Source organism: Bombina bombina, chromosome 4 (assembly GCF_027579735.1).
Source record: "Bombina bombina isolate aBomBom1 chromosome 4, aBomBom1.pri, whole genome shotgun sequence".
NCBI lineage: Eukaryota > Metazoa > Chordata > Amphibia > Anura > Bombinatoridae > Bombina > Bombina bombina.
Window position 1 is genome coordinate 419,359,140 of NC_069502.1, and position 72,089 is coordinate 419,431,228.

Below are 72,089 nucleotides of genomic sequence, written 5' to 3' on the forward strand. Positions count from 1 at the left end.
AAAATTGTAATAGCAGCGCTATAGGGAGGTGAGCAGTGGAAATACCTTGCAAGTTAGCACTGAGCCGATCATGACCCCAAACTCGTAATCTAGCCGATAGTTAATAGGAGGACTAGGCTCCTAAAAGCTAAAAATTAAAATTTTTCCTTAACAAAGAACAAAGAATGTTCAAATGAAAAATAAGGAGAATTTTTAACAAAACTGTCTCTGATACAGGATCCTTTGAGCCAAAGAAAACCTTCATCAGTAGAATAAACTTAAGTATGCTTTCGCTCAGAACAAATTTAATTAAATCTTAACAATTTTAAAAAAGACCTTGTAAGTTTACTTAAAGGCATAATAGCAGTCATAACATTTATGATAAAAGCAATAACATCTGATGTTTGCAGATTAAATCAAGTACACGAACTGAATAAATAAAAACAGTAAATGTCATTGTACATGTAGAAACATTTTAAGTATAAAATAAATAAATGCCACAAAATTGAGCTGAAGAAAATAACAACAGCTTAATAATAAAAAGAACACACTTACGGCTAGATTTAGAGTTCTGCATTAGCCGTCCAAACCAGCGTTAGGGGGTCCTAATGCTGGTTTTGGCCGGCCGCTGGTATTTAGAGTCTTGTAGGTAAGGGTCTAACGCTCACTTTCCAGACGCGACTTTTCCATACCGCAGATCCCCTTACATCAATTGCGTATCCTATCTTTTCAATGGGATCTTTCTAACGCTGGTATTTAGAGTCTTGGCTGAAGTGAGCTTTAGAACTCTAACGACAAAACTCCAGCCGCAGAAAAAAGTCAGGAGTTAAGAGCTTTATGGGCTAACGTCGGTTGATAAAGCTCTTAACTACTGTGCTCTAAAGTACACTAACACCCATAAACTACCTATGTACCCCTAAACCGAGGTCCCCCCACATCGCCGCCACTCTATTAATTTTTTTAACCCCTAATCTGCCAACAGCGCAACGCCGCAACCTACATTATCCCTATGTACCCCAAATCTGCTGCCCCTAACATTGCCGACCCCTATATTATATTTATTACCCCCTAATCTGCCCCCCCAACGTCGCCGCTACCTTACCTACAATTATTAACCCCTAATCTGCCGACCGGACCTCACCGCTACTATAATAAATGTATTAACCCCTAATCCGCCTCACTTCCGACTCAAAAACCCTATAATAAATAGTATTAACCCCTAATCTGCCCTCCCTAACATCACCGACACCTAACTTCAAGTATTAACCCCTAATCTAACGAAATAAAATAAATCTTATTAAATAAATTAATCCTATTTAAAGCTAAATACTTACCTGTAAAATAAACCCTAATTTAGTGTTAGGTTTAATTGTAATTTAGGTTAGGATTTATTTTACAGGTAATTTTGTAATTATTTTAACTAGGTAACTATTAAATAGTTCTTAACTATTTAATAGCTATTGTACCTGGTTAAAATAAATACAAAGTTGCCTGTAAAATAAATATTAATCCTAAAATAGCTACAATATAATTATTATTTATATTGTAGCTATATTAGGGTTTATTTTACAGGCAAGTATTTAGCTTTAAATAGGATTAATTTATTTAATAAGATTTATTTTATTTCGTTAGATTTAAATTATATTTAACTTAGGGGGGTGTTAGTGTTAGGGTTAGACATTTATTAGAGTAGCGGCGAGGTCCGGTCGGCAGATTAGGGGTTAATACTTGAAGTTAGGTGTCGGCGATGTTAGGGAGGGCAGATTAGGGGTTAATACTATTTATTATAGGGTTTTTGAGTCGGGAGTGAGGCGGATTAGGGGTTAATACATTTATTATAGTAGCGGTGAGGTCCGGTCGGCAGATTAGGGGTTAATAATTGTAGGTAAGGTAGCAGCGACGTTGGGGGGGGCAGATTAAGGGGTAATAAATATAATATAGGGGTCGGCGGTGTTAGGGGCAGCAGATTAGGGGTACATAGGGATAACGTAGGTTGTGGCGGTGTACGGAGCGGCAGATTAGGGGTTAAAAATAATATGCAGGGGTCAGCGATAGCGGGGGCAGCATATTAGGGGTTAATAAGTGTAAGGTTAGGGGTGTTTAGACTCGGGGTACATGTTAGGGTGTTAGGTGCAGACTTAGGAAGTGTTTCCCCATAGGAAACAATGAGGCTGCGTTAGGAGCTGAACGCTGCTTTTTTGCAGGTGTAAGGTTTTTTTCCAGCTCAAACTGCCCCATTGCTTCTTATGGGGGAATCGTGCACGAGCACGTTTTTGAAGCTGGCCGCGTCCGTAAGCAATGCTGGTATTGAGAGTTGCAGTGGCGGTAAATATGCCTGTACGCTCCCTTTTTGGAGCCTAACGCAGCCCTTCTGAGAACTCTAAATACCAGCGTTGTTTAAAATATGCGGGGGGAAAAAACCACGCGTAGCTAACGCACCTCTTCTAACGCAAAACTCTAAATCTAGGCGTTAGTTTGTAGAATTGTGTTTCAGGGTATCATAGTTTCTACAGTAACATCAGAGTCAGGATCAGATTGAAATATCTCGCAAAATGTAACAAAAATAGAATTAATATATTAGGCAAAACATTCAATTTCCACAATGTAACAGTTTCAGTAGATAGGAAAATAAAGATAGTATTTTTTTATTTTTTTTTTAACAAAAAATAAAATTAAAAAGCAGGCATAATAGTTTTTAAAAATTCATGAAAACAGCGAACAATAGAGGGAGAGGGGTAAAATAACTAAATTTTGTCACCAAGAATGACGCATTACGCAAGGAAGTTAAAAAAAATTTGGCACAAAACTAACACCAGGAAATGATGCAACTCGCGTCATAACAAACACAACTTCATACCAAAACAACTAGCATAAACAAAGACGCAGGAAATGACGAAATTTGTAAATTTCACGACAAGAATTATACAATAAATAACAGCATTTTGCATCCTCGTGAGCCTATATTTGCCAGCGAAAAAAATTGAGAAACAAGTCAAATTAGAAAACGACTGAACCCCAGGTAAGAAAAAAAACATAATTTATGTAAGAACTTACCTGATAAATTCATTTCTTTCATATTGGCAAGAGTCCATGAGCTCAGGACGTATGGGAAATACATTCCTACCAGGAGGGGCAAAGTTTCCCAAACATCAAAATGCCTATAAATACACCCCCCACCACACCCACAATTCAGTTTAACGAATAGCCAAGAAGTGGGGTGATAAGAAAGGAGTGAAAGCATCAACAAGGAATTGGAATAATTATGCTTTATACAAAAAAATCATAACCACCATAAAAAGGGTGGGCCTCATGGACTCTTGCCAATATGAAAGAAATTAATTTATCAGGTAAGGTCTTACATGAATTATGTTTTCTTTCATGTAATTGGCAAGAGTCCATGAGCTAGTGACGTATGGGATACCAAATACCCAAGATGTGGAACTCCACGCAAGAGTCACTAGAGAGGGAGGGATTAAAATAAAGACAGCCAATTCCGCTGAAAAAAGAATCCACAACCCAAATCAAAAAGTTTTATTCTTATAATGAAAAAAACAGAAATTATAAGCAGAAGAATCAAACTGAAACAGCTGCCTGAAGAACTTTTCTACCAAAAAATGCATCTGAAGAAGAAAAAACATCAAAATGGTAGAATTTAGTAAAAGTATGCAAAGAAGACCAAGTTGCTGCTTTGCAAATCTGATCAACAGAAGCTTCATTCTTAAAAGCCCAGGAAGTAGAAACTGACCTAGTAGAATGAGCCGTAATCCTCTTAGGCGGGGATTTACCCGACTCCACATAAGCATGATGAATCAAAAGTTTTAACCAAGAAGCCAAAGAAATAGCAGCTTTCTGACATTTCTTAGGACCAGAAAAGATAACAAATAGACTAGAAGTCTTTCTGAAATATTTAGTAGCTTCAACATAATATTTCAAAGCTCTTACCACATCCAAAGAATGCAAAGATCTTTCCAAAGAATTCTTAGGATTAGGACACAACGAAGGGACAACAATTTCTCTACTAATGTTGTTGGAATTCACAACCTTAGGTAAAAATTTAAATGAAGTCCGCAAAACCGCCTTATCCTGATGAAAAATCAGAAAAGGAGATTCACAAGAAAGAGCAGATAATTCAGAAACTCTTCTAGCAGAAGAGATAGCCAAAAGAAACAATACTTTCCAAGAAAGTAACTTGATATCCACAGAATGCATAGGCTCAAACGGAGGAGCCTGTAAAGCTCTCAAAACCAAATTAAGACTCCAAGGAGGAGGGATTGACTTACCAAAAGATACTCATCTACATATAGTAGATAGCCAAACCAGTACTGAAACGAGAATCAGTAGAGGTAATGGTATATAAGAGTATATCGTCGATCTGAAAAGGGAGGTAGGAGAAGAGATCTCTACGACCGATAACAGAGAACCTATGAAATAGATCCCCGATAGGATGACCATAGCATTCAATAGGCAATACTCCCTTCACATCCCTCTGTCATTCACTGCACTCTGAGAGGAAAACCGGGCTTCAGCATGCTGCAAAGCGCATATCAACGTAGAAATCTAGCACAAACTTAATTCACCACCTCCATAGGAGGCAAAGTTTGTAAAACTGAATTGTGGGTGTGGTGGGGGGTGTATTTATAGGCATTTTGAGGTTTGGGAAACTTTGCCCCTCCTGGCAGGAATGTATATCCCATACGTCACTAGCTCATGGACTCTTGCCAATTACATGAAAGAAAGCTTAAATAAACTTCCCAAATATTATTCCTGTACTGAAACTGTTTAGACTGCTAAAGGGAAATATACATAGACCTGACTCATGGCAAATATAAGTAAAATACATATATTTAAAACTTTATATTAATACATAAAGCGCCAAACCATAGCTGAGAGGGTCTTAAATAATGATACATACTTACCAAAAGACACCCATTCACATATAGCAGATAGCCAAACCAGTACTGAAAACTAACAGCAGAGGTAACGGTATATAAGAGTATATCGTCGATCTGAAAAGGGAGGTAGGAGATGAATCCCTACGACCTATAACAGAGAACCCTTGAAAAGATTTACTGTGAGAGAAACCATAAAATCAATAGGCGATACTCTCTTCACATCACTCTGACAAACACTGTACTTTGAGAGGAATTGGGCTTCAGAATGCTTAGAAGTGCTTATCATAGAAGAAAATCATAAAAACTAAGCACAAACTTACTTCACCACCTCACTTATATCAGTTAGAGAACCCCCTTTCAACGACGAGTAGATCAGCACTTCAGTATTCACCTGGTATGTTGGGTTGTCTTTTACCTTCTCCTATTGATCAGGAGACTAATGTCTCATATATGATGTCTAGTGGACTCTTACCTCCCGATGAAAGAAAAGTAATTTGCTATGTAACATAGGGTGGCCACATTTTTTTAAAATTTAAAAACTTAAGAGCTGGTTCACAGCATGCAAACATAAGGATCAAAGATTAGATGAGAAATGTTGATGTCCAGAGACAAAGGATTATAAGTATATTTGAACATGCTTTGGTCCTGCTGCAGTTCAGAATATGAAGTCTGAATGTTTGTCTTCAAATGAGCAACTCAGAGTCTGAGAATTATGTAGGTTAACAAATTTCATAGTATAGCAAACATTTATTAAATGTTGTCAATTTGTATTAGGTACCTTGTTTTATATCTTAGTACTCCACTGGCAATTAATCATTCTGCTGCCAATGCAAAGCTCTTCTCTGGTCACCTGGTCTAATGATAGTTTTCACTGTCTCCGCTATAACATCAATGTACTAGACTGCCCAGAATCTGCCCTGCTCACCTCACACTTTCTCCTTTACATTGTAATATCATGCTCTTCTACCACAGCATGCAGAGAATTGCAGTTGCCCGTTAAGGAGCTGAAAATTAAGTCTTGTCTGCTGCCTCTGAGGCAGCGTACAGCAATCAGCCCTATCGGATATGATCGGGTTGATTGACAACCCCTGCTAGTGGCTGATTGGCCGTGAATCTGCAGGGGGCAGCATTGCACAAACAGTTTACCAGAACTGCTTGTGCAATGATAAATGCCGACAGGGTATGCTGTTGGCATTTATTGATGTGCAGAGAACATGATCGCTACAGCGGATCATGTCCGTACACACAATGGTAAATCTACCCCAATGACTCAAGATGTGCCTTCCCTAGAAACCTGAAAGCAAAAATAGGTATAATGCCTGGAAAGAGACACTCTTAGAAGTTGCTTACTTTGACTTTACAGAAAGTTTCCAGCATGACAAGGGACCTAAATTATCCAGTTTCATTTGCAATTTGTTTTATTTCCCATCTAAAACAAACTCATTTGAAATGAATTGAAGCTCGAAAATTAATGTTCTCCTATTTTAACCCCTTAAAGCTTCACCTTTTCATATTGAATGTCTCCATATTGGATCACATGTATTCTCACTCCTAGTAAAAGAAAGTGTATAAATATATGTGCTTCAGATTAGCATGCACGATACAGAGTAAGAACTTTAATGATTTGTAGTGGCTGCATTACTTTATATTAATCCTAAGGGTTTTCTTTCATATATTTCTGTAACTTTAAAACTGTGTAGAAAAATGCAAACATGTAAAGCTCACATTCTGTATATTACACACGAATCCCAAGCAAGTGACACAGCTGTCAAAAACCTGACAACATTAAAGGGACATTCCAGTCAAAATATAAATGCACATAGACGAGTTACATCTTTGAATTGAAACATATTTACACTATAAATGTATCGCCAAAAAATGCTTCTAGTAAAGGTTATCTCTATCTTAGGGCAAGATGCCACTCCCCCGGGATCACCCCAAAACCACCACCTCTGGGTCCTGGGACTCTGTTGGACTGTGGCTGCTATGGCCAGCACCAGCCTGTCTGGAGGGGCGGGAATGGTGGGAGATTTGAGAGTCAGATAAGACCCTTTGTGTGTGTATATAAGGCGAGTGTGTATAAAAAAGTCAGTTCTTGTTTCACCTGAATGCTAGTCTGTCTAGTTATTTGGATGGGGATTGCTATAATTACTTTCTCTGCTACATAGCAGCCTGTTATCAGAGATAGGAAGGACCCTCTGGCAGAGCTACCCAGTCGGGATCCCCGGAGTCTGTCACAGGGTGGGATCCTGAATAGTGGTGCTGTTTGGTATGCGGGTAGGCTACTGGCTGTAATCACTTGGCGGCTACACAACTGCAGTCAGCAGGGAGGAAGCAGGACCCTTTTAGGGAGCTACCCAGTCGGAGTAGCCGGGGTATCCGTCACAACCAGTGAGGCTTGTATCATGTCAGTAATTAACAAATTGGTACAAACACCTTAGACTCTCTGAGCAACTGCTGTGTTTAAAATGCTGGTACATGGTGCATACTTAAATACACTTTTGAAACAGGTGTGAAAATACCTAAGCTTCAAGCTGGAGGAACCCATTATGAAGAGGCAGAGCTTCAGCACTTGGCACCTTTAGATTGGTAACATAGGGGAATGGCTTTGAAGAGATTTACAGACAAAGAAGGAAATACAATAACATGGGGAGTATTAAAGGGACAGTAAAGTCAAAATTATACTTTCATGCAATTTTAAGAACTCTACGGCAGTAGTGTTTTGCAACATTATTTGTAACTTTGTTATACAATATTGCAAAAACACTGCTACCATAGAGTACTAAAGACACATGCACACTACTGAGCTTTTATGAGCCTACCTAGTTTTTCTCCTCAATAAAAGATACCAAGAGAAAGAAGCAAATTTGATAACAGAAGTAAATTGGAAAGTAGTTTAAAATTGCATGCTCTATCCGAATCATGAAAATGTAATTTTGACTTTACTGTCCCAATGATGCATTACTGCTCTGGGGCTAACTTTAACCATTTGCAGGGGTTAAACACAAACTTATATGCAAGTAATAGTATGATAGGAACATTTTTCTAGTATGTTATTTTATTTCACACTTTTATGACCCTTTAGAATACCCTCAATTAGAGCTCTAAGAGTTATGCCTATCAGCTGGTGAATAGAGAATATCCAGGTATACTCAACTGTTTTTTAAATAAATTTAAACTTTAACAAGTATTAACTTTTTTACGTCAGACTAGTTTTGAAACTTAGAATTTCTGCTATTTTGGGGTTGGGTAAATACTGGATTATGGTTCTACACCACCATATATTTGCTGAGACAGCATCCAAGTTGGTATCATTCAGATGGGATGAACAAGACAGGTTTGAGGATTTTCTTTGATTTTTTTTTTTTGGGGGGGGGGGGTTAAATCTGTCTTTCCACCATTTTACACTTAATTAAATGTCACCAATCTAGCGCTGCAGAATCTGTCGGGGCTCTACAAATAACCGATGATAATAATAATTCCAGTTACTTAAAATCAACCAAAACATTATATATGCTTTGTCACTCTAATGATGATAAGTGATGCCATCAATCATAAACAAATGACCAGAAAAAGTGATTGTGAATGGGTGGGGAGTAGTGCTGGGCACACTTCCAAACATTTTCAGATTTCTATCTGAGACCAGGAGTTATGAGTTAGGGCCAGGACAGCCTGGGTGAAGCGAAGCTAAGCTAAGCTAAAAGTACAGTCTGAAGGGAGTCCAAGCAAGGCTGAGTGGACTGTGGACACTACTTGAGAGATTTGAGGGTTCAAGGTTACTTTAAGAGAAACCTCAAAAATTATATTTTGGAACAATCCCCCAAATTGTATAATGACTGAAAGCACTGCTGGGTAATTACAGTCTTTTTATTGCCCACCTTACGCGAGCTGGAATATAAATGCTTACTAGGTCCTAGTAGGTTACTAGGAAATATGGTCAACATGCTTATTAGTGAGACTGGATCCTAGGCCTCTGTTCCATGATATACATAAGGATGCATGTTTAAATGAATGGGAATACCTTATTTAATCACATCTTTCTTTTAAATAAACCCCTCTGAGCTTTTCTAGCTATCTTGAGCTGTACTGATAAAATAGCCTTTAAAATATGTTTAAAGTATGCTGTACTTTCTTGAAGAGCATAGTTTAAATTGTAGAACTGCATACAAGTTATGACTGTGCATTAGTTCACTCAAACAGGTTTTTCCAGTACTTTCAGTATCATTCTATCAAGAAAATACAATGACAAGCAGGTTGCAAATAAATTTGCAGTCACTATTGCGGTAGCAGGTATACATAATGATTGCTCAAACAAATTGTGCATACTGGATCCACTGAATATTTCATAAAAATGCCAGAGCTCATTAACTAAAGGTAAGGTATGGATTTCAGAACTATTATAGAGAAGGTGTGTAGTATAGTATAGTATAGTATAGTATAGTATAGTATAGTATAGTATAGTGTAGTATAGTATAGTATAGTGTAGTATAGTGTAGTATAGTGTAGTATTACATAAAGTAATATCTTTGCAGTGTGTCTCTTAATCTGCGGACAATAGTTACAGCTAACTCAGTCTTTACCTTTGAAAGATTAAATATATTAAAAGAAAACATTAATTTAACAAATGTATCAGTACTTCAAGCGAAAGTGGGTACCAATTTTACAAATGTTTCTCAGAGGTACATAGAATTGTTTAGTTAAGAATTAGTTCAATATCATTCACATAAAAACTGGAGACTATGAATGTTGACAATCTCTAAACATAATTAATATGGCTCTATGTTTGTCATAATATCCTGACTACTGAACCAGGGGCTGTAAAAAAACAGCAATAATTGAAATTGAAATTAATTTTTTTTCATATTTATACCCAAAAGGTTTTAATAAAATTGTATCAAATATTTTTCTAAACATTAAAATAATTAAAATATTAACAAAAGATAAACAAAAACAAAGTATTTTCAAATAAACAAAAACAAAGTATTTTCAAAGGTTGTACTGCAAGACAATGAATATTTTGCAAGCAAAATATTTTAACAAATGTTTTGTGTGAATGCAGATATTTTTATTGCTGTTCTATATATATATATATTGTATGCATATTTAAAATTTGTTTTAATGTTCCTTTATGTTTTTCAAAATCTACATATATTTTGTCTAATCAGTTTAAGATTTATTTTATGGGGTTTTCTCATTTCATGGGGTAGCAACATGTTTTCACTTTTTTTATTTGTATTTATTATTATTATGACCCAATAAAAAGTTAGCAAAATCTAGATTACAAAGACTAAAATATAGAAATCTATTTATTTTCTCTTACCCTATAAGTAGGATTCTTTTGTTTTCACATTCATGTTTTTCTTAAATTCCACTTAAAGGGACACTGTACCCAAAAAATTTTATTTTGTGAATTAGATTGAGCATGAAATTTTAAGCAACTTTCTAATTTACTCCTATTATCAAATTTTCTTCATTCTCTTGGTATCTTTATTTGAAATGCAAAAATGTAAGTTTAGATGCCGGCCCATTTTGGGTGAACAACCTGGGTTGTCCTTGCTGATTGGTGGATAAATTCATCCACCAATAAAAAAGTGCTGTCCAGAGTACTGAAACCAAAAAAAAGCTTAGATGCCTACTTTTTCAAATAATGATAGCAAGAGAATGAAGAAAAATTGATAATAGGAGTAAATTAGAAAGTTGCTTAAAATTGCATGCTCTTTCTGATTTACAAAAGAAAAAATTTTGGTTTCAGTGTCCCTTTAAGTCCTTGTTGCTATTTTTTTTATCTCAGGTGGCTATTTTTTTTATCTCAAGTGGCTATTTTCTATTCTAAACTGCAACGGACTCTTTAGATTGATATATTAATCAATTATTATTATTAACTGCATTTACCATTAACATGCACAGCAAACTACACTGCATTCTTTGTGAGTTACTGCTACAAAACACAGACATCTTCATTGTATACATAAATTACATTTAGAATTTTCCTATATTCAATATAAAGCAGTTTCATTTATTTATAAAGTGTCACATATTTAACACAGGATCAAGTAGTCACATGAGATTTCTTAAAGGTGCATATAAGCAGACTGCAACATTGAGTTGACGGCCTTTAATTTCTAGGGTATTATTTTATAATACAAAAGGCTCATAAACATATAATTAAATAAAATGCATAAATAACAAATAGAAAAGAACAATGTCATATTGATGTGACCATAAAAGTTTAAAATAGTCACTATTGGTTTAATAAATCATGGATTTCCTGATGTAATCTGTTCAAAACTCGTTTTCTCATTGTTGTATAATTCCAAACAGCTTATTGTACATCTATTAGCATTTCATAATATTATACACCCATACACAGCAATTAAGAAAATGATGTAAATATATATATATGCATTGTATATATGAGCAATTAAGCAAGCACAAAATGTGTGCACATGAAATACATGTTTTAAAAGTATTTAAAATACAGATATCCAAAAAAGAATTGCTCATATCCACAACAATCGAGACTGCAGGTGAAATGTTCTAAAGCGGTGTTTCCCTACTCCAGTCCTCAGAACCATTTACAGGCGACATATTTATTATATCTTAACTAGAGCACAGGTGAACTGATCAGCTGATGGGTGAGCTGATTATTTCACCTGTGCTCTAGTTAATATATAATGAATATGTGGCCTGTTAAAGAGTCCTGAGGACTGGAGTTGGGAAACACTGTTCTAAAGTAATGAAATCACTGTAAGAAGCAGTCTTGCTAAGAGATGTTTTCATTCATTATTTGGATAAAGCATGCAGTTCTAAGCAACTTTCTAATTTACTCCTATTATAAATGTTTCTTCGTTTTCTTGCTATCTTTATTTAAAAAAAGCAGGAATGTTAGCATAGGACCCGGCCCATTTTAGGCTGAGCACCCTGGGTAGTGCTTGCTTATTGGTGGCTACATTTAGACACCAATCAGCAGGTGCTACCCAGGCTCTGAACCAAAAATGGGTCGGCTTAAATGCCTGCTTTTTCCAATAAAGATAGCAAGAGAATTTAAAAAAAATGTATAATCAGAGAAAATTAGAAAGTTTCTTTAACAAATTTACATTTGCAATGAAACAAATGCACATGCCTACTGAAAAGGCAGTGATTCCTATACCATTTTATGAAAGGCACATTGCTACTTGTCTGAACAGCAAGGGTCAGCCCACTTTTTTTTATAACATTTCACCCAACAGATATTTCCATTGGAACTTTTGATCCTTTGAACCTGTATGCCCTTAGCCAGAGCATACAATTTTTTTAAAGGTTTCCAATTGTACTTATATTATCAAATTTGTATATTTCTCATGGTATTCTTTGTTGAAGAGCGTTCCTATGTAGGTAGCATGCACTTGTCTAGATTGCAACATCAAGGAAACACTGCTGCCATCTAGTGCCCTTACAAATCTATAACATTGTTAAAAGTATTCTTACAAATATGCTGCTATACATTTCTTCAGACACATGCACACTTCTGAGCCTTTCTACGTGCTTTTCAAGAAAAGATACCAAGAAACAAAGAAAATTTGATAATAGACGTAAAATGGAAACTTTTTTTTAAATTGTATGCTCTGATTCATGAAAGAAACATTGACTTTTCAAATGATCTGCACATTTCTGTTCATCCCTCCTAAGCAAAATATATTAAAACAAAAACAATTGCAAAACACAATTTCAAGATCCATTGTTTTACATTGCTAAATGCTAATGCCAAGCTTATATTTTTCCCGCATTCATCCACACCAACATTAACTTTTATAGCAGTATACATTTAAGCCAAAGTGAATTATGTAAGTGATAATTAAATGGAGATCTGACTGCACATTTCCAGGAAACTAACACTTTATAATTGCCAGTAAAGATCAAGTGAGAAAATAGATTTTATTCCAAGCACAATGGGGTCATTATTTGCCTCTTTATAATGATAACAATTAGATTTTCGAAATGTCTACAGAGAAAAAAGAAAAGCATAATGTATATTTCAAATATCTGATTTTACTTCTACAAAATGTTATTGAAACTATACAATACATTCTGATAGGTTTGATTTTCCCATCTAGATGGTACTGGACAGTCGATCAACCAAAGATTAAGTGACCTTTGGGATTCTCCGCTCCACTTGAAACTATGCCTGTGATGACAGTTACATTTCAGTCATGGTTTTTGGTGAAGTGTGGGTCTCTCTGCAGCACCTGAAGCAATAACATCTGGTAAAATGTATTTTCTTTCCTAATTCCCTTTTCAGTATGGTGAGAAGCAGTGTGACACACAGGTAAATATGTGCTAGCTGTGCATTACCCTGCTTTTCACCATATTGAATAGGATGTTCATCTTTTCAATATATATATTTGCAGTGATCTAAGAAATAAGCAAACCCAGATTTTGTATTTGTTGAAAAATTGTTTTGCGATTATTTATCAAAAAATAAATGGGTACTGAAAAGAGATATAGCTATTTTTATTATTTATTAATATTTTTCACTAAATATTTTAAATATAATGGTCAAATTACAGCATAAATCATCAATTTATATAAATGTATCCATGTATATATACACAATGATATAATTAAATGCAAAATAAAGTAGCATGGCTTTGTCAAAACAAAATAAAAGGACATTCAAGTCTAAACTAAACTCATGATTCAGATAGAGCACATTATTTTAAACGACTTTCCAAATAACTTCCATTATGTAAATGTTCACAATCTTGTTATATGCACACTTTCTGAGGCACCAACTCCTACTGAGCATGTGCAAGATTCACAGGATATACATATATGCATTTTGTGATTGGCTGATGGCTGTCACATGATGCATTAAGAAGGAAAATGGAACTAACTTTTACATTTGACAGAAAAAAAATCTACTACTCATTTCAAACAAAGTGCCTTTAACATTGCCTTTCTATTACGCATTTATTGGTTATGTTATTTTACTGTGTTTAGTGGTCTTTAAAGGGATGGTAAATGTAACTAGTTCCTATTAGGAGTGTGTGTGTGAGTATGTGAGAGTGTGTGTGTGTGTGTGTATGAGTGTGACAGTGTGTGTGAGTATGTGAGAGTGTGTGTGTGGGTGTGTGTGAGAGAGAGAGAGAGATAGAGAGCGTGTATTTGTTTATTCCTGCCTTGTTTAAATAAGGAACAACATACTAGTGCTGATGTGATGCTGTTATGAGGGATGTGAGGAGAGTATTGCCTATTTGAATTCAATGATCTCCTTCTACGGGGTCTATTTCATAGGTTCTCTGTTATCGGTCGTAGAGATTCATCTCTTATCTCCCTTTTCAGATCGACTATATACTCTTATTTATATACCATTACCTCTGCTGATTTTCGTTTCAGTACTGGTTTGGCTTTCTGCAACATGTAGATGAGTGTCCTGGGGTAAGTAAGTCTTATTTTCTGTGACACTCTAAGCTATGGTTGGGCACTTTGTTTATAAAGTTCTAAATATATGTATTCAAACATTTATTTGCCTTGACTCAGGATGTTCAACATTCCTTATTTCAGACAGTCAGTTTCATATTTGGGATAATGCATATGAATAAATCAATTTTTTTCTTACCTTAAAATTTGACTTTTTCCGTGTGGGCTGTTAGGCTCGCGGGGGGCTGAAAATGCTTCATTTTATTGCGTCATTCTTGGCGCTGACTTTTTTGGCGCAAATTTTTTTTTCTGTTTTCGGCGTCATACGTGTCGCCGGAAGTTGCGTGATTTTTGACGTTCTTTTGCGCCAAAAGTGTCGGCGTTCCGGATGTGGCGTCATTTTTGGCGCCAAAAGCATTTAGGCGCCAAATAATGTGGGCGTCATTTTTGGCGCTAAAAAAAATATGGGCGTCACTATTGTCTCCACATTATTTAAGTCTCATTATTTATTGCTTCTGGTTGCTAGAAGCTTGTTCACTGGCATTTTTTCCCATTCCTGAAACTGTCATTTAATCCCTTAATGACCAGACCATTTTTCAATTTTCTTACCCTTAATGACAAAGGCTATTTTTACATTTCTGCTGTGTTTGTGTTTAGCTGTAATTTTCCTCTTACACATTTACTGTACCCACACATATTATATACCGTTTTTCTCGCCATTAAATGGACTTTCTAAAGATACCATTATTTTCATCATATCTTATAATTTCCTATAAAAAAAATATAAAATATGAGGAAAAAATTGAAAAAAACACACTTTTTCTAACTTTGGCCCCCAAAATCTGTTACACATCTACAATCACCAAAAAACACCTATGCTAAATAGTTTCTAAATTTTGTCCTGAGTTTAGAAATACCCAATGTTTACATGTTCTTTGCTTTTTTTGCAATTTATAGGGCCATAAATACAAGTAGCACTTTGCTATTTCCAAACCCCTTTTTTTCAAAATTAGCGCTAGTTACATTGGAACCCTGATATCTGTCAGGAAAACCTGAATATCACTTGACATGTATATATATTTTTTTTTTAGAAGACAACCCAAAGTATTGATCTAGGCCCATTTTGGTATATTTCATGCCACCATTTCACCGCCAAATGTCATCAAATAAAAAAAAAAGTTCACTTTTTCACAAATTTTGTCACAAACTTTAGGTTTCCCACTGAAATTATTTACAAACAGCTTCTGCAATTAAGGCACAAATGGTTGTAAATGCTTCTTTGGGATCCCCTTTGTTCAGAAATAGCAGACTTATATGGCTTTGGGGTTGCTTTTTGGTAATTAGAAGGCCGCTAAATGCTGCTGCGCACCACACGTAAATTATGCACAGCAGTGAAGGGGTTAATTAGGTAGGTTGTAGGGAGCTTGCATGGTTAATTTTAGCTTTAGGGTAGTGTAGTAGACAACCCCAAGTATTGATCTAGGCCCATTTTGATATATTTTATGCCACTATTTCACCGCCAAATGCGAGCAAACAATTAAAAAAAAATTCATTTTTCACAATTTTAGGTTTCTCACTGAAAGTATTTACAAACAGCTTGTGCTATTATGGCACAAATTGTTGAAAAAGCTTCTTTGGGATCCCCTTTGTTCAGAAATAGCAGACATATATGGCTTTGGCATTGCTTTTTGGTAATTAGAAGGCCGCTAAATGCTGCTGCGCACCACACGTAAATTATGCCCAGCAGTGAAGGGGTTAATTAGGTAGGTTGTAGGGAGCTTGCAGGGTTAATTTTAGCTTTAGGGTAGAGATCAGCCTCCCACCTGACACATCCCACCCCCTGATCCCTCCCAAACAGCTCTCTTCCCTCCCCCACCCCACAATTGTCCCCGCCATCTTAAGTACTGGCAGAAAGTCTGCCAGTACTAAATAAAAGGAGTTTTTCTTTTTTTTTAATAAAAAAAAATAAAATGTTTTAGCTGTGATGGACCCCTGCCTTAGCCCCAACCTCCATGATCCCCCCCCCCCAGCTCTCTAACACTCTCCCCTACCTATTTGCCGCCATCTTGGGTACTGGCAGCTGTCTGCCAGTACCCAATTTGCCCCCAAAAACAAAAGTATCTTTTTCTCTTTTTGCAATTATTAATATTTTCTGTAGTGTAGCAGCCCCCCACAATACCCCAACCCCCTCCCCCTCCCAGATCCTTATATATTTATATTTTTAAAATCTTTTTTCCCCCCTCTTCCCTCCTCATTGGTGTCAGTGGCCAGCTAATCGCACGCGCACGCGCGCCCCCCGCACGCTCCCGGCACCCGGCGTGCACATTGCACTTACAGGAACCGGATGCCGGGTAGCGATGGGCCGCCCACCCGCCTCCCTGTTATGCTCCCACCCACCAACGAACCGGCACCATCGCTACCGGTGCAGAGAGGGCCACAGAGTGGCTCTCTCTGCATCGGAGTCTTCTAAAAAGGTATTGCAGGATGCCTCCATATGGAGGCATCACTGCAATACCCTGAGAGCTGCTGGAAGCGATTGCGATCGCTTCCAGCACTCTCTTAGACAACTGACGTACCAGGTACGTCTATTGTCATTAACTGGTTGTTAATGCATGACGTACCTGGTACGTCAGTTGTCATTAAGGGGTTAAGGAATTTGATCAATTTTGCTTTATATGTTGTTTTTTCTATTACATATTGCAAGATGTCCCACGTTGAAACTGAGTCAGAAGATACTTCTGGAAAATCGCTGCCTGGTGCTGGAGCTACCAAAGCTAAGTGTATCTGCTGTAAACTTATGGTATCTGTTCCTCCAGCTGTTGTTTGTACTGTTTGTCATGACAAACTTGTTAATGCAGATAATATTTCCTTTAGTACTGTTACATTACCTGTTGCTGTTCCGTCAACATCTAATACTCAGAGTGTTTCTGATAACATAAGAGATTTTGTTTCTAAATCCATTAAGAAGGCTATGTCTGTTATTCCTCCTTCTAGTAAACGTAAAAAGTCTTTTAAAACTTCTCATTTTTCAGATGAATTTTTAAATGAACATCATCATTCTGATTCTGATAATGGTTCTTCTGGTTCAGAGGATTCTGTCTCAGAAGTTGATGCTGATAAATCTTCATATTTATTTAAAATGGAATGTATTCATTCTTTACTTAAATAAGTCCTAATTGCATTAGAAATTGAGGATTCTGGTCCTCTTGATACTAAATCTAAACGTTTAGATAAGGTTTTTAAATCTCCTGTAGTTATTCCAGAAGTTTTTCCTGTCCCTGGTGCTATTTCTGAAGTAATTTCCAGGGAATGGAATAATTTGGGTAATTCATTTACTCCTTCTAAACGTTTTAAGCAATTATATCCTGTGCCATCTGACAGATTAGAGTTTTGGGACAAAATCCCTAAGGTTGATGGGGCTGTCTCTACTCTTGCTAAGCGTACTACTATTCCTACGGCAGATGGTACTTCCTTTAAGGATCCTTTAGATAGGAAAATTGAATCCTTTCTAAGAAAAGCTTACTTGTGTTCAGGTAATCTTCTTAGACCTGCTATATCTTTAGCAGATGTTGCTGCAGCTTCAACTTTTTGGTTAGTAGCTTTAGCGCAACAAGTAACAGATCATAATTCTCATAGCATTATTATTCTTCTTCAACATGCTAATAATTTTATTTGTGATGCCATCTTTGATATCATTAGAGTTAATGTCAGGTATATGTCTCTAGCTATTTTAGCTAGAAGAGCTTTATGGCTTAAAACTTGGAATGCTGATATGTCTTCTAAGTCTACTCTGCTTTCCCTTTCTTTCCAGGGTAATAAATTGTTTGGTTCTCAGTTGGATTCTATTATCTCAACTGTTACTGGAGGGAAAGGAACTTTTTTACCACAGGATAAAAAATCTAAAGGTAAATTTAGGTCTAATAATCGTTTTCGTTCCTTTCGTCACAACAAGGAACAAAAACCTGATCCTTCATCCTCAGGAGCGGTATCAGTTTGGAAACCATCTCCAGTCTGGAATAAATCCAAGCCTTTAAGGCCTCCTGCAAAGAGATTTTTTCTTTCCCGTGTCCCAGTAAACCCAGCGAAGGCTCAAGCATTTCTGAAATGTGTTTCAGATCTAGAGTTGGCTGGAGTAATTATGCCAGTTCCAGTTCTGGAACAGGGACGGGGGTTTTATTCAAATCTCTTCATTGTACCAAAGAAGGAGAATTCCTTCAGACCAGTTCTGGATCTAAAAATATTGAATCGTTATGTAAGGATACCAACATTCAAAATGGTAACTGTAAGGACTATCCTGCCTTTTGTTCAGCAAGGTCATTATATGTCTACAATAGATTTACAGGATGCATATCTGCATATTCCGATTCATCCAGATCACTATCAGTTTCTGAGATTCTCTTTCCTAGACAAGCATTACCAGTTTGTGGCTCGGCCGTTTGGCCTAGCTACAGCTCCAAGAATTTTTACAAAGGTTCTCGGTGCCCTTCTGTCTGTAATCAGAGAACAGGGTATTGTGGTATTTCCTTATTTGGACGATATCTTGGTACTTGCTCAGTCTTCACATTTAGCAGAATCTCATACGAATCGACTTGTGTTGTTTCTTCAACATCATGGTTGGAGGATCAATTTACCAAAAAGTTCATTGATTCCTCAGACACAGGTAACCTTTTTAGGTTTCCAGATAGATTCAGTGTCCATGACTCTATCTTTGACAGACAAGAGACGTCTAAAATTGATATCAGCTTGTCGAAACCTTCAGTCACAATCATTCCCTTCGGTAGCCTTATGCATGGAAATTCTAGGTCTTATGACTGCTGCATTGGACGCGATCCCCTTTGCTCGTTTTCACATGCGGCCTCTTCAGCTCTGTATGCTGAACCAGTGGTGCAGGGATTACACAAAGATATCTCAATTAATATCTTTAAAACCGATTGTACGACACTCTCTGACGTGGTGGACAGATCACCATCGTTTAGTTCAGGGGGCTTCTTTTGTTCTTCCGACCTGGACTGTAATTTCAACAGATGCAAGTCTTACAGGTTGGGGAGCTGTGTGGGGGTCTCTGACAGCACAAGGGGTTTGGGAATCTCAGGAGGTGAGATTACCGATCAATATTTTGGAACTCCGTGCAATTTTCAGAGCTCTTCAGTCTTGGCCTCTTCTAAAGAGAGAATCGTTCATTTGTTTTCAGACAGACAATGTCACAACTGTGGCATACATCAATCATCAAGGAGGGACTCACAGTCCTCTGGCTATGAAAAAAGTATCTCGAATTCTGGTATGGGCAGAATCCAGCTCCTGTCTAGTTTCTGCGGTTCATATCCCAGGTATAGACAATTGGGAAGCGGATTATCTCAGTCGCCAAACGTTACATCCGGGTGAATGGTCTCTTCACCCAGAAGTATTTCTTCAGATTGTTCAAATGTGGGGACTTCCAGAAATAGATTTGATGGCCTCTCATCAAAACAAGTAACTTCCCAGGTATCTGTCCAGATCCAGGGATCCTCAAGCTGTAGCAGTGGATGCATTGTCACTTCCTTGGAAGTATCATCCTGCCTATATCTTTCCGCCTCTATTTCTTCTTCCAAGAGTAATCTCCAAGATTCTGAAGGAATGCTCGTTTGTTCTGCTGGTAGCTCCAGCATGGCCTCACAGGTTTTGGTATGCGGATCTTGTCCGGATGGCCTCTTGCCAACCGTGGACTCTTCCGTTAAGGCCAGACCTTCTGTCGCAAGGTCCTTTTTTCCTTCAGGATCTCAAATCCTTAAATTTAACGGTATGGAGATTGAACGCTTGATTCTTAGTCAAAGAGGTTTCTCTGACTCTGTGATTAATACTATGTTACAGGCTCGTAAATCTGTATCTAGGGAGATATATTATAGAGTCTGGAAGACTTACATTTCTTGGTGTCTTTCTCATCATTTTTCCTGGCATTCTTTTAGAATTCCGAGAATTTTACAGTTTCTTCAGGATGGTTTGGATAAAGGTTTGTCTGCAAGTTCCTTGAAAGGACAAATCTCTGCTCTTTCTGTTCTTTTTCACAGAAAGATTGCTAATCTTCCTGATATTCATTGTTTTGTACAAGCTTTGGTTCGTATAAAACCTGTCATTAAGTCAATTTTTCTATTCCTTGGAGTTTGAATTTGGTTCTGAGGGCTCTTCAAGCTCCTCCGTTTGAACCTATGCATTCATTGGACATTAAATTACTTTCTTGGAAAGTTTTGTTCCTTTTGGCTATCTCTTCTGCCAGAAGAGTTTCTGAATTATCTGCTCTTTCTTGTGAGTCTCCTTTTCTGATTTTTCACCAGGATAAGGCGGTGTTGCGAACTTCTTTTAAATTTTTACCTAAGGTTGTGAATTCCAACAACATTAGTAGAGAAATTGTGGTTCCTTCATTATGTCCTAATCCTAAGAATTCTAAGGAGAAATCATTGCATTCTTTGGATGTAGTTAGAGCTTTGAAATATTATGTTGAAGCTACTAAGAATTTCCGAAAGACTTCTAGTCTATTTGTTATCTTTTCCGGTTCTAGGAAAGGTCAGAAGGCCTCTGCCATTTCTTTGGCATCTTGGTTGAAATCTTTAATTCATCATGCTTATGTCGAGTCGGGTAAAACTCCACCTCAAAGGATTACAGCTCATTCTACTAGGTCAGTTTCTACTTCCTGGGTGTTTAGGAATGAAGCTTCGGTTGATCAGATTTGCAAAGCAGCAACTTGGTCTTCTTTGCATACTTTTACTAAATTCTACCATTTTGATGTGTTTTCTTCTTCTGAAGCTGTCTTTGGTAGAAAAGTACTTCAGGCAGCTGTTTCAGTTTGAATCTTCTGCTTATATTTTCAGTTTTTTTCTTTCTAAGATTTAAACTTTATTTTTGGGTGTGGATTTTTTTTCAGCGGAATTGGCTGTCTTTATTTTATCCCTCCCTCTCTAGTGACTCTTGCGTGGAAGATCCACATCTTGGGTAGTCATTATCCCATACGTCACTAGCTCATGGACTCTTGCTAATTACATGAAAGAAAACATAATTTATGTAAGAACTTACCTGATAAATTCATTTCTTTCATATTAGCAAGAGTCCATGAGACCCACCCTTTTTTGTGGTGGTTATGATTTTTTTGTATAAAGCACAATTATTCCAATTCCTTATATTTATGCTTTGCACTTTTTTCTTATCACCCCACTTCTTGGCTATTCGTTAAACTGATTTGTGGGTGTGGTGAGGGGTGTATTTATAGGCATTTTGAGGTTTGGGAAACTTTGCCCCTCCTGGTAGGAATGTATATCCCATACGTCACTAGCTCATGGACTCTTGCTAATATGAAAGAAATTAATTTATCAGGTAAGTTCTTACATAAATTATGTTTTTTCTCTAACTGCGTTTCTTTCTGAAATTATTTACAAACAGCTTGTGCAATTATGGCACAAATGGTTGTAAATGCTTCTATGGGATCCCCTTTGTTCAGAAACCGCAGACATATATGGGTGTGGCATTACTTTTTGGTAAATAGAAGGCTGCTAAATGCCGCTGCGCACCACACTTGTATTATGCCCAGCAGTGACAGGGTTAATTAGGGAGCTTGAAGGGTTAATTTTAGCTTTATTGTAGAGATCAGCCTCCCACCTGGCACATGCCACCCCCTGATTCCTCCCAAACATCTCTCTTCCCTCCTCCACCCCAAAATTGTCCCAAAATTTAGTCTGCCAGTACTAAAATAAAAGGCTTTTTTTTTTTTTTTAAATATCTGTTTAGCTGTGATGGACCCCCCCCTTAGCCCCCAACCTCTCTGATCCCCCCCAAACAGCTCTATAACCCTCGCCCACTACCTATTTGCTGCCATCTTGGGTACTGGCAGCTGTCTGCCAGTACCCAATTTGCCTCCCAAAAAAGTTTTTTTTTATTTTTTTTATGTAATTTAAATGTTTCTGTAGTGTAGCTGCCCCCCTCTCAATACCCCCTCCCTCTCCCCCTCCCATATCCTTTTGATCATTATTTTCCCCCCTCCCTCTCTCCCACTCTCCCATTCATTGGGGGCAGTGGTTGTTGCGCAATCGCGCACACACATGCGCGCATGCTCCCTGCAGGCTCCCCTGCACGCCACCGGCACCCGGCGTGCACATTGCACATTAAGGAACCGGATGCCGGGTAGCGATGGGCCGCCCACCGCCTCACTGTAGCTGCTACCACCCACCAGCAATCGGCTCCCTTGCTACCGGTGCAGTGAGGGCCACAGAGTGGCTCTCTCTGCATCGGTCTTAGAAAAAAGGTATTGCAGTGATGCCTCAATATCGAGGCATTACGGCAATACCTTGAAAGCGTCTGGAAGCGATCAGGATCGCTTCCAGACGCTTTAAACCCTAATGTCGTATAGGGTACGTCGCTGGTCTTTAAAGACCAGTTGGTGTGACGTACCCTGTATGACATGCGTCATTAAGGGGTTAGAGTGTGCACACATTTTAGTCACTTGGCCAAAATTCGCACAGCCCAAAATTTTTGTGCACACGGCTCAAAAAAAATTAGAAGGACTATTGCTTATGAAAACAATATCTTCTACAGCGGGCGGCTGGAGCAGGGGATTAAAAAAAATAAGGTATTAAGTAACATTTTAAGTTAAACATTCTCATTAAAAAATTGATTAATTAAACTGCGCTTAAAATAGCGCTTAGATTTGAGAACAAGTTCAGGGAACAAGTTACACTTGCCATGACGTTAAGGTATTGGTTTGCTGCATAAATGATAGAATTTTGTTTTGTTGCAATTTGTTTTACCTATAATACAAATACACAAAATTTCATTTTTAAAATCAATGATCAAACCTAGGCATTCCACATATTTATTTCTATGCCTGCTTCCTAGGATGTCTAAATACAAACAACCACAGATAACCTTTGGGTTTGAATGATTTGAACAACTATTGTGTTTATCAGCATGATAGGTAACACCATTTAGATAAAGCTTGTGATTTTAACCCCTTAATGACTGAGGACGTGCAGGGTACGTCCTCAGAAAAAAGGCAGTTAATGCCTGAGAACGTACCCTGCACGTCCTCAGTCTGGAAAGCAGCTGGAAGCGATCCTGCTCGCTTCCAGCTGCTTTCCGGTTATTGCAGTGATGCCTCGATATCGAGGCATCCTGCAATAACATTTTTAAGCCATCCGGTGCAGAGAGAGCCACTCTGTGGCCCTCTCTGCACCGGAGATTGTTGGCTTACCGGCGTTGGTGGGTGGGAGGCTGGTGGGAGGCGGGTGGTGGCCATCGATGGCCTTGGCGACTTGCAGGAGGGGCGGGATCGTGGGCGTGGGCGGTCGGGGGTGCGCACTGGCGCGCGCGCGTGCACGGAAGGGCGGGGGCGGGCGCGTGCACGGGGAGGGAGCGGGTGGGAACCGCTACACTACAGAATAAAGTAAAAAAAAAAAGCATACAAAAGGGAATAAAAGTTTTTTTAATTATAAATCAATTAAGGTGTTGGGGTTTGTCTGTTAGGGGGGGTGAATCTACACTGCAGAATTTATATTTTTGTTTTAAAAAAACACGTTTTTTTCTTGAAACTGGGTACTGGCAGACAGCTGCCAGTACCCAAGATGGCCCCCAATAATGCAGAGGGGGAGGGTAAGAGAGCTGTTTTGGGGGTGGATCAGGGAGGTTGGGGGCTAAGGGGGGATTCTACAAAGTAGCATATGTAAATATGCTAAAAAAAAAAAAAAGAACAAATTAAAAAAACCTTTTATTTTAGTACTGGCAGAGTTTCTGCCAGTACTTAAGATGGCGGGGACAATTGTGGGGTGGGGGAGGGAAGGGAGCTGTTTGGGAGGGATCAGGGGGTCTGATGTGTCAGGTGGGAGGCTGATCTCTACACTAAAGCTAAAATTAACCCTGCAAGCTCCCTACAAACTACCTAATTAACCCCTTCACTGCTAGCCATAATATACGTGTGATGCGCAGCAGCATTTAGCGGCCTTCTAATTACCAAAAAGCAACGCCAAAGTCATATATGTCTGCTATTTCTGAACAAAGGGGATCCCAGAAAAGCATTTACAACCATTTGTGCCATAATTGCATAAGCTGTTTGTAAATAATTTCAGTGAGAAACCTAAAATTTTGAAAAATTTAACGTTTTTTTAAATTTGATCGCATATGGTGGTGAAATGGTGGCATGAAATATACCAAAATGGGCCTAGATCAATACTTGGGGTTGTCTACTACACTACACTAAAGCTAAAATTAACCATACAAGCTCCCTACATGCTCCCTAATTAACCCCTTCACTGCTGGGCATAAAACACGTGTGGTGCGCAGTGGCATTTAGCAGCCTTCTAATTACCAAAAAGCAACACCAAAGCCATATATGTCTGCTATTTATGAACAAAGGGGATCCCAGAGAAGAATTTACAACCATTTATGCCATAATTGCACAAGTTGTTTGTAAATAATTTCAGTGAGAAACCTAAAGTTTGTGAAAAAATTTGTGAAAAAGTGAACAATTTTTTTTATTTGATCGCATTTGGCGGTGAAATGGTGGCATGAAATATACCAAAATGGGCCTAGATCAATACTTTGGGATATCTTCTAAAAAAAAATATATACATGTCAATGGATATTCAGGGATTCCTGAAAGATATCAGTGTCCCAATGTAACTAGCACTCATTTTGAAAAAAAGTGGTTTGGAAATAGCAAAGTGCTACTTGTATTTATGGACCTATAACTTGCAAAAAAAGCAAAGAACATGTAAACATTGGGTATTTCTAAACTCAGAACAAAATTTAGAAACTATTTAGCATGGGATTTTTTTGGTGGTTGTAGATGTGTAACAGATTTTGGGGGTCAAAGTTAGAAAAAGTGTGTTTTCTTCCATTTTTTCCTCATATTTTATAAAAAAATTAGAGTAAATTATAAGATATGATAAAAATAATGGTATCTTTAGAAAGCCCATTTAATGGCGAGAAAAACGGTATATAATATGTGTGGGTACAGTAAATGAGTAAGAGGAAAATTACAGCTAAACACAAACACCGCAAAAATGTAAAAATAGCCTTGGTCCCAAACGGACAGAAAATGGAAAAGTGCTGCGGTCATTAAGGGGTTAAACAACTTTCCATTTTACTTCTATTATTAAATTAAATGTTTTGACTTTATCTTTAGCACTCTATGGCAAGTGTTTGCAACATTGTATAGCATTGGTTCAAACATTGTTTCAAAACACTGCTGCCATAGAGAGCTAAATACAAATGCACACTACTAAACTCCTATGAGCCTACCTACTTTTATGCTTCAAAAAAGGATAGAGAGAAAACATAAGTTAACTGGAAAGTTGCTTAAAATTGCATGTTCTATCTAAATCATGAAGGTTTAAAGGGACAGTCTACTTGATTTTTTGTTTGTTTAAAAAGATAGTTAACGCCTTTACTACCCATTCCCCAGCTTTGCACAGCCAACATTGTTATATTAGTATTCTTTATAACCTCTAAACCTCTGCCTGTTCCTAAACCTCTTATCTCAGTGCATTTTATTAGCTTTTCACAGCCAGACAGTGCTAGTTCATATGTGTAGATACACTCATTGGCTTAGACAAGGGGCATCCCTACGCTTAGATGTAATTACAGAGGTAAAAAGTACATAAATATAACAGTGTTATTAAGAAAAGGGTCATCATTGAATCCTAATTAGTGATGTCGTGAACCTAAAATTTTGCGTTCGCGAGCAGCGGACGCGAACTTCCACAACTGTTCGCGATCGGGCGAACTGCCATAGACTTCAATAGGCAGGCAAATTTTAAAACCCACAGGGACTCTTTCTGGCCACAATAGTGATGGAAAAGTTGTTTCAAGAGTACCTGGACTGTGGCATGCCGGAGGGGGATCCATGGCAAAACTCCCATGGAAAATTACATAGTTGATGCAGAGTCTGGTTTTAATCCTTAAAGGGCATAAATCACCTAACATTGCTAAATTGTTTGGAACAACGTGCTTTAAAACATCAGGTATGATGTTGTATCGATCAGGTAGTGTAAGGGTTACACCCGCTTCACAGTGACAGACCAAACTCCCCGTTTAAAGGGACAGTCTACACCAGAATTTTTATTGTTTTAAAAGATAGATAATCCCTTTATTACCCATTTCCCAGTTTTGCATAACTAACACATTTATAATAATATACTTTTAACCTCTGTGATTATCTTGTATCTAAGCTTCTGCAAACTGCCCCTTTTCTCAGTTCTTTTGACAGACTTGCAGTCTAGCCAATCAGTGCCTGCTCCCAGATAACTTCTTGTGCACGAGCACAGTGTTACCTATATGAAATACGTGAACTAACACCCTCTAGTGGTGAAAAACTGTTAAAATGCAATCTGAAAGAGGTGGGCTTCAAGGTCTAAGGTGGGCTTCAAGGTCTAAGGTGACACTGTGCCCTGGCAGGCAGGCACTGAAACACACATGTGTGAAGGAAACTGACTGCTATTATTTAACACAGTCAAAAAAGTGTTTTTTTTTTTTAAATCTACACTACTGTTACACCAGATATGAGTTGCACTGGGGTGACACTGTGCCCTGGCAGGCAGGCACTTAAACGCACACGTGTGAAGGAAACTGACTGCTATTATTTAACACAGTCAAAAAAGTGTTGTTGTTTTTTTTAAATCTACACTACTGTTACACCAGATATGAGTGGTGGCACTGGGCAAGTGGGCACAGTATACGCTGTGAGCCTGACACACATGGTGGCAGGCAGGCAACTGCAATTAGATTACACAGGAAAAAAAAAGCCCTAAAAAGGGCTTTTTGGGGTGCTGTCCTTACAGCAGAGATCAGATGAGTCCTTCAGGACTGTAGTGGACACTAAATACACTAGCCTAGCTATAGGTTTCCCTACTAAATCAGCAGCAGCTACACTGTCCCTCCTCTCACTAACAATGCAGCTTCCGAATGAATCTAAAATGGATGCTGTCCAGGAGGTAGGAGGGTCTGGGAGGGATTGTCTGCTGCTGATTGGCTGGGGTCAAAGTATTACTAAATGATGACGAATAGGGGGCGGATCGAACATCGCATATGTTCGCCCGCCGCAGCGAATGTGAACATGCTATGTTCGCCGGGAACTATTCGCCAGCGAACAATTTGCGACATCACTAATTCTAATGTGAATTTTGTTAATTATCTTGGTGCAAGAAATAATTATTTTCTTTTGTCGGAAGTCTAAAAAAAGAACCAGTGTTTCTAAATCTATTAGCAATATGAAGGCTAAAATGATATTAGAGCAATTCAACACTTCTCTGTTTCCAGAATTAGAGGTGACTGTTTTTCTTAAAAATTGGGGCAACTTAATTTCCTCTATGCCTTATATAGTACAACATCCAGTTATACTGTATCTCCTTTTGGTGAACCTAATATAAATTTATAAGGATATACAGCTTGGGATGAGAGACTAGTTTTTTTTCTCTCGATTTTTCAAACCCTTACTATGCCCAATATATATATATATATACATACATACACATACAGTGGGGCAAAAAAGTATTTAGTCAGCCACCAATTGTGCAAGTTCTCCCACTTAAGAAGTTGAGAGAGGCCTGTAATTTTTATCATAGGTATACCTCAACTATGAGAGACAAAATGTGGAAACAAATCCAGACAATCACTTTGTCTGATTTGGAAATAATTTATTTGCATATTATGGTGGAAAATAAGTATTTGGTCACCTACAAACAAGCAATATTTCTGGCTCTCGCAGACCTGTATATTCTTCTTTAAGAGGCTCCTCTGTCCTCCACTCATTACCTGTATTAATGGCACCTGTTTGAACTTGTTATCTGTATAAAAGACACCTGTCCACAACCTCAAACCGTCACACTCCAAACTCCACCATGGTGAAGACCAAAGAGCTGTCGAAGGACACCAGAAACAAAATTGTAGACCTGCACCAGGCTGGGAAGACTGAATCTGCAATAGGCAAGCAGCTTGATGTGAAGAAATCAACTGTGGGAGCAATAATTAGAAAATGGAAGACATACAAGACCACTGATAATCTCCCTCAATCTGGGGCTCCACGCAAGATCTCACCCCGTGGGGTCAAAATGATCACAAGAACAGTGAGCAAACATCCCAGAACCACACGGGGGGACCTAGTGAATGACCTGCAGAGAGCTGGGACCAACGTAACAAAGGCTACCATCAGTAACACACCACGCCGCCAGGGACTCAGATCCTGCAGTGCCAGACGTGTCCCCCTGCTTAAGCCAGTACATGTCCGGGCTGTCTGAAGTATGCTAGAGAGCATTTGGATGATCCAGACGCAGATTGGGAGAATGTCATATGGTCAGATGAAACCAAAGTAGAACAGTTTGGAAGAAACACAACTCATCGTGTTTGGAGGAGAGAGAATGCTGAGTTGCAACTAAAGAACACCATACCTACTGTGAAGCATGGGGGTGGCAACATCATGCTTTGGGGCTGTTTCTCTGCAAAGGGAACAGGATGACTGATCCGTGTACATGAACGAATGAATGGGGCCATGTATTGTGAGATTTTGAGTGCAAACCTCCTTCCATCAGCAAGGGCATTGAAGCTGAAACGTGGCTGGGTCTTTCAGCATAACAATGATCCCAAACACACCGCCCTGGCAACGAAGGAGTGGCTTCATAAGAAGCATTTCAAGGTCCTGGAGTGGCCTAGCCAGTCTCCAGATTTCAACCCCATAGAAAACCTTTGGAGGGAGTTGAAAGTCTGTGTTGCCCAGCGACAGCCCCAAAACATCACTGCTCTAGAGGAGATCTGCATGCAGGAATGGGCCAACATACCAGCAACAGTGTGTGACAACCTTGTGAAGACTTACAGAAAATGTTTGACCTCTGTCATTGCCAACATAGGATATATAACAAAGTATTGAGATGAACTTTAAATATTGACCAAATACTTATTTTCCACCATAATATGCAAATAAATTCTTTCCAAATCAGACAATGTGATTGTCTGGATTTGTTTCCACATTTTGTCTCTCATAGTTGAGGTATACCTATGATGAAAGGAATCAGATATTTTTAATATATGAAAGGCGCTTTATGGAGCTGAGGGAAAAAAGGTTTGTTTTTTATATCAAAAATTTGATAAATTAAGTATTAGCTACCATGTATCGATATATAAGATCTCTATGGGTATAAGAGGCAATATGTATAATAAATAACACTATTTATGTTGAAATAATAAATAGAATTTAATCAAAACAAATATTCGATAAAAAGTATGTTGTGGCCACAACTGTTATAAAATCTTATATTAATAACATAACTATGTTTACACTGTACTGTTCTAATGGACCTGATATATTCAGAGTTAAATCTAATAGTCGCTGTTTTATAAAAAAACAATGTAGTTCAATTTAAATATTGCAAAATAATGCCAACAATATTTAAATTGAACTATATTGTTTTTTTTATAAAACAGCGACTGTTAGATTTAACTCTGAATATATCAGGTCCATTAGAACAGTACAGTGTAAACATAGTTATGTTATTAATATAAGATTTTATAACAGTTGTGGCCACAACATACTTTTTATTGAATATTTGTATATTTGTTTTGATTAAATTCTATTTATTATTTCAACATAAATAGCGTGATTTATTATACATATTGCTTCTTATACCCATAGGGGTCTTATATATCGATACATGGTAGCTAATACTTCATTTATCAAATTTTTGATATAAAAAACAAACCTTTTTTCCCTCAGCTCCATAAAGCGCCTTTCATATATTTAAAATATCTGATTCCTGTCAATTGACTAAGTTGAGAGATCTTAGTCTATTCTGAAAGGCTAAGAGGGTGAGACAGTGTCCAGACTACTTTTGTTAATACCTATGATGAAAATTACAGGCCTCTCTCATCTTCTTAAGTGGGAGAACTTGCCCAATTGGTGTTCGTGTCCCAAATTTTACATTGGGAAAACAACACGAGAACTAAAGGAAAGGGTGAGAGAACACAGAGATAGCATTAAGGATAAGGAATCAGATAGCCCAGTGGCCAGACATTTCCAAAAAATGCATAGTTCGGACTTCTCTCTCCTAAGAGTACTGGGTATTGAGCATATCAAGCCAAGGAGAAGAGGAGGTAATATTGACCAACTATTACTCCAACATGAGTCACGTTGGATGTACAGACTTAATACCCTCTCTCCCCTTGGCTTGAATGAAAAAATTGAATTTTCTTGTTTTCTGTAAATATTTCTTGTATCCACACAACATTGTTAAAAAACACAAGATTTATGTGCTTTAAGAGGAAGCATTATATTATGTAGCAATATACGGTACAATTATTACATATTTGCTTCTTAATGTGAAAGTGGAATAATAAATTCTGTGCTGAATTCCATCATGTTTAATGTAATTTCCAATAATTTGGGAATTGTGAATAGCCTATTTGTATAGTTTAGTTGTATATAAATTAATGCCGTTAACAAATTGTAGCCATTGAATTTTACATGCATAAATTGATTCCCCTTTAAATCTTAGAAGGGGTTGTAACATTGTATCTGCACCAGTGTTTAAATACCTGTTCAGTTGTCTAATCTGACACATCTGATGAAGCCCTGAGTTCAGCCCGGAAAGGGGGAGGGGCGAAATGCGTAATGCTTTGAACAAGACACAGTGTGGAGGAAGCCAGCATGGTGGAAGCGCTGTGAATTTGGCGATATCGATTCCAAGTGTTTGGGCAAGTGAAGAGCTGCATTGGCCACATACATCGCAGTGAGACACACGGCAGATGAGATCCTGTCAGGTAATACCCGTTGAGTGTGTAGATAGCGAAGGTAAGCCGTGCAGCAACAAGCCTTGCACCCTGAAGATTTCTGTATTACTTGCACATGTGATTGGAGTATTTAACATTGAATTACCACTCTTTGACTCTCATATTATTATTCAAAATCCGGTACCGGATAAGATACATAATCAATAAGGGATATCAAGGACGGTATTCTGTCTATCATTAACCGGAGCGTGTTTTTACACTCAAGTGCCCGGTAGCAGAAATGAACTTTCTCATGAGCCGGCTTCAATCTTTAATATGCTAGCAAGAATCATATATCAGTAGTGCACTACACTTGTATATTGTATTTTGTTTATTGCCATCTTTCAGCATTTGTTTTTGGCTATATTTTAATAAATATTTATATGTCCAGCATACCTGTTTAGGATACCATTTCTATTTATATTGTGAGGGTTGTGTATGGTGCGGCCTGATATCCGCTTTAGCTCTCTAGATTTTGTAGAGCTCTTTCTATTTAATTTATATATATATATATATATACACACATACATACACACACACACACACACACACACACACAAAGTGCTGGTTATGCAGAGCTGGGGAATGAGTTTTAAAGGGATTTTCTATCTATTTAAAAAAATAAATTCAAATAGACTATCTCCTTAATTTTGACTTTACTGTCTGTTAAATTTAAACAAAGTTCTATAATTAATGCCTGCGAACAAAAGTAGTGGAAGAATTTAGAAATAATTTCCATTTTGCTGTATATCCGGCAGTTATTCCTAAAGGGCTCTCTAACTCATTTAGTACAGTGGAATAATAATAATACAGTGGAATTATATACGTGGAATTACTATCCTAATATTAAACATATATATATATATATATATATATATATATATATAAAACAAAAATATAGTCAGAGGATAAAATCCACTGAGTGACCCCACTATCACTATCTAATAAGGAAATGAACCCCCAAAATAATGAGGTGTAATGTACTGCAAATATATAGTCGTTTTGAGAAACAAGCAGCCAGTCCAAAAAATGAAAGCTCCCTCAAACCTCTCTAATTATATAACAAAAAAAACCTGGATGGCGCTTATAAGTGAATTATTATACATACAGAGTAAATATAGCAGGTATAAAAATATATCATAAACATGGAAATACAATTAGACAGTATTGAGTCATATGCAGTAAAAGTAAAAAAATATATATATATATAGCTCCAGAAAGAACTAGATGAATGAATGAATGAAGTAGGAAATAATTGCTGGTAAATAATCTCTTCATATTCAGCCCCCACTCAGATGTACACTTACTTCACAAGACCTCAATCATATGAGGTAAGGATGAATTCGTATTGGTAGGATGCTTTGCACCTCTCAGAGTATGGAACAGGACAGCCAAAATTCAGATAGCTCCTTGGTAATGATCAAAGAGGGACGAAAGTCAACGATCTGTGATTTGCCTTGTCACTTGAAAACTTGCTCAGATGTAACTCTTGGTCACAGGGATATAGGAGAGAAAACCAAGAGAAGGCTCATAGTGCAACACTATTTATTTTGTACACAAATAATAATCATAAAAGCTAGTTGTATACCACTCACATGTGAAGCCCTCAATGCATGAGGTATATAAATAACATGTATACGAGTAAAATCACCATACTTGTCACCAGATACAATGTCCGTTTAGCTCAAAGACAAGACACAGAAAATGTCCCAATGAATAAAAAAGAGGTGTACTGCCTCTTGTACATAAACCTTACGCGTTTCGAAGGGTAACAAATGAATAAAATCCCTTCTTCCTCAGATGTGCAAAGCATCCTACTGATACAAATTCATCCTTACCTCATATGATTGAGGTCTTGTGAAGTAAGTGTACATCTGAGTGGGGGCTGTATATGAAGAGATTCCTTACCAGCAATTATTTCCTACTTCATTCATTCATATAGTACTTTCTGGAGCTATATTTTTTTGGACTTTTACTGCATATGACTCAATACTGTCTAATTGTATTTCCATGTTTATGATATATTTTTATACCTGCTATATTTACTCTGTATGTATAATAATTCACGTATAAGCGCCATCCAGGTTCTTTTTGTTATATATATATATATATATATATATATATATATATATATATATATATATATATATATATTGTGGCCTGGGATCTTAGAAACACACAGTCCTCAAAGCTGGAAACACCACACAAGGTTGTAGCTTTAGAAAATACAGTCTGTTAATTATCAGGTGTGGCTAAAACAGGCAAAATAAACATAAACAAAACAAAAGAGGCTTGCTCCACTGAGCACTTTCTAACAAGTACAACTGTCTGCATTAAGTAGCTTTTCACAATAGTAATAATGCACAGACCTTTCAAACTTTGTTTGTCTTTTAGAGATAATTCATCTCAGTCTCTCAGGAGAGTGTTTGCAGTTTCCCTTTACTGCTGGCAAATCTACCTCTCAACCCCTGACTGGGGATTTTATTAGCACCTGCTGTCAATTACCACATGCAGGTGAGTAGCTAGCTGAGTCAGACAGAATTCCTGGACTGGACTTTTTGACATGATGTGCTACCTGCAAACTGCGGGGTGGAGCACTGGCCCGTCCTACTCCAAATGCTCCACCCCAGGGGCACAGAAATAAATCACATATTTTCTCTATGTGGTAAACAAACATAACAATTCTCCCTGGGGTTGTCAGACCATACCCCGCACTGCAGCACTTTTGAGGGAATATAGACACTTTCCATTACTATGCCTTGGGTTCTAGTATGTATATATATATATATATATATATATATATATATATATATATATATATATATATATAAATAAAAACAGAGAAGCGCTCAACCTGGGAACGAACAATAGCATAATAGCTTGTTCTATGGCTAGTTACCACCCTAGAAGCAGCCTCTTTTTGCTCAATATGTGCCTTTCACAGAGAAGAACTTTCCTGTAGCATATCAGTCTGATCCTGACTTAACAGTGCAGTCTAGCCCCGAAATACCAGGCAATCCCTCTCTGAACGAGAGAAACGGCAAAACCCCAGACGTACGTTTCGGCCTATTGTGGGCCTCGTCAGTGAGGTGCAGCCATATCCCTCTAGGCACACTGAGCAACGGGTCCACGTCTGGATTCCCGCATCACACTTAGGGAGACTTCCCCAAGTGTCATAATTTGCATAAATAAAAACAGAGAAGCGCTCAACCTGTGAACGAACAATAGCATAATAGCTTGTTCTATGGCTAGTTACCACCCTAGAAGCAGCCTCTTTTTGCTCAATATGTGCCTTTCAGAGAGAAGAACTTTCCTGTAGCATATCAGTCTGATCCTGACTTAACAGTGCAGTCCAGCCCCGAAATACCAGGCAATCCCTCTCTGAACGAGAGAAACGGCAAAACCCCAGACGTATATATATTTATTTTTATTTTTTAACAACAAATGGCACAATAACATTAACAGAGTAAAAAACAACAAAGTTGCTGTTTGCCACACAGGGCAGAAATAAAAAGTAAAGCACAGTATATGTGTATATATATATACAGTTGGGCAAAAAAAGTAAATAATTGATGTAAACAACAGTCAGCATAATTCTCATGTTATCAGCTATTAACAGTACAATTCAAATTTTATTGAACAAACCTAATGATAACAGTATTTTTTTTCAAAATAAAAAACTTACAATGCACTGTTCCAAATTATTACGCACAGTAAATTTCAAAACACTTTATAGGTTGTAAAGAACTGACAATTGTCATTTGTTGTGTTTGCAGCATATTTACTGAAATCAAAAGCTATTTCAATCAAACTTTGAACAACATTTTAACTTTTTAAACATTTCAACAGGTCACATTACATTTTAACATAGGACCCATTATTTGATAGCAGCTTGTCTTGCATCCATTGAACTTGTGAGTTTTTGGACAGTTTCTACTTGAATTTGTTTGCAAGATGTCAGAATAGCCTCCCAGAGCTGCTGTTTGGATGTAAACTGTCTCCCACCCTCATAGATCTTTTGCTTGAGGATGCTCCAAAGGTTCTCAATAGGATTGAGGTCAGGGGAGGATGGAGGCCACACCATGACTTTCTCTCCTTTTATCCCCATAGCAGCCATTGATGCAGAGGTATTCTTTGCAGCATGAGATGGTGCATTGTCATGCATGAAGATGATTTTATTATGGAAAGCATAGTTCTTCCTTATGTACCAGGGAAGGAAGTGGTCAGCCAGGAACTCCATATACTTTGCAGAGGTCACCTTTACACCTTCGGTGACCCTAAAGGGGTCGACCAGCTCTCTTCCCATGATTCCAGCCCAAAACATGACTCCACCACCGCCTTGCTGACGTTGCAGCCTTGTTGGAACAGGGTGGCCGTCCACCAACCATCCACTACTCCATCCATCTAGATCATCCAGGGTTGCACGGCACTCATCAGTGAACAGGACTGTTTGAAAATTAGTCTTCATGTATTTTTCTGCCCAATACAGCCGTTTCTGCTTGTGAGCATTGGTTAGTGGTGGCCGAATGGAAGGTTTATGCACAGTTGCAAGACTCTGGAAGACTCTACACCTTGATGTCCGTGGGACTCCAGAGGCACCAGCAGCTTCAAATATCTGTTTGCTGCTATATAATGGTATTTTAGCAGCTGCTCTCTAGATCCGATGCATGGATCTGGCAGAAATCTTCCTCAATGTGCCTTTATCTGCACAAACCCGTCTATGTTCTGAATCAGCCACAAATCTCTTAATAGTGCGATGATCACGCTTAAGTTTTCGTGAAATATCTAATGTTTTTATACCTTGTCCAAGGCATTGAACTATTTCATTCTTTTCGGCAGCAGAGAGATCCTTTTTCTTCCCCATATTGCTTGAAAATGGTGCTCTGCTTAATAATGTGGAACACCCTCCTTTAGTAGTTTTTCCTTTAATTGGGCTCACCTGGCAATCTAATTATCACAGGTGTCCGAGATTGTTTTCAGTGATCAAAAGAGCCCTGAGACACAATGCCATCCATGAGTTAAACTGAAAAAAAAATTTTTAATTGTTGTGACACTGAAATAGAATTTGCATAATAATTTGGAACAGGGTGTATACCCCTGGGAAACAGGAAGTTATGGTTGAAAAATGTCCTGTTCCTAGTCACCTTCAAATAATTTTTTCTCAAATGAATTAATAGGGGTGCCAATAATTGTGTCACACATATATTTAACAAAGAAAATAGTAAAAGCATTGAAAATGCCCATTTCCACCAGCAGGGCAAAATATGAGGTAAGACATAGCTATATTGCTTCGTCTTATCCATTGTGATGAATCACTAAGGGAATCTGGCCTGTGATGGGTGGCAAAAAAAATAATTTATGCTTACCTGATAAATGTATTTCTCTTGTGGTGTATCCAGTCCACGGATCATCCATTACTTGTGGGATATTCTCCTTCCTGTTGGGAAGGAGAATATCCCACAAGTAATGGATGATCCGTGGACTGGATACACCTTACAAGAGAAATGTAAATTTTCACCATCAGGGCAATAATTAAGAAGTTCCAGTCAACTGGAAATGTTATGAATCAACCTGGAAGAGGATGTGTGTCTATATTGTCTCAATGCACTGTGAAGTAGCCACAAAGAATAACAGCTCATTCTACTAGATCGGTTGCCACATCTTGGGTTTTAAATAATGAGGCTTCAGTTGATCAAATTTGCAAAGCGGCCACCTGGTCTTCTCTGCATACTTTTACCATTTTTATGTTTTTGCTTCTACATTATTTTGGGTTTTGGATTTAATTTCTCAATGAAAAAAAGCTGTTTTTATTTTAATCCCCCTTCATTGTTACTCATGGACTTCCACATCTTGGGTATTATATCCTATATGAAATAAAACAATTTATATCTTACCTTATAAATTCATTTCTTTCATGCTGGCGAGAGTCCACAAGGCCCCACCCATTTTGGGGTTGTTTTTTGTTTAAAGCACATCTTTTTTTCCCGCTCCTCATTTTTTGGCTTTTCCTCCTTCTTACCACCTCCCCTCTTGGCTATACGTCAAACTGAGGTATGAGTGAAGTGGGAGGAATTTTGTGGGCTTTTTGGGAAACTTTACCACCTCCTGATGGAAATGTATATCCTGTATGTAATAGCTCATGGACTCTCACCACCATGAAAGAATTTCATTTATCAGGGAAGATATAAATTATGTTTTTAAGCACGTTATCTGTTTAGACCAGTAGTATCAATTACTGACATTGCTGCTTCTTTTTTTTTGTTTTTTTTTGGTTTAATTAAAGGGACAGTCTAGGCCAAAATAAACTTTCATGATTCAGATAGAGCATGTAATTTTAAACAATTTTCCAATTTACTTTTATCACCAATTTTGCTTTGTTCTCTTGGTATTCTTAGTTGAAAGCTTAACCTAGGAGGTTCATATGCTAATTTCCTAGACCTTGAAGCCCACCTCTTTCAGATTGCATTTTAACAGATTTTCACCACTAGAGGGTGTTAGTTCACATATTTCATATAGATAACACTGTGCTCGTGCACGTGAAGTAATCTGGGAGCTGGCACTGATTGGCTAGACTGCAAGTCTGTCAAAAGAACTGAAAAAGGGGCAGTTTGCAGAGGCTTAGATACAAGATAATCACAGAGGTTTAAAGTATATTATTATAACTGTGTTGGTTATGCAAAACTGGGAAATGGGTAATAAAGGGATTATCTATCTTTTAAAGCAATAAAAATTCTGGTGTAGACTGTCCCTTTAACTTTTTGAGCAGTTATTTTACGATTCTGTTAGTGAAGATTTTAAACCTTTCTGGCAAATGTGCTTATGCTTTCATTTAGTATTATGTTAAAGCATGTCTTTGGCAGTACTTTCTAGAGCTTTTAATTGGTTAAGTCTTTGTTTTCTTATATGGTTTAAAAATGCAGACTTTTTTTTTTTTTAGGGAAAGGTGTTTTTTGTTTTGAATTCTATTATCTTTTATGTGATGGAAGGCAAAGGAGCAAAGGATAAAAAGTCAAACAGTAAATTTTAATCTCTTATTCATTTTTGTTCTTTTCCTTCAGAACAGGGCAGAAATCTGACTCTCTCTTTGAAGCCAAGTTCTAACTGGAACATGTGTGAGCAGTCCAACTAATTTACTACCTTATCTCAGTTTGCATGAAGGTGCGGCTCTTGTGCCAAAGACTCTGGTGGGGGGCAGGTTTAGCTTCTTTTTGGAAGTGTGGTCTTAGTCTGTTCTGGATCCCAGGATTTTATATATAATCTCCCAGGGTAAATAAATAGGTTTCAGAATGAGGCCTTCCTGGGAAGGTTTTATTCTCTCCTATGTTTCAAAATATAGGCACAATTATCAAACAGACAACTGCCTGAAGGACCTTTCTATCAAAAGCTGCTTTTTATGAAGCAAACACCTAAAAATGGTAAAATTTAGTAAAGTTATCCAGAAAAACCCAAGTGGCCACTTTGCAAATTTGTTCAAATGAATCCTCATTCTTGAAAACCCAAGATGGGGCAACTGATCTAGTGGAGTGAGGTGTAATTCTCTGTGGCGGAGGATGACCCTCCTTCAAATAAGCTTTGTGAATCAAAAGTTTCAACCAAGAGGCTAAAGAAATAGCTAAGGACCAGAAAAAAAGAGACTAGAAGTCTGTCTGAAATCCTTAGTAGGATACATAATAATATTTCAATGCTCTAACAACATCCAAAGAATGCAAAGATTCAGAAGCATTTTTTGGATTAGGACACAAGGTGGGAACGACGATTTCCCTATTAAAGTTGTGTGAGAAAACAACTTTAGGTAACAATTTAGACAGCAAAACAGCTTTATCTTGATAGAAAATCAGATAAGGAGACTCGCAAGAGACAGCAGACAGTTCAGAAACTCTTCTAGCATAAGAGATAGCCAAAAAAAACAACACTTTCCATGAAATTAATTTAATGTTTAATTTATGCATATGCTCAAAAGGAGGAGCCTGTAACACTTTCAATACTAGGTTAAGAATTCAAGGAGGAGAAATAGGTCTAATAACAGGTTTAATCCGGATTAGACCCTGGAATAAACAATGATCATCAGGAGGTTTAGCAATCTTCTTATGAAATAATACAGAAAGAACAGAGATTTGTCCTTTCACAAAACTGGTAGATAATCCTTTATCTAAACCATTCTGCAAAAAATGGAAGAATCCTAGGAATTCTAAAAGATTTTCAGGAATAATCATGGTTGATACACCATGAAATATAAGTTTTCCAAACTTTTTGATACATTTTTCTAGAAACAGGCTTGAGAGCCTGAATCACAGTGTTAATCACAGAGTCAGAGAATCCTCTGACACAATTTCCATGCCATCAAGTGTAGAGACTATAGATCTGTATGGGTTCTAGCCAGTTCTATATTTACAGATAATGTAGGCAGATATTTCCTTTAAAACAAGCTTTAAAAAGGGACATGAGAGGTACAGTCTACTCTAGATTTTTTATTGTTTAAAAAGATAGATTATCCCTTTATTACCCATGCTCCAGATTTCCATAACCAACACTGTTAAAATAATAAAATGTTTACCTCTGTCATTACTTTGTATCTAAGTCTCTGCAGACTGCCCCCTTATTTCAGTTTATGTATATGGCACACATGAACTATGGTTGTCTAGCTGTAAAAAACTGTCAACATGCACTAAGAGGTAGCCTTCAAGTGCTTAGAAATAAGTATATGAGACTACCTAGGTTTATCTTTCAACAAAGAATACAAAGCAAATTTAATGACAAAAGTAAATTGGGAAGTTGTTTAAAATGGCATGCCCTATCTGAATCATGGAGCCGGGACGAACATGGCGACGGACGCTTAAGCTGAAAGCTCAGTAGGCAGTTTAGAGTATAAGTGGGCTAGCAACACTTTAGGGCGACTAAACCCAACACAAACTAGGACAAGAACCTTCCTATAGATGAGGCAGCATAAACTAACATTTGCTCCTGAATAAACAAGTGGCGATGAGGACAGCTACTAACTAACATGGAAGAGCTCCTGACAAATTGTCACAGAAAATCGGATGAATACCAAGTCCAGTAAGCCGTAGAGCTCTGGACACCAGCTCTGGATGAAACAAGACTAAAATCCCGGTAAGCCATAAACTCACCATGTACACATAGCAGCCGGTACAGTGCAAAAGGTGCAGAGGCCTAACAGCCACGTGGGAGGACACGGGAGCAGCTCAAACGCTGCATGATGAAACGGGTGCTGCTTATCTATCATATGAGTCAAATAGTTATACTATGACGCCGCAATAGATCTTGCTCAAAAATCCACTGCCTAGGAGAAAACTAACAATTGAGGCTTAAATCAAATAGCTGCACATGACAATCAAAAAGGCAAATATTTGCCATAAAACCCGATGCAGAGCTCTCCTAGATTGGCTGATAGAGCATCAATAAGATCCTATAAAAATATAAATTAGTCAAAGTAAAAAAAAAAACAAAAAAAAAAAACACAGGAAAGAAAGGTGACATCATAACATGACCTAGATAATATTAGGGCTGCATTAAGAGTATCCCATATACATTGTGGAGGATTATAGGATATTTATGGTAGAGATCTGCTAAGCCAATATATGATCAATTTCGCTACAGACTTATATCAGACTGACTAAAACACATATCACGAAATCAGTATACAAAATCATTTATGCTGATATTGAAGTATTCTCTCACACTCTCCTCGTACAATAACATGTCAGCTCGAAAACAGAATAAATTGGCATCTTCAGGGAAGCCTTCAACTACCAATATTTTCTTCAAATCCTCGAAAGGAGAAAAAAATTAAAGAAACAGAAACCTCTATACCTGAAGAAGAAATGGATTCTTATATAGACAACCACTCTCCCAAAGGGAATAGAATTCCTGCAACAAAGGAAGATCTTAAAAACCTGGTATCAAAACAAGATATAGCCATACATTTTGATAAGATGTGGGAAAAGATGGACTCTCTTCAAAATACTGTCATAAATAGCCTGGCTGAGTATAAGCAGGATATAATGGACCTGGGAACGAGAGTAGAAACACTGGAAGACAAAGAAAAATCTATGGCAGAGGACATGAATACACTCACATATCAGCTAGCTTTTCAACAACAAGAAATCAAAGAAATCCATGCAAAAATTGAAGGTTTAGAGAACATAAGCAGGAGGTGCAATATACGTCTAAAGGGTGTTCCTGAATCAATCTCCATGACAGATCTAAACAACTATCTCCTACAACTATTTCAAGCCATTACAGGTACAACAGAAGATGGAAAATTTCAAATGGAGAGCGCTCATAGAGCTCTGAGAGCAAAACCAAAGGAAAGAGAACCGCCAAGAGACATAACTAAACTATTTTGCTTCCAAGCGAAGGAAGAAATGACAGAGTCCAGGAAAATTCCGACCTTTAAGTTTAAAGGATCAATTATACAATTCTACCAGGACTTACAGTATGTCTTAAAACATTACAGAAACGCAATGCCCTGCGCACTCTTACACAACTGTTGCATAAAAACCAAATACTCTACAGGTGGGGATTCCCGTTTGCACTTCACATTCATCATGAAGGCAGAACTATAACACTCAAGGAGAAGCAAGAAATTCCAGAGGTTTGCCGATACCTAAGACTGGACTGCCCAAATCTACCCGACAGAAGAAAGAAAAAGTCTGGCACTGTGAAAATGTGATTATAGGAAAAAGGGATATAATATTCCCTGGTGCTAACCCTTAATTAATTACTCAAAATGGGGAAAATGGGGGAAGGACTGGACAAGAAGGGATTATTAAGCACTCATTCCTATAGTATATTGTAAATAAGTTGATATTGTCAACTAAATAAGGAGATTGATTAAAGTTAAAACTAACTATTTATTTATTTAACCACTATAAAAGAGAGTGTAAGAAAATAAACACTCTCACCATTAAGAAAAATTGCTCCACACTCACGCTGTGAATATCGCACTGCAATGTACCCAGACAGTGAAACACAGATTCCACCACCCCCCTGTATTCCTGGCCAGTAACAGGATACGCTGGCTTCAGGTGACAGGGATGGTTTCTATACTGTGTATCACGTCCCTTGCAGCTAATTCAACTAAAGCGTGAGAAACAAAAAGTATAAAATCACTATGCTATGTAAGCATATTACTGTTCTGCGCACAAACGCGTTTCGGCCGAGTAGCGGCCTTTCTCAATGTGCAACTTAGGTTTGACAAGACGAGTGTCTCGCTGTAGGGGCTTAATATACCCCCGCTCCTATGTCCGTTAGCCAATCGTAGCGTGCGTGTCATTTACGCCCACCTCTCAGCCAATCACACGCAATTCTGTATCAGCGCGTCATAGGCTGAGAGTCAGTGTGTGATTGGTTACTCGCTAAGTCCTCACAACCAATGGCGATATCCTCTGGTTCTATGTAATGCCTGCGAGGCTTGGATAATAGGATAACTGTAGCAGAGATCACTTGTAATAGTGCAATTCTATGTGCACACAGAAATTTATAACTCCAAAGGCCAATTATAATATAAGGGCAAAAGTTAACTTATACGATGTGTAAGTATAATCTGCACAGCATGCCAATGGATTCACACATCACAATAATGCCTCATTATTCGATTATTAAAAATGACAGTGCACACGTAATGCATAACATATTAACTGTTTAATGAATATAATAAGATAAAACAGATATATGAAGTTATACTGTCTCATAATATAGATCATTTTTAATTATGTAAAGAGTAACATGTACCCAAATATGTTAAGGTTTTGGTTATCACACAATGATTATTTATTTGATCCTTACACAGAGTAAAAAAGCAACGTTATGTCTGTGTAGTTAGAAATTCCAACTTTAATACAGCATTATTGTAAAAACGTTGTTTAGTGTATAAGATGATAAATAATACTTGACCCTTTGTACGTTGGGTCTATTATGTGCAATACGTCTTGTGACAAAACCCCCCAGATATTTTAACATATTTCCAAATCATAAAAAATAAATCTATATAAACAGTACAACAATGGCATGTTGCCGTTGCGCATATCATAGTATGATCTAAGGAATATATTTCTGGGTGCACAAAAGAATGCAGCTGGCTAGAGACCATCATTTTACTGTTATTGCAAGGATTAAAATTGAATCACCAGTAAAAAGTTTAGAGGAATGCCCAAAAATTATTATTCTCATTCATGCCATTGGGCATGACAGTATTCAGATTAAATATCCATCTCGCTTCTTTTTTAAGCAAGATTTGTTCCATATCACTCCCCCGTATGCTAGGGCGTATACTTTCCAATCCCCAGAATTTAAAGGTATTAATCTTTCCTTTATGATGGTGTAGAAAATGTCTGGCAACACTGGTGATTTGTTTGCCTTTTTCTACATCCTTTGCTGCGTTCCTTATATTACTGAGGTGCTCAGTGATTCTAACCCCTATTTGTCGGGTAGTCATACCTACGTAAAAACAGTTGCAGCTACATGACAGACAGTAGATCACGTTTGAGGTTTTACAAGTGATGTGATTCTGAATTGTCCACTTTCTATTGAATCTATCTATCATGTATTTCTTTTTGACCATATATGTGCAGTTTTTACAATTGCCACATGCAATGGATACTTTATATAATGGTGGTTTTTTAGCATTTCTGTCAAAATGACTGGCGGTTAATTGATCACTTAAATTTTTTTGCACGTCTATAAGTACACATAGGATTCTCTGGGATAATGGATTTTAGCTGTTCATCTAGTTGTAAAATATGCCAATGTTTTGATAGTATATTAGATACCTGTTGGCTTTGATTACAGTATGTGGAAATAAATCTGAGCGGATTCGAATTTGCCTATATCTTTTTGGGTCTAAGGAGTTCCTCCCTATTTTTGTATAGTGCTTTCTGATAGGCTCTCTTAAGAGACTTTCTAGAATACCCCCTCACTAGTAGTCTATTTCTCAATTCATTAGCAGCTTTTTGGAAAGATTCTGATGAACAATTTCTACGTAACCTCAAATATTCCCCCATCGGTAGACCCCTAATAGTATTTGGATGATGAAAACTATTAGCATTTAAGATATTGTTTGTGGCCGTGGGCTTTCTGAAGGTTTCCGTCTCTAAATTGTTGTTACATTTTAAGATAGATAGATCTAGAAATTCTACCTTTTTGTCATCATATGTCATGGTGAGATATAATCCAAAGGGATTGTCATTGAGGGTCGAAATAAACTCATGGAGTAATTCTGTTGATCCCTCCCATACAAACAAAATGTCATCTATATACCTGGACCAGTGGGTGATGTACTTGGTAAACTGTAGGAGGTTGGTATTAAACACTACAGTTTCTTCCCACCAGCCCAGGTATATATTAGCGTAAGTAGGGGCGCAAGATGTCCCCATGGCGGTTCCACGTATTTGGAGATAAAACCTTCCATCAAAGACAAAATAATTGTGTTCTAACACAAATTCTAACAAGTCAATGATGAATTGCTTTGTTTCATCTGTGAGGTCTTTGTTTTTTGACAAGAAGTAGGACACTGCAGTGCAGCCCCACTTTTTGTCTATACTTGTATATAAAGACTCCACATCACAAGTTACTAATATGGATTCCAATCTTACAGACAATGTGTCAATTTTGTTCAGTATATGCATAGTATCTCTGGTATGAGAGGGTAAAGCATCTACTATGTACCTGAGTCTGGCATCCAAATATCTACTGGCTTTTTCAGTCATTGACCCAATGCCAGAGACAATAGGTCTACCGGGTGGGCATTCCAGATTTTTATGGATCTTAGGTAATAAATATAGTGTTGCTATTGTGGGGTGTTTAACATCTAGATATTGTAGCTCTTTTTTATCAATAATGCCTTCAGTAGCTGCTGAAAGAATCAATTTTTTATACTGTTTAAGAAAATCTTCTGTTGGGTTACCAAAGAGACTTTTGTAATTATTAGGGTTATTCAATTGTTTTTTAACCTCTGTAGTGTACATTTCAGTGGGCCATAATACAATATTACCCCCCTTATCACTGTTTAATTTGGACATCAGTCCATTGTTTCATAGATTTCAGTGCCAATCTTTCTTCTTCAGAAAAATTGTCTTGCAATATTTCCTTTTCTGGTGAAATTGCTAAAATGTCTTTGCACACTAGATCAAGAAACATTACAGTGTTGTGTGAAGTGCTGGGGGGAGGTATAAATTGAGATTTAGTCTTAAGTATGTCGCGCCACTTCGTCTCACTATATGTTGTCTCCTTGGGATCCCTTTCAGATTCTTCTAGGAGGGAGATAAGATCTTTTATTGCTGTTATATCATTGCTATTTAAACCCTCTGTGTCTGAGCTAGAAGAAAAGTATTTCTTAAGTAGTATTTTCCTTGCAAATAAATGTACATCTTTGATTATCTCAAACTTGTCAAGTTGGGTTGTGGGAACAAAAGACAGGCCTTTTTTTAAAACTGTGATCTGAGTGTCAGTTAAAATTTTGTCAGATAGATTAATTATATTTAGTTCTTTTTGACTTGTTTCTTTTTGGGGAACGATTTCTGATTGAATTTGACTTGTTTTCTGGTTCTGGGTTTTTTTGTCTCTCCCTCTTCGAATTCTACGCCTAAAGGGATATCCCCAGTGTTGTTATGTGGGGTAATTCTCCTATGTAGAATGGGTTTAGGTCTTATTTCCTCCTCTGACATGTCACCATCTGTTGTTTCACAGTCTCTATCTGAGTAATCTGAGTCTATATTCCTAGACTTAATATTCCATGAGTAGACGGATTTATTAGCATAGTCAGTCAAATCTCTATCAATCTTTTTTTCTTTTTTATTTGCAATATATTTCGCAAACCTCTCTACTTTTTCCTTGGTTTTAGTATAGGATTTCTGAAAGTCTTCTTTAGACTCATATTGTTTAAGTTCACTGCCTATTTTAGTTATTTCCTCATTCAACTCACTCAATTTGTCCATTTCATGCTCTACCAGATATCCTATAAGTTTAAAGGAGCATTCAGACAGGGCATCTTCCCACTTAGATTTAAGTGTGGGTTTGAGGTCTTGGAATGTAGGAAACATCTTAAGTCTTAGTCCCCTTGGTATAACCTGGTTGTCCTTATAAAAATTAAACATTCCATTGTCTTTTAATTTGACGTTTGCGAATACGTTTTAAATTTTTAAGAGATAGTAACCATTCCCCTATTTGTGTGTTATCAATTGTATTTTTACTTTGTAAGTCAATTGTTAATTTTTTAATGTCTTCTGACCATTGAAGCATTTCTGCTCCCAAATCAAAGCCTGCCATAATGGATAAGTGGTTATAATTTGCGTTATCACGTGCTCAAAGACTAAGAAAAAATGGTTTACCCACTAAGTAACATGTACAGAAGAAAGAAAAAGTCTGGCACTGTGAAAATGTGATTATAGGAAAAAAGGGATATAATATTCCCTGGTGCTAACCCTTAATTAATTACTCAAAATGGGGAAAATGGGGGAAGGACTGGACAAGAAGGGATTATTAAGCACTCATTCATATAGTATATTGTAAATAAGTTGATATTGTCAACTAAATAAGGAGATTGATTAAAGTTAAAACTAACTATTTATTTATTTAACCACTATAAAAGAGAGTGTAAGAAAATAAACACTCTCACCATTAAGAAAAATTGCTCCACACTCACACTCCACACTCACGCTGTGTTACGTTATGTTGTACGTTTGTTATGTTATGTTGCTTTCTAATTGGTTTTATTGTTATAGTGTACTTAATGTCGAACAGTTGGGAAGAAAGTTTCTCCACAAAGGAATAGTGGATGAGAGAGATGAAAAACAGAAAATAAATTAAAGCAGGGGAAGCTCCCAGATCCAATTAAGTAAGTTGGTATATTATGATAAATGACATCCAATTTAAGAGTTATCTCACATAATGTGAGGCCTCAATACTGATATTAAACGCAGAACTGCCATCACTCAATATACTAACCTAAAAGCTAATATCTTCTTGCAGGAGACCCAATTTACACACCAACAAATCCCCAAGTATTGGAATAAACGCTTTACACTTCACTTTCACTCCACTAACGATAAAAAAAAGGAGGGGTTTCTATTCTGATACACAACTCACTGAATTTCATGGTAGACAAAGAAGGTATGTATCTTATAGTAAGAGGGAATTTACAAGACACACAGATCACACTGTGTAATGTATACCACCTAACGAACAACAACATATCTTCTTTCATCAACAATCATACTTGTTGACACAATAGGCAAAAACGTGAATAATACTGGCTGGAGACTTTAATATCAACCTGAATGAGATACCACCAAAATTGACAAACAACAGAGTCAAAATACTATAATCAAGTCTATTAAAGACTCCTTAGAAGGCCATATTATAATTGACTCTTGGGTCACACTATACGGTTTTACAAAAGATCACACCTATTATTCTCCTGCTCACAAAATCTATACTAAATTGGATTACATTTATGTCAGTCAACTAATGATCCCCAAATTGCTTTCCTCATCCATCCAGGCATGTGTGTGGTCAGATCATTCTATCATCCAGATAAATCTAGAAGGTATAGTCAATATAAATAGGCAGAGATCTTGGATATATGACCCGGCTCCTTTAAAACAGCCTGAAACACACAATAAATTGTTAGAGACCTTAACTGAATATTGGAAAATAAACGTAGACCCTAAAATTAGCTATAAACCATATATTAGGGGAATGCTGATAAAAGAAAAAGCAATATATAGGAAAAAGGTCAAAGCGAACATAGATATACTCCAAAAAGAAATAGAGGCACTAGAAAATAGACATCAAAATACACTATCAGGAGACCTTAAACACCATCATAGTTAAAAGACAAAATCTATCAAAAATCCTAAATGAGACATCCCTAAGTGCTATACAGAAACTGAAAGCACAGTATTTTATATATGCAAATTAACCGGACAGATATCTAGCCCATAAATTAAGAGGACTAAAAATCTAGCTATCCCACAAATTCAAAAACCTGACTGAGTTACTGCATCCCACCCACAGGAAATCACTGATAGGTTTGCACACTATTACGAACTTCTATATGATGGTAAAAAAGGTACACCTTTCCCCACATACAGAGACACTTACAAATCAATTTATACAAAAAGATGACAACAAAATTAGACAATTCAGATGCAGAAGCCTTAAACACAGAGATAACTGTTGAGGAGATTACATCAGCAATAAAGGATCTTAAATTATGTAAGGCCGCTGGGCCTGACGGCTTTCCCGGTAAATATTGCAAGTTATTTATAACAAATTTGATTCTACACCTTCTCAAATTTTGTAACAACATTATCGAGGTTATCCTAATACCACCAGATTTGTTACAAGCTAAGATTGTAGTTATCCCCAAATCAGGAAAAAAAATCAAGTTGTGCCACAACTGTAGGCCGATTTCTTTGATCAATCAGGATCTAAAAATCTTCATGAAAATTTTAGCTAATAGGGTCAAGCACCATCTGCCAGCCCTGATACACCCCAATCAGGTAGGGTTTATAAAAGATTGTGAACCCCCAGATAACGTGAGACGCACAGTTTCTCTGGTGGAATATTTGATGGGGACTAAGACGCCTTCTCTGCTTCTTTCACTAGATGCAGAGGAGTTTGACAGAGTGGATTGGATATATATGTTTGAAGTCCATAAATGCATGGGATTCAATGGGAATTTCATGAAGGCAATCAAAAACCTCTATTCGTTCCCGACTGCAACAATCAGAGCAGCAGGATATCAGTCTAGGCCTATAAAAATTGTAAACGGCACACGCTAGGGATGCCCATTATCGCCACTTCTATTTGCCTCATGTATCGAGCCATTAGCTTCCTGTTTAAGAAAATCTGTTGATATTTCCGGAGTCGCATTAATTAGCGGGGAATACAAATTAACTGTATTTGCAGACGATATCCTTCTTACACTGACAAAACCCCTTATCTCTTTACCTAATTTGTATCAGCTATTAGAGGATTTTTCAAAAATGTCAGGCTTTAAAATTAACCCAGATAAGTGCGAAGCTCTTCCATTAGCATTACCATCACACACCCAAAAGTTGATAGCTGCCAATTTTGATCTCACATGGACCAAAAATCATATAAAATAGCTAGGAGTCAGGGGGGCGTGTCAGTACAGTGATCCTGAGAGAGGTCACAATTTTCATGAGCTCTGATAGATACTCTGAAAATCCGCTGATTATCTGAGAAATCTTACAGCACTATCACCTTATTTGCAAAATAATCTTCTATTCTCCACTGTGGGAATTCTATACTAACGTCTGAGCTGTATTTATGACATCAGAGTCCAGAATCGGACATCAGAGGCCTAGAGCGGCGGGTCTTACGATAGGCAGCGCTTCCCCCTCGGACCGCCGAGGTACTTGGCCTTAACTGGCAAACAACGTAGTAACCTACAAGTAATCTATTCTAAAAAGGAAGATGGCAATCACCGGGGAATTAAACTCACAAGATCAACACGACTAACAACTTCAAAAGATTAAAAAGTCCGATGCAATCTATGATGGCGAGAGCCCCCTATGACAATCTCATACATTATTTTGCCGCCAAACAAACAGCAGCAGAAGCGACACACAGATCAGCAGAGATGATTTGTCCCATGGATGAAGAAACACCCCTATACTCCACTGAAAAGCCTACCCAACAGAAGGGGTCACATACATTGGATCCTGCTTCTGATTACATACAGACCCCCCGGGCTAAAGCTGGAAATGCAGCCTTTCAGTCTACCATGTGGAGCGCAGGACCCGCTGAGATGAGTGAAACCGTTGCTGAAAGAACACTGAAAACCCTGGATCATTCAACGCCGAACAGAGCGATCCTCGCTGAACCGGATCCGAAAGTAGTCACCCATGCTCCCCTTGAGACTCCACTGAATACATTACCTAACCTACGACACAACAAATCCACACAAAAAGAGGTGAGCTAGATACGCTACAGTCGGTCACTATAGCTAACATAGCGTTTAATACCCCTAAAGTCGCCCAGACTGTTAATGTACAATCTATGAGGGAAAAAAATCTTGAAAGTAAAAACCGGGTGTCGCTTTCCAAAAAGATCCAGATTTTACACAGATACCATATCTGCAATATGGCTATGATGTACACCCCTCAACAGAGTTATTGGGACTTTCACCAACCTAGCTAGATACTGGACTGACACATGGCGCTATTATATACACCCCTAACCAGTACACTTCAATAAAATCGGCTTATCTGGTAATCACTTTCCTAGCAATTTTATTAACAGATTTGTTTCTGTATAGATATGCCAATACAGCCTGAACTATCTTTGATAGAAATATACTTTCTGCTAAAGCTGAAGTGTTATGACCCTGTTGATTATATGTTTACCCATGTGTGTTCGTTTTTTATCCTCTATATCAGATGTTCATCATTACATAGTGTCATTTGTCACTTAGTTTTCTCACAAAACTCACTTATTATATTATGGCAAAGCAGGTTTACACATTTATGGAGACAAGGTTAATTACGTCATATAGCACATATCTATAGGAGACTCTCAAAGTTGGCATGAAATACTCTTTTATATTATGGACATATAACAACTTATATTGTTCTGACATAACACCAACCCTTAATTTATATTAGCCCACAGGCCCTGGTTTCGCTGCCTACAGCCGGGGCAGCGACTGGGTGCTAGATAGTGACAATCTCTTCAGGTGGCAAAACATATTACATGACAGAGGAGCATATAGGTTTTTTTTAGCCAAGAAGTAGATAGTATCACTTTAATACCTACATATAATGGTGTTTAGAGCCTACATGTTTGAAGAACTGATCTCCTACTATTGACCACTAGATGGCCTCTTAGTACAGCATGGGTAATGGGAATAGCTCATACAGATGAGTCGTGCACCCAATTCTCTATTTTAAAATAATGATTGCTATCCCCTTGACACAGACACACACACACACAACTACAATCTCCTTAGAGTTCACATAGGAACCACTTGATAAAATATCTTCAATATGTCCAGTTCTGGCTTCATGCATTTTCATATCATACTTTCGTCAATGTAATAATTCTTTTTTTTTTTTCTCTAAGATGCAGTTTGATATTTTCTTTGCTCAGAATATTTTGTTTATTGTTTACCCCCGTTTACAGACTCATAATACCATAGGTCCAAAAACGACCCATACCTCCAAGCAAAAGGGGATGATAAAAGAGGACTGCAATTTCTCTATGTACAATCTAAACAATCAGATATGTTGATAATATTTGATATAACGTTTGTACTACACACTGTAACTGAACCTATTATTTTGTCCTTAATAAAAATGTAAATATAAAAAAAATATCTAGGAGAAGGAATAAAGGTAAATGGAGAAAAGGTAGCTTCTCTTGGTAGGGCCGAATGTCGGCTATCAAGATGAACATACTGCCTAGGTTACTGTACCTTTTTAAGAGCACTTCAAATTAAAATACCTCAGAAAGAACTAAGAGACCTGCAAGCTGAACTGTTAGGTTCCTTCAAGGCACTAAAACAGCGCAAATAGCCTCATATCTTAAAACAACATAAACAGGTAGGGGGAGTAGAAGTACCCAACTTACTGGACTACTATCAGGCTGCTAGGTTATCACAAATCACATTACTAGGCAAAAATTACCAAGGAATTGCTTGGACTAAAATTGAAGCTGATATAGCGGGACTACATAAACCTGGGGATATCATATGGGATCCAGCAACCAAAACAAACTATTATATAAACTACAAATTATGGAGGAATCCAAATATTTATGGAAATGTCTTACTAACTCACTAAAATTGATTCCCAAAGCTACCTCGATGGCTCCAGTGGGAACCCTGCCCCCCCCCCCCCCTGACTCTCAAAGACACATTAATAAATGGGAAAATAAAGGATTATACAGAGTGGCAGACTTTTTAGACAGGGGAAAAATGATGACATTCAATCAGTTAATGGACAAAATACAACCTGATAATCTACACTGGTACCTTTACCTTCAGATTTCTAATGCCATAACAAGATACATTCAAAATCACACTACTCTACCACACACTACCTTGGAAAATGATGTACTACCCCTGTTAGAAATAAAAAAAATTATTACACAGCTCTACCTAGCTTTACAAGAAGCTAAACACAATACAACAACGACACAAAAATGGGAACAAGACCTTGGCGAAACATTTAGCAGAGACAAGTGGGCAAGATTTTTCTCTAGATCCAGTAAAGGCCTGATTAGCGCAGACCTCAAAGAAAATTCCATTAAAACTTCCTTTAGGTGGTATCTTACACCATTAAAAACATCACACTACTCTACACAACATAAAAGACTGTGCTATAGAGGGTGTGCCAACATTCTAGATTATATTCATATGTGGTGGGAATGCCCAAAAATAAAACCGGAACAAAGGATCAAAAATGTTAAGCATAATCCTAGACCAATCAATCTCTTTATCTGCCTCCCAAGCCGTGTTACACATACCCGAGAAGTCACTAAATTCTACCACTAATACTTTCATTAGAATCATCTGCACTGCAGCCAGACTATGTATCGCTAGATACTGAAAACAAGCTCCCCGTCATGGCACAGAGGTATTAAAGGGACAGTTCACCCAAAAAGGTTCTCCCATTTAAATTGTTCCCAATGATCCATTTTACCTGCTAGAGTGTATTAAATTGTTAACAAGTAGCTCCTTTACCCCTATGTTGGCCTTTGAAATATCTGATTTAGCTTGTGGTTTCCAAGCCTATACTGAAAGTTTGTATACTGGAGTCTCAGATATTGAATAGTGTAAGTAAACACAGCCAGCAGAAGAAATTAAACTCACAGTGAGGGTGCAGGGTAGTTAAGTAATACAATTATAATTTTCCATTGTTCTCTCTAAGTTTTGAGCTTTGGTTTTCCAGACAAATATAAGATAAGGAAGCAAGTGTGTGTACACAAACTGATAACATAATGAGATATATTACCTGAAACTCAACCCATTGTAATAGGCTGTGGTTTAAAAGCACAAAACCAGTTACTTCATATACACATTTTATACGCTGCAGCTGGTAGAACAAGTTATTAAAAATACATTAATATAAAAACAATTTTACTGTGTACTGTCCCTTTAAATAAAATTACCAGTATCTATGCTATGTCAGAATCTGCCTCCTGGTCGCAGGGCACTTCAGAACACTTTCAAAAGGTCTGGATATACTGGATAATGAATAAAGATAATTATGAAGCAACTATTAGAGAAGAAATAGGAATACAGCAAGCTTCCTCATAATAATCTCTCAGGCCTTAAGCAGTAGGCATAAGATGGAGATTTTATAAGTACATTAAAGAATCAATAGTTATATGCCCACTGTTCGATAAGAAATGTTGAGTTTGAATTGTGTGTTTATTTAAAACTGTTAGTTTCTTTGTTAAAAAAGAAAAAACATAATTTATGTAAGAACTTACCTGATAAATTCATTTCTTTCATATTGGCAAGAGTCCATGAGCTAGTGACGTATGGGATATACATTCCTACCAGGATGGGCAAAGTTTCCCAAACCTCAAAATGCCTATAAATACACCCCTCACCACACCCACAATTCAGTTTAACGAATAGCCAAGAAGTGGGGTGATAAGAAAGGAGCGAAAGCATCAAATAAGGAATTGGAATAATTGTGCTTTATACAAAAAAAAAACATAACCACCACAGAAAGGGTGGGCCTCATGGACTCTTGCCAATATGAGAGAAATGAATTTATCAGGTAAGTTCTTACATAAATTATGTTTTCTTTCATGTAATTGGCAAGAGTCCATGAGCTAGTGACGTATGGGATAGCAGATACCCAAGATGTGGAACTTCAACGCAAGAGTCACTAGAGAGGGAGGGATAAAATAAAGACAGCTAATTCCGCTGAAAAAATAATCCACAACCCAAATCAAAAAGTTTTAATCTTATAATGAAAAAAACTGAAATTATAAGCAGAAGAATCAAACTGAAACAGCTGCCTGAAGTACTTTTCTACCAAAAACTGCTTCAGAAGAAGAGAAAACATAAAAATGGTAGAATTTAGTAAAAGTATGCAAAGAAGACCAAGTTGCTGCTTTGCAAATCTGATCAACAGAAGCTTCATTCCTAAAAGCCCAGGAAGTAGAAACTGACGTAGTAGAATGAGCCGTAATCCTTTGAGGCGGGGATTTACCCGACTCCACATAAGCATAATGAATCAAAGACTTTAACCAAGACGCCAAAGAAATGGCAGAAGCCTTCTGACCTTTCCTAGAACCAGAAAAGATAACAATTAGACTAGAAGTCTTTCTGAAATCTTTAATAGCTTCAACATAATATTTCAAAGCTCTTACTACATCCAAAGAATGTAAAGATCTCTCCAGAGAATTCTTAGGATTAGGACACAATACAGGGACAACAATTTCTCTACTAATGTTGTTAGAATTCACAACTTTAGGTAAAAAAATTAAATGAAGTCCGCAACACCGCCTTATCCTGATGAAAAATCAGAAAAGGAGATTCACAAGAAAGAGCAGATAACTCAGAAACTCTTCTAGCAGAAGAGATGGCCAAAAGGAACAAAACTTTCCAGGAAAGTAATTTAATATCCAGAGAATGCATAGGTTCAAACAGAGGAGCCTGTAAAGCCCTCAGAACCAAATTAAGACTCCAAGGAGGAGAGATTGACTTAATGACTTGATACGAACCAAAAGCCTGTACAAAACAATGAATATCAGGATGATTAGCAATCTTTCTGTGAAAAAGAACAGAAAGAGCAGAGATTTGTCCTTTCAAGGAACTTGCAGACAAACCCTTATCCAAACCATCCTGAAGAAACTGTAAGATTCTAGGAATTCTAAAAGAATGCCAAGAGAATTTATGAGAAGAACACCAAGAAATCTAAGTCTTCCAAACTCGGTAATAAATCTTTCTAGACACAGTTTTACGAGCCTGTAACATAGTATTAATCACTGAGTCAGAGAAACCTCTATGACTAAGTATTAAGCGTTCAATCTCCATACCTTCAAATTTAATGATTTGAGATCCTGATGGAAAAATGGACCTTGAGATAGAAGGTCTGGCCTTAACGGAAGTGTCCAAGGTTGGCAACTGGCCATCCGAACGAGATCCGCATATCAAAACCTGTTTGGCCATGCTGGAGCCAAAAGCAGCACAAACGAACGCTCCATTAGGATTTTGGAAATCACTTTTTGAAGAAGAACTAGATGCGGAAAGATATAAGCAGGTTGATAATTCCAAGGAAGTGACAACGCGTCCACCACTTCCGCCTGAGGATCCCTGGATCTGGACAGATACCTGGAAAGTTTTTTGTTTAGACGAGAAGCCATCAGATCTATTTCTGGAAGTCCCCAGATTTGAACAATCTGAAGAAATACCTCTGGGTGAAGAGACCATTCGCCCAGATGTAACTTCTGGCGACTGAGATAATCCGCTTCCCAATTGTCTATACCTGGGATGTGAACCGCAGAGATTAGACAGGAGCTGGATTACGCCCATACCAGTATCCAAGATACTTCTTTCATAGCCTGAGGACTGTGAGTCCCACCTTGATGATTAACATACGCCACGGTTGTGACATTGTCTATCTGAAAACAAATAAACTATTCTCTCTTCAGAAGAGGCCAGAACTGAATAGCTCTGAAAAAAAAAGAGTTCCAAAATGTTGATTGGTAATCTTGCCTCCTGAGATTCCCAAACCCCCTGCGCTGTCAGAGATCCCCATACAGCTCCCCAACCTGAAAGACTTGCATCTGTTGAGATCACAGTCCAGGTTGGACGACCAAAAGAGGCCCCTTGAATTAACATCTGAGAAATCTTACAGCACTATCACCTTATTTGCAAAATAATCTTCTATTCTCCACTGTGGGAATTCTATACTAACGTCTGAGCTGTATTTATGAGTCCAGAATCGGACATCAGAGGCCTAGAGCGGCGGGTCTCACGATAGGCAGCGCTTCCCCCTCGGACTGCCGAGGTACTTGGCCTTAACTGGCAAACAACGTAGTAACCTACAAGTAATCTATTCTAAAAAGGAAGATGGCAATCACCAGGGAATTAAACTCAAAAGATCAACACGACTAACAACTTCAAAAGATTAAAAAGTCTGATGCAATCTATGATGGCGAGAGCCCCCTATGACAATCTCATACATTATTTTGCCGCCAAACAAACAGCAGCAGAAGCAACACACAGATCAGCAGAGATGATTTGTCCCATGAATGAAGAAACACCCCTATACTCCACTGAAAAGCCTACCCAATAGAAGGGGTCACATACATTGGATCCTGCTTCTGATTACATACAGACCCCCCGGGCTAAAGCTGGAAATGCAGCCTTTCAGCCTACCATGTGGAACGCAGGACCCGCTGAGATGAGTGAAACCGTTGCTGAAAGAATACTGAAAACCCTGGATCATTCAACGCCGAACAGAGCGATTCTTGCTGAACCGGATCCGAAAGTAGTCACCCATGCTCCCCTTGAGACTCCACTGAATACATTACCTAACCTACGACACAACAAATCCACACAAAGAGGTGAGCTAGATACGCTACAGTCGGTCACTATAGCTAACATAGCGTTTAATACCCCTAAAGTCGCCTAGCCTGTTAATGTACAATCTATGAGGGAAAAAAATCTTGAAACTAAAAACTGGGTGTCGCTTTCCAAAAAGATCCAGATTTTACACAGATACCATATCTGCAATATGGCTATGATGTACACCCCTCAACAGAGTTATTGGGACTTTCACCAACCTAGCTAGATACTGGACTGACACATGGCGCTATTATATACACCCCTAACCAGTACACTTCAATAAAATCGGCTTATCTGGTAATCACTTTCCTAGCAATTTTATTAACAGATTTGTTTCTGTATAGATATGCCAATACAGCCTGAACTATCTTTGATAGAAATATACTTTCTGCTAAAGCTGAAGTGTTATGACCCTGTTGATTATATGTTTACCCATGTGTGTTCGTTTTTTATCCTCTATATCAGATGTTCATCATTACATAGTGTCATTTGTCACTTAGTTTTCTCACAAAACTCACTTATTATATTATGGCAAAGCAGGTTTACACATTTATGGAGACAAGGTTAATTACGTCATATAGCACATATCTATAGGAGACTCTCAAAGTTGGCATGAAATTCTCTTTTATATTATGGACATATAACAACTTATATTGCTCTAACATAACACCAACCCTTAATTTATATTAGCCCACAGGCCCTGGTTTCGCTGCCTACAGCCGGGGCAGCGACTGGGTGCTAGATAGTGACAATCTCTTCAGGTGGCAAAACATATTACATGACAGAGGAGCATATAGGTTTTTTTTAGCCAAGAAGTAGATAGTATCACTTTAATACCTACATATAATGGTGTTTAGAGCCTACATGTTTGAAGAACTGATCTCCTACTATTGACCACTAGATGGCCTCTTAGTACAGCATGGGTAATGGGAATAGCTCATACAGATGAGTCGTGCACCCAATTCTCTATTTTAAAATAATGATTGCTATCCCCTTGACACAGACACACACACACAACTACAATCTCCTTAGAGTTCACATAGGAACCACTTGATAAAATATCTTCAATATGTCTATTAGTACTGTACTGTTATATTTATCTTTGTTGTTTCCAGTTCTGGCTTCATGCATTTTCATATCATACTTTCGTCAATGTAATAATCCTTTTTTTTTTTTCTCTAAGATGCAGTTTGATATTTTCTTTGCTCAGAATATTTTGTTTATTGTTTACCCCCGTTTACAGACTCATAATACCATAGGTCCAAAAACGACCCATACCTCCAAGCAAAAGGGGATGATAAAAGAGGACTGCAATTTCTCAATGTACAATCTAAACAATCAGATATGTTGATAATATTTGATATAACGTTTGTACTACACACTTTAACTGAACCTATTATTTTGTCCTTAATAAAAATGTAAATATAAAAAAAATATCTAGGAGAAGGAATAAAGGTAAATGGAGAAAAGGTAGCTTCTCTTGGTAGGGCCGAATGTCGGCTATCAAGATGAACATACTGCCTAGGTTACTGTACCTTTTTAAGAGCACTTCAAATTAAAATACCTCAGAAAGAACTAAGAGACCTGCAAGCTGAACTGTTAGGTTCCTTCAAGGCACTAAAACAGCGCAAATAGCCTCATATCTTAAAACAACATAAACAGGTAGGGGGAGTAGAAGTACCCAACTTACTGGACTACTATCAGGCTGCTAGGTTATCACAAATCACATTACTAGGCAAAAATTACCAAGAAATTACTTGGACTAAAATTGAAGCTGATATAGCGGGACTACATAAACCTGGGGATATCATATGGGATCCAGCAACCAAAACAAACTATTATATAAACTACAAATTATGGAGGAATCCAAATATTTATGGAAATGTCTTACTAACTCACTAAAATTGATTCCCAAAGCTACCTCGATGGCTCCAGTGGGAACCCTGCCCCCCCCCCCTGACTCTCAAAGACACATTAATAAATGAGAAAATAAAGGATTATACAGAGTGGCAGACTTTTTAGACAGGGGAAAAATGATGACATTCAATCAGTTAATGGACAAAATACAACCTGATAATCTACACTGGTACCTTTACCTTCAGATTTCTAATGCCATAACACGATACATTCAAAATCACACTACTCTACCACACACTACCTTGGAAAATGATGTACTACCCCTGTTAGAAATAAAAAAAATGATTACACAGCTCTACCTAGCTTTACAAGAAGCTAAACACAATACAACAACGACACAAAAATGGGAACAAGACCTTGGCGAAACATTTAGTAGAGACAAGTGGGCAACATTTTTCTCTAGATCCAGTAAAGGCCTGATTAGCGCAGACCTCAAAGAAAATTCCATTAAAACTTCCTTTAGGTGGTATCTTACACCATTAAAAACATCACACTACTCTACACAACATAATAGACTGTGCTATAGAGGGTGTGCCAACATTCTAGATTATATTCATATGTGGTGGGAATGCCAAAAATAAAACCGGAACAAAGGATCAAAAATGTTAAGCATAATCCTAGACCAATCAATCTCTTTATCTGCCTCCCAAGCCGTGTTACACATACCCGAGAAGTCACTAAATTCTACCACTAATACTTTCATTAGAATCATCTGCACTGCAGCCAGACTATGTATCGCTAGATACTGAAAACAAGCTCCCCGTCATGGCACAGAGGTATTAAAGGGACAGTTCACCCAAAAAGGTTCTCCCATTTAAATTGTTCCCAATGATCCATTTTACCTGCTAGAGTGTATTAAATTGTTTACACGTAGCTCCTTTACCCCTATGTTGGCCTTTGAAATATCTGATTTAGCTTGTGGTTTCCAAGCCTATACTGAAAGTTTGTATACTGGAGTCTCAGCTATTGAATAGTGTAAGTAAACACAGCCAGCAGAAGAAATTAAACTCACAGTGAGGGTGCAGGGTAGTTAAGTAATACAATTATAATTTTCCATTGTTCTCTCTAAGTTTTGAGCTTTGGTTTTCCAGGCAAATATAAGATAAGGAAGCAAGTGTGTGTACACAAACTGATAACATAATGAGATATATTACCTGAAACTCAAACCATTGTAATAGGCTGTGGTTTAAAAGCACAAAACCAGTTACTTCATATACACATTTTATACGCTGCAGCTGGTAGAACAAGTTATTAAAAATACATTAATATAAAAACAATTTTACTGTGTACTGTCCCTTTAAATAAAATTAACAGTATCTATGCTATGTCAGAATCTGCCTCCTGGTCGCAGGGCACTTCAGAACACTTTCAAAAGGTCTGGATATACTGGATAATGAATAAAGGTAATTATGAAGCAACTATTAGAGAAGAAATAGGAATACAGCAAGCTTCCTCATAATAATCTCTCAGGCCTTAAGCAGTAGGCATAAGATGGAGATTTTATAAGTACATTAAAGAATCAATAGTTATATGCCCACTGTTCGATAAGAAATGTTGAGTTTGAATTGTGTGTTTATTTAAAACTGTTAGTTTCTTTGTTAAAAAAGAAAAAACATAATTTATGTAAGAACTTACCTGATAAATTCATTTCTTTCATATTGGCAAGAGTCCATGAGCTAGTGACGTATGGGATATACATTCCTACCAGGATGGGCAAAGTTTCCCAAACCTCAAAATGCCTATAAATACACCCCTCACCACACCCACAATTCAGTTTAACGAATATCCATGAAGTGGGGTGATAAGAAAGGAGTGAAAGCATCAAATAAGGAATTGGAATAATTGTGCTTTATACAAAAAAAAACATAACCACCACAGAAAGGGTGGGCCTCATGGACTCTTGCCAATATGAGAGAAATGAATTTATCAGGTAAGTTCTTACATAAATTATGTTTTCTTTCATGTAATTGGCAAGAGTCCATGGGCTAGTGACGTATGGGATAGCAGATACCCAAGATGTGGAACTTCAACGCGAGAGTCACTAGAGAGGGAGGGATAAAATAAAGACAGCCAATTACGCTGAAAAAATAATCCACAACCCAAATCAAAATGTTTTAATCTTATAATGAAAAAAACTGAAATTATAAGCAGAAGAATCAAACTGAAACAGCTGCCTGAAGTACTTTTCTACCAAAAACTGCTTCAGAAGAAGAGAAAACATAAAAATGGTAGAATTTAGTAAAAGTATGCAAAGAAGACCAAGTTGCTGCTTTGCAAATCTGATCAACAGAAGCTTCATTCCTAAAAGCCCAGGAAGTAGAAATGAGCCGTAATCCTTTGAGGCGGGGATTTACCCGACTCCACATAAGCATAATGAATCAAAGACTTTAACCAAGACGCCAAAGAAATGGCAGAAGCCTTCTGACCTTTCCTAGAACCAGAAAAGATAACAAATAGACTAGAAGTCTTTCTGAAATCTTTAGTAGCTTCAACATAATATTTCAAAGCTCTTACTACATCCAAAGAATGTAAAGATCTCTCCAGAGAATTCTTAGGATTAGGACACAATAAAGGGACAACAATTTCTCTACTAATGTTGTTAGAATTCACAACTTTAGGTAAAAAAATTAAATGAAGTCCGCAACACCGCCTTATCCTGATGAAAAATCAGAAAAGGAGATTCACAAGAAAGAGCAGATAACTCAGAAACTCTTCTAGCAGAAGACATGGCCAAAAGGAACAAAACTTTCCAGGAAAGTAATTTAATATCCAGAGAATGCATAGGTTCAAACAGAGGAGCCTGTAAAGCCCTCAGAACCAAATTAAGACTCCAAGGAGGAGAGATTGACTTAATGACTTGATACGAACCAAAAGCCTGTACAAAACAATGAATATCAGGATGATTAGCAATCTTTCTGTGAAAAAGAACAGAAAGAGCAGAGATTTGTCCTTTCAAGGAACTTGCAGACAAACCCTTATCCAAACCATCCTGAAGAAACTGTAAGATTCTAGGAATTCTAAAAGAATGCCAAGAGAATTTATGAGAAGAACACCAAGAAATCTAAGTCTTCCAAACTCGGTAATAAATCTTTCTAGACACAGTTTTACGAGCCTGTAACATAGTATTAATCACTGAGTCAGAGAAACCTCCATACCTTCAAATTTAATGATTTGAGATCCTGATGGAAAAATGGACCTTGAGATAGAAGGTCTGGCCTTAACGGAAGTGTCCAAGGTTGGCAACTGGCCATCCGAACGAGATCCGCATATCAAAACCTGTTTGGCCATGCTGGAGCCAAAAGCAGCACAAACGAACGCTCCATTAGGATTTTGGAAATCACTTTTTGAAGAAGAACTAGATGCGGAAAGATATAAGCAGGTTGATAATTCCAAGGAAGTGACAACGCATCCACTGCTTCCGCCTGAGGATCCCTGGATCTGGACAGATACCTGGGAAGTTTTTTGTTTAGACGAGAAGCCATCAGATCTATTTCTGGAAGTCCCCAGATTTGAACAATCTGAAGAAATACCTCTGGGTGAACAGACCATTCGCCCGGATGTAACGTCTGGCGACTGAGATAATCCGCTTCCCAATTGTCTATACCTGGGATGTGAACCGCAGATATTAGACAGGAGCTGGATTACGCCCATACCAGTATCCGAGATACTTCTTTCATAGCCTGAGGACTGTGAGTCCCAACTTGATGATTGACATACGCCACGGTTGTGACATTATCTATCTGAAAACAAATAAACGATTCTCTCTTAAGAAGAGGCCAGAACTGAAGAGCTCTGAAAATCGCACGGAGTTCCAAAATGTTGATTGGTAATCTTGCCTCCTGAGATTCCCAAACCCCCTGCGCTGTCAGAGATCCCCATACAGCTCCCCAACCTGAAAGACTCGCATCTGTTGAGATCACAGTCCAGGTTGGGCGACCAAAAGAGGCCCCTTGAATTAAACGATGGTGATCCAACCACCAAGTCAGAGAAGATCAAACATTGGGATTTAAGGATATTAATTGTGATATCTTTGTATAATCCCTGCACCATTGGTCCAGCATACAAAGCTGGAGAGGTCTCATGTGAAAACGAGCAAAAGGGATTGCGTCCGATGCAGCAGTCATGAGACCTAGAATTTCCATGCACAAAGCTACCGAAGGGATTGAGACTGAAGGTTTCGACAAGCTCTTTTCTGTTAGAGACAAAGTCATGGACACTGAATCTATTTGGAAACCCAAAAAGGTTACCCTTGTCTGAGGAATCAAGGAACTCTTTGGTAAATTGATCCTCCAACCATGTTTTTGAAGAAACAACACAAGTTGATTTGTATGAGATTCTGCAGAATGTAAAGACTTAGCAAGTACCAAGATATCATCCAAATAAGGAAATACTGCAATACCCTGTTCTCTGATTACAGAGAGAAGGGCACCGAGAACCTTTGAAAAGATCCTTGGAGCTGTTGCTAGGCCAAATGGAAGAGCAACAAACTGGTAATGCTTGTCTAGAAAAGAGAATCTCAGGAACAGATAGTGATCTGGATGAATTGGAATATGAAGATATGCATCCTGTAAGTCTATTGTAGACATATAATGCCCTTGCTGAACAAAAGGCAGAATAGTCCTTAAAGTCACAATTTTGAATGTTGGTATCCTTACATAATGATTCAATATTTTTAGATCCAGAACTGGTCTGAAGGAATTCTCCTTCTTTGGTACAATGAACAGATTTGAGTAAAACCCCAGACTCTGTTCCAGAACTGGAACTGGCACAATTACCCCAGCTGACTCTAGGTCTGAAACACATTTCAGAAATGCCTGAGCCTTTACTGGGTTTACTGGAATGCGTGAGAGAAAAAATCTTCTCACAGGCGGTCTTACCTTGAAACCTATTCTGTACCCTTGTGAAACAATGTTCTCAATGCAAAGACTTTGAATCGAATTTATCCAAACATCTTGAAAAATCGTAACCTGCCCCCTACCAGCTGTGCTGGAATGAGGGCCACACCTTCATGCGGATTTGGAAGCTGGTTTTGACTTTCTAAAAGGCTTGGATTTATTCCAGACTGGAGAAGGTTTCCAAATGGAAACTGTTCCTTTAGGGAAAGGGTCAGGCTTCTGTTCCTTATTCTGACGAAAGGAACGAAAACGATTAGCAGCCCTATATTTACCTTTAGATTTTTTGTCCTTAGGCAAATAGGCTCCCTTCCCCCAAGTAACAGTTGAAATTATTGAATCCAACTGAGAACCAAATAATTTATTACCTTGGAAAGAAAGAGAAAGTAACGTTGACTTAGAAGTCATATCTGCATTCCAAGACTTAAGCCATAAAGCTCTTCTAGCTAAAATAGCTAAAGACATATTAGCATGTTGAAGAAGTTTAACAATGCTAAAAGCATTATGGTCTGACACTTGTTGCAATAAAGCCTCCAACCAGAAGGTGGAAGCTGCAGCAACATCAGCCAAAGAAATAGCAGGTCTAAGAAGATTACCTAAACATAAATAAGCCTTCCTTAGAAAGGATTCAAGTTTCCTATCTAAAGGATCCTTAAAAGAAGTACTATCTGCCGTAGGAATAGTAGTACGTTTAGCAAGAGTAGAGATAGCCCCATCAACTTTGGGGATTTTTTCCCAAAACTCTAATCTATCAGATGGCAAAGGGTACAATTTCTTAAACCTTGGAGAAGGAGTAAATGAAGTACCCCGACTATTCCATTCCCTAGAAATTACTTCTGAAATAGCATCAGGAACTGGAAAAACTTCTGAAATAACTACATGAGGTTTAAAAACTGAATTTAAACGCTTATTAGTTTTAATATCAAGAGGACTAGACTCCTCCATATCTAATGCAATCAACACTTCTTTAAGTAAAGAACGAATAAACTCCATCTTAAACAAATATGAAGATTTATCAGTGTCAATATCTGAGGCAGAATCTTCTGAACCAGATAGATCCTCATCAGAAATAGATAAGTCAGAATGATCGCGGTCATTTAAAAATTCATCTGAAATATGAGAAGTTTTAAAAGACCTTTTACGTTTACTAGAAGGAGGAATAACAGACAGAGCCTTCCGAATAGAATTAGAAACAAATTCTCTTACATTAACAGGAACATCCTGAACATTAGATGTTGAAGGAACAACAACAGGTAATGGATTATTACTAATGGAAATATTATCTGCGTTAGATATTTTATCATGACAACTAACACAAACTACAGCCGGAGGAACAGTTACCAAAAGTTTACAACAAATGCACTTAGCTTTGGTAGAACCAACATCATGCAGCGTCTTTCCAGAAGTAGATTCTGATCCAGGGTCAGGTAGTGACATCTTGCAATATGTATTAGAAAAAACAACATATAAAGCAAAATTATCAAATTCCTTAAATGAAACAAAACAAGCCTCTAGCAACCAGAAGCAACTAAAAAGTGAGACTGAAATAATGTGGAAAAAAACTGGCGCCAAGTATGACGCCCACATTTTTGGCGCCAAGTATGACGCCCACATTTACTGGTGCCAAGAATGACGCCCACTTTTTTGTCGCCAAAAACGTCCGCAACACATATACGTCAAAAATGACACAACCACGTGAAAACTTCCGGCGCCGGAAATGACGAAATGTTTGCGCCAAAAAAGTTTTGCGCCAAAAATGACGCAATAAAGTGTAGCATTTTCTGCACCCGCGAGCCTAACAGCCCGTAATTTAGAAGAAAAAAGTAAATTGAAAATTTTTAAGGTAAGAAAAATATTAATTATATGCATTTTCCCAAAAAATGAAACTGACAGTCTGAAAGAAGGAACACTGATTATCCTGAATCATGGCAAATATAAGTTTAAAACATATATTTAGAACTTTACATATAAAGTGCCCAACCATAGCTTAGAGTGTCATGAATAAAATAAGACTTACTTACTCTAAGACACTCATCTACATATAGTAGATAGCCAAACCAATACTGAAACGAGAATCAGTAGAGGTAATGGTATATAAGAGTATATCGTCGATCTGAAAAGGGAGGTAGGAGAAGAAATCTCTACGACCGATAACAGAGAATCTATGAAATAGATCCCCTAGAGGAAGACCATGGTATTCAAATAGGCAATACTCTCTTCACATCCCTCTGACATTCACTGCACTCTGAGAGGAAAACCGGGCTTCAGCCTGCTGCGAAGCGCATATCAACGTAGAATCTAGCACAAACTTACTTCACCACCTCCATGGGAGGCAAAGTTTGTAAAACTGAATTGTGGGTGTGGTGAGGGGTGTATTTATAGGCATTTTGAGGTTTGGGAAACTTTGCCCCTCCTGGTAGGAATGTATATCCCATAAGTCACTAGCTCATGGACTCTTGCCAATTACATGAAAGAAAAGAATGGAACGTTATCTTGTCAATGTTTTTCTTTAGTTCTCACAAATATGTTTAAGTATGCATACATTTCGAAGATTGGTAAGTTCATCATTACTAGTAGCCCTAGATAAGATACTACCTACAAACGAGTGCAAAGACTCTCTGGGACATCCCTGAGAACTATAATGCCATGAGGTAGTAATAAGGACAATATAATGTTGGACACACAAATGTACTTGACCACCTCCCATCTTCCCTTTGGAGGTGCTTTTAAGACCAACACATTTCCTAGATGGTCAGAGATGCTAAACGCAGGGATCCTATTATATGCATAATTACTGTAACACTATTGTATATGTGGAACAATATCTGTTACTAAAAAATATTTTAACAAATAAATGGTAGACCATGATGTATTCAAAGCAATGATTAGCCTTAAAATAAAAAAGTAGATCTATTTTGTTTACAATTATATTAGTTTAAATATTGAAGATATAAGCGTAAAGGTTTTGCTTATGTAAAATAATGGGCTTGGCCATGTTTGGAAATCATGTTAGTTACTTTAATAATACCATGTTTCACACAACCTTGTTTGCATATTCTCTTTTTTTCATGATTTATATCTGTCCTGGATTGTCCTCAGAAAGAGAGGGAGATAAACAGAAAACTTACACTAATTTCAAACATGGCAGCACCCATTACTTAATAGAAACTCAGTGGAATTTAGAAAGAGAGCTAAATAACAAGAACATTAGACAAAACAAATCATGAAAGCATATTGCAAAGATTTTTTTACAACACACAACGAAAGGTTTTATATTAAAAACTCATACTTTTTAACATCCCTTTACCAGTTATAAACCATAATCAGGTATGAACATGCATCGCTTGTTTATTGTTTGACATATCCAAATAAACCTTCTGTCCCATAAAGCTTAGATCCAGAGGCACAAACATTGAAAAATGATTCTGAACCTCCGATCTGCATGTGTAAACACAAATTAGTTGTGCATTTGTAACTGGACAACAACTGACGTATCGGTAGTATGGATCAGACTGGTGTATATGGGAGGGTTCTGCAATTTATTTCATTTTAGTTGTGGAATAATTGTATTTTCTCCTAGACAATAAATTGAGGGGAAAAAACTTACAGCAAAGCATTACTCTTGTTAAATAATTGAGATTAACTTGCAGGATTGTTGACTCTGCAAATCCTCAAATGTCCCATAATTCACTTATCAAATCCTAAGAAAACACACTACATCATATTTATTCAGTAGTTTTATGTTGCTGCATAATGTAAATCATGTGTATTTCCACAGCATAGAATTGCTTTTTCAGCAGACTTTGATTACATAAAGAAGTTTATACCATGGACATTGTACATAAAAGAGTAAATATAGAAAATGCAACAGAAAAACATTTCCTATAGCTGTATTTTGTGATAATTGTGAATTGTATTGTTGAGAGATTATAAATGTACAATTTTTCTTAAGAACAAGAATGGTTTTCTCCCTAAATGCCAAAGCCGAGGTTCTCAACCTCTGTTGCTATGGGACACCCTATGTGTGACACTCAGTGTGCTGAGTACAATACAAGAACACCCCAGATTTTTAGGTTGCTGAGGAGGGGGGTAAAAAATTGATACTCCCTACCTAGCCGTGGTCCTGGTCAAAGTCTGTTTATGGAACACCCACAACTCTATCTTGACAAAAAGTGCCTATACCCATAAGAGAATGTGTTTGTAACACTGGAAAGACTCCATCAGTGTAATAAGAATCTTATATAGGTAATATTATAAAAAGTGTCTCACAAAACATTTCAATGCTTTCATTCCATAATTATTACTGAGTGGCTTACATGGTGTTCCACAATTTGATACTGGTATTCCAACATTTGCATAATAGGGACAGTTGGTATTCTAATCCATCAGAAAAAACACATTTCCAGCAATTTTGTTTGACAGGCTATTTTATAACAGCCATAACCTCTTGTGCCCATACTTGTCTTTTGCAAGCGGCATATTAATGCTGTTTGCATTGCTTTTTCGGTATTAAAGTTTTTGTGAATTCTAAATTCACCAATTAATAAACATAAGAATTTGTTTTAATATAACAAACGTTTAAATTATGAAACTTGAACTCACTCACTAAGATGATAAACTGATGATAGAGCATATCATGTTACACAACTTTCCAATTGACATATTAAAGTTTCTTTATTATTATTATTCTTTATTTATAAAGCGCCAACAGATTCCGCAGCGCTGCCCATGGGTACAAGGATAAAAGTACAATGGAGAAACAATGCAACAAAAGACAAAATTTTACAGACAAATACAGGGGGAATTGAGGGCCCTATTCCCATGGAAACTTACAATCTAGATGGGTAGGAGGATGGGAAACAGGATGTGGGGACTGCAAAGGTGAGAATGATATTAGTGAGGATTAGGGTGATACGCTTCCCTGAACAAAAAGGTCTTTAGGGAACGTTTAAAGGAGGAGAGGTTAGGGGAAAGTCTGACAGCTTGAGGAAGTGTGTTCCAGAGGTTTGGTGCTGCACGAGAGAAGTCCTGTAGTCTAGCATGAGAGGAGGTCATTGTTGAATCTTAGGGGCGGGCTGGAGTATATTTGTTGATGAGCGAGGACAGGTAGGGTGGGACAGCATTGGTGGGGGCTTTGTAGGTCAGGGTGAGAATTTTGAATTTAACTCTGCTGTGAATAGGGAGCCAGTGGAGGGACTCACAGAGGGGTGCAGCAGAAACAGAGCATCAAGAGAGGTGGATTAGCCTGGCAGATGCATTTAGGATGGATTGAAGGGGAGAGAGTCAGGAAAGAGGGAGGCCAGTTAGTAGGTTATTACAGTAGTCAAGTCGGGAAATAACCAGGGAGTGGATTAGCGGTTTAGTAGTTTCAGCACTCAGAAACGGATTAATTTTGGAGACATTGCGTAGGTAGGTGGTTGCGGCAGGATGAAGAGAGCAATTGGATGTGGGGAATGAAGGACAGATTTGAGTCAAGTGTGACTCCAAGGCAGCGGACTTGGGGTGATGGGGAGATAGTGGTACCGCCAACAGTGTTGGAAAAATTAGAAACTGGAGTAGAGTTAGAGGGGGGATTAGAAGTAGTTCGGTCTTGGACATGTTTATTTTTAGGTGGTGGAGGCCATCCAGGAGGAAATGCTAGCTAAGCAGTCGCAGATGTGAGAATTGACAGAAGCATAGAGTGCAGGGGTGGAAAGGTAGATCTGGGTATCATCAGCATAGAGGTGATAGTTGAAGCCATAGCTGTTGATAAGTTTACCCAGTGAAAAAAGTGTAAATAGAGAAGAGTAGAGGACTCAGGACAGAGCCTTGAGGTACTCCAACAGACAGAGGCAAAAGAGAGAACTCACCAGCAAAAGAGACGAAGGATCCAGGAGATAAGAGTGAATCCAGGAGAGGGCAGTGTCACAGAGCCCAAGAGAGCTGAGAGTCTGTAGGAGAAGGGGAAGGTCAACAGTGTCAAAGGCAGCAGAGAGGTCAAGTAAAAGGAGTATAGAGTAGTAGCCTTTGTTTTTAGCAGAAAGGAGATCGTTAGTAACCTTGGTAAGGGCAGTCTCAGTTGAGTGTTGGGGACGGTAGCCAGATTGCAGGGGGTGAGCAATGAGTTGGAAGACAGGAAGTGGGTTAGGCGATCGAAAACTAGTTTTTCAAGGATTTTTTAAGCTAGCGGGAGCAGTGATATGGGGCGGTAGTTTGCAGGTGAGTTAGGGTCGAGGGAGGGTTTTTTGAGGATGGGGGTGATCTTTGTTTGAAGGAGGCAGGGAATGCGCTGGTAAAAAGGGATAGGTTGAATATGTGAGTAAGAGTAAGTGAGGGTGGGAGACAGAGAAGGTATTAAATGTGAAGGAATAGGGTCAAGTGGGCAGGTGTGAGGGTGGTTGGGAGGAGGGTGCAGAGAGCGGCAGAGGGGGTGACTGGGAGCAAAGTTGGGGGATTGCAGGCTTGTGTTGGAATGTTTCTTCGGTTGGTGTTTTATTGGAAAAGGAAATTTATGCTTACCTGATAAATTGATTTCTTCTACGATACGACAAGTCCACGGATTTCATCCTTCCTTGTGGGATATTAACCTCCTGCTAACAGGAAGTGGCAAAGAGCACCACAGCAAAGCTGTATAAATAGCTCCTCCCTTCCCTCCACCACCAGTCATTCGACCGAAGGTTTAGGAAGAGAAAGGAAAAGCTAAAGGTGCAGAGGTGACTGAAGTTGTAAAAAATAAAATATAATCTGTCTGAAAAATGACAGGGAGGGCCGTGGACTCGTCATATCGTAGAAGAAATCAATTTATCAGGTAAGCATAAATTTCCTTTTCTTCTACAAGATACAACGAGTCCATGGATTTCATCCTTACTTGTGGGATACAATACCAAAGCTACAGGACACGGATGAAAAGGGAGGGACAAGAAAGAGATCTAAACGGAAGGCACCACTACTTGAAGAACCTTTCTCCCGAAAACAGCCTCAGAAGAGGCAAAAGTATTAAATTTGGAAAATTTGGAAAAAGTATGAAGAGACGACCAAGTTGCAGCCTTGCAAATCTGTTCAACAGAAGCATCGTTTTTAAAGGCCCATGTGGAAGCCACAGTCCTAGTAGAATGAGCCGTAATTCTTTTAGGAGGCTGCTGTCCAGCAGTCTCATATGCCAGGCGGATGATACTCCTTAGCCAAAAAGAAAGGGAGGTAGCCGTAGCTTTCTGACCCCTACGCTTTCCAGAATAAACAATGAATAATGAAGATGATTGACGGAAATCCTTAGTCGCCTGTAAGTAAAACTTCAAGGCACGGACCACGTCCAGGTTATGTAACAGACGCTCCTTCTTAGAAGAAGGATTAGGACACAAGGAAGGAACAACAATTTCCTGATTAATATTCTTATTTGAAACAACCTTAGGAAGAAACCCAGGTTTGGTACACAAAACCACCTTATCAGAATGAAACACAAGATAAGGCGAATCACATTGTAATGCTGAGAGCTCAGAAACTCTACGAGCAGAAGAAATAGCAACCAAAAACAAAACTTTCCAAGATAACAACTTAATATCTATGGAATGCATGGGTTCAAACGGAAACCCTTGAAGAACTCTAAGAACTAAATTCAAACTCCAGGGAGTAGTAATTGGTCTAAATACAGGCTTAATTCTGGTTAGAGCCTGACAAAAAGACTGAACATCTGGAACATCTGCCAGACGTTTGTGAAGCAAAATTGACAAGGCAGAAATCTGCCCCTTTAAGGAACTCGCTGATAACCCTTTCTCCAATCCTTCTTGGAGAAAAGACAGAATCCTGGGAATCCTAACTTTACTCCACGAGTAACCCTTGGATTCACACCAATAAAGATATTTACGCCATATCTTATGATAGATTTTTCTAGTGACAGGCTTACGTGCCTGTATAAAAGTATCAATGACCGAATCTGAGAATCCCCGCTTAGATAAGATCAAGTGTTCCATCTCCAAGCAGTCAGCTGCAGAAAATTTAGATTTGGATGTTGGAAAGGTCCTTGAATGAGAAGGTACTGTCTCAAAGGAAGTTTCCACGGTGGCAGAGCGGACATGTCCACTAGATCCGCATACCAAGTCCTGCGTGGCCACGCAGGCGCGATCAGGATTACTGAAGCTCTCTCCTGTTTGATCCGAGCAATCACGCGTGGAAGGAGAGGAAACTGTGGAAACACATAAGCTAGGCTGAACGACCAAGGCACTGCCAAGGCATCTATCAGTTCTGCCTGGGGATCCCTCGACCTGGATCCGTATCTTGGAAGCTTGGCATTCTGACTAGATGCCATCAGATCCAATTCCAAGTCTGCCCCATCGGAGAATCAGAGAAGCAAACACCTCCGGGTGGAGTTCCCACTCCCCCGGATGAAAAGTCTGTCGACTTAGAAAATCCGCTTCCCAGTTCTTTACTCCTGGGATGTAGATTGCCGACAGATAACAAGAGTGGGCCTCCGTCCATCAATTTATCTTGGATACTTCTATCATCGCTAAGGGACTCCTCGTTTCCCCTTGATGATTGATATAAGCTACAGTCGTGATATTGTCCAACTGGAATCTGATGAATTTGGCCGAAGCCAACTGAGGCCACGCCTGAAGCGCATTGAATATTGCTCTCAATTTCAGAATATTGATTGGAAGTAGAGACTCCACCTGAGTCCATACACCCTGAGCC

General features: G+C 37.9%; 1 long non-coding RNA gene across 2 annotated transcripts; it reads left to right on the forward strand.

Annotated features, from left to right (window-relative positions):
* The first annotated feature begins 9,126 nt into the window (after positions 1–9,126).
* LOC128656369 (uncharacterized) lies at positions 9,127–53,161 on the forward strand. 2 transcript variants are annotated; one of them, XR_008401998.1, is made up of 6 exons: positions 9,127–9,245; positions 14,247–14,288; positions 30,767–31,031; positions 46,778–46,890; positions 47,025–47,165; positions 51,207–53,161. It is a non-coding gene; the product is annotated as an uncharacterized LOC128656369 (long non-coding RNA). The 2 variants fall into 2 exon arrangements; XR_008401997.1 differs by having other exon boundaries at positions 9,157–9,245; positions 14,193–14,288.
* The last annotated feature ends 18,928 nt before the right edge of the window (positions 53,162–72,089 follow it).